General features: G+C 41.7%; 3 protein-coding genes across 12 annotated transcripts in view; all 3 read left to right on the top strand.

The window, feature by feature from the left end:
• LOC124862569 (SE-cephalotoxin-like) overlaps positions 1-1245 on the top strand; it is a 2872-nt gene extending 1627 nt beyond the window's left edge. Inside the window, exon 2 of the mRNA XM_047356552.1 lies at positions 1-1245. This exon is cut by the window's left edge and continues 533 nt beyond it. Within this exon, the coding sequence (XP_047212508.1) occupies positions 1-1089 (1089 nt within the window). The 3' untranslated portion in view covers positions 1090-1245.
• A 9025-nt stretch (positions 1246-10270) lies between these two features.
• Positions 10271-15016, top strand: LOC124862542 (SE-cephalotoxin-like). Of its 2 annotated transcripts, none has more exons than XM_047356519.1 (3): positions 10271-11101; positions 11202-11245; positions 13027-15016. In XM_047356519.1, the coding sequence occupies exons 1-3, from the start codon at positions 10959-10961 to the stop codon at positions 14652-14654; spliced, it is 1815 nt and encodes a 604-aa protein (XP_047212475.1). In that variant the 5' UTR covers positions 10271-10958; the 3' UTR covers positions 14655-15016. The 2 variants fall into 2 exon arrangements, with proteins under 2 accessions (XP_047212475.1, XP_047212476.1); XM_047356520.1 differs by having other exon boundaries at positions 10978-11101; positions 11198-11245.
• A 16707-nt stretch (positions 15017-31723) lies between these two features.
• On the top strand, positions 31724-70703 carry LOC124863275 (rho GTPase-activating protein 27-like). 9 transcript variants are annotated; one of them, XM_047357596.1, is made up of 22 exons: positions 31724-31843; positions 43496-43615; positions 43852-44780; positions 54275-54469; positions 57505-57585; positions 57659-57814; positions 57934-57999; positions 58072-58152; positions 58230-58310; positions 58956-59033; positions 59364-59429; positions 62090-62157; positions 62287-62374; positions 63094-63195; positions 63397-63510; positions 64747-64813; positions 65028-65144; positions 65469-65567; positions 66507-66584; positions 67322-67456; positions 68068-68173; positions 68267-70703. In XM_047357596.1, the coding sequence occupies exons 2-22, from the start codon at positions 43585-43587 to the stop codon at positions 68472-68474; spliced, it is 2946 nt and encodes a 981-aa protein (XP_047213552.1). In that variant the 5' UTR covers positions 31724-31843; positions 43496-43584; the 3' UTR covers positions 68475-70703. The 9 variants fall into 9 exon arrangements, with proteins under 9 accessions (XP_047213552.1, XP_047213551.1, XP_047213549.1 ...); XM_047357595.1 differs by having other exon boundaries at positions 57448-57585; positions 58233-58277; XM_047357593.1 differs by having other exon boundaries at positions 57448-57585; positions 58233-58310.
• Positions 70704-71884: the final 1181 nt, after the last annotated feature.

Here is a 71884-nt window from a genome sequence, read left to right as displayed (position 1 = left end):
GAAGACAGACTCAGACTGGCTGAAATATTCACCAGCTACTATGAATTCTCAGGAGCTGAGTCCAGTGTGTCCAATCTTTACCGCTACCTGACAGTCGACAGCACGTCTCTGAGTGCAAACCTCAACAATCTGCTGAAGAAGAAGTTTAAATGTGACATTACTAAGATTGGTAAATATAATTTGTATTTTAGCAGCTTGTTGTGGAAGGGGATGGTGCTCAACGAGTTCTACTGGAGACTGATTGGTTTCAACACCACGACCAAAGAAGATAAACATGTGCAGATGTTCAAGAAGGTTTCTGAAGCTCAGTTAGCAGCCATAGACTACTGCTTGCTGAACTATGAAGATTACATGAAGAAAGATGTGGTGGAGACTGTCAAAGGACTCAGCACTGATGACAAACAGGCCATCGCTCTTAAGGTGAAAGAAGTTCTGGACCAGAAGTACAACTGGTACAGCTGGGTGGTGGTGGTGTACAACAAGGCAAACAAAGACAATCACATCGTGCTTGAAGCCACTGAGATTGATGCAGGAGACACCATTGTGCTTGTCAGGTTCGTTCGGGATGGTGACATGAAGTTCCAAGACCATGGAAAGAGAATGGTACAAAATTGCTTTAGAGGAAAATCTTGTTCTAATCTTGAACCAGACAAGTGCAAGTACACTCATAATCCTCCGTATGATGTCTCTGGCCATGAATCTGGTTCTTTGACAATCATTTTCAATCAATACGCCACAGTAACACATGCCTTCTATGTTGAAGATGCTGTAGAGGTCCCAGCACCTTTTCATCAAGAGGACTGTAGTTGGAGTACATTTTCTTCGGGTAAAGTTTCTTTTCATTACTCTAGAGAACAGTCTGTCTGCAATGAAGACAAATGCCAGAACAATGGCTTGTGTGAGAGAGTTCTGGAGTCCAACCAGTGGTTCTGCAGGTGTAAGAATGGATTCTATGGAGAACATTGCGAGCTGCAGACCAGTAAGACTCCGGAGATGAAAGACCAATTTACACCTTTTAGAACCATTAAGGGCATGCTGAAACTGCTTGAGTCCAAAGTGGACGCCATGAACAAATGTCAGACTTCTTAGGAGATTTCAGCAGAATACGAATGATTCAATGCCAACTAATACCTGAAACACATCTGAAAACAGAAACCTGCAGATGTTTCACATGACATTATGGTCCAGTTCAATGGCAGGACGAATTTCTGTCAAATTATTGTCAATAAAAAACACTGAAAGACATGAAGAGTGTTCTCATTATTTCAAATATTTGATAGATACATTTTCTTGTTTAGAGTTTAATTTTCAGTAATGTATCTCTTTTCAAACTGAAGGCTTCATTCTTTAAAAGATGAATTTTGTCAGACTTTCTGTCAAATCTGCAGTGCTGTGACGTTTCTGCTAAACTTTTCATGTTAATTGAATTTTGTCACATCACAGCCACAACTATCAGTGTATTTTATTGGGATCTTATGTGACAAACACAAAGTAATTAGAAAAAGTTAAGCGGAAGGGAAATGATTTTAGATTTAGACATTTTTTATACAACCCCAATTCAAATGAAGTTGGGACGTCGCGTAAAAGGTAATTAAAACGAGAATATAATGATTTTCAAATCTTGTTCAACTTATGTGTAAATTTAATGTTGAAACTGATAAACTTTGTTTTTTTTTGCAGATTTCACTCTTTCTGAATTTAATTTTAGCAACACATTCCAAAAAAGCTGCATCACAGAGAGTTGAAGGAAATCAGATGAACCATCAAGCTTTTTAAAGCACAAATACACACAGACCTGGTTGAACCCACAGAAAAGTACCCCTGGTGCCCCACAGGGCGGCCCTCGGTACCACTGTTGTTGCCCTGGTGTCTTCAAACAGAGCAGAATGAAAGCCAGACGTTCCCACTCTTGCCAGACTTATAGATTATTTATACAACCTCTGTGGGCAAAATGTTCCTCAGATGTTTGGGCCCAACTACTGCAAACTGATGGAGATTTTACCAAATGGGAATCAGGGGTAATTATCTGGCCAGATATTTTGCAGCTTAATGTAATGTTCTTATTCATCTATGAATAAAACATCAAGAAGGGCTCTTTGTTTTAGCTTCTGTTAGCAGTTTAGTTCTACACTTGCTGTCTCTTTATGGTCGCTGGTGTCTCTAGTGCCACGTTTCTGACTGTGGAGCTGCCAATTACCAGAGTTGTCACTGAGCGGGAAAAATCTGTTAGAAACGCAGACCAAGACTACATTAAATATAATTTAACAAAATTAAGAATCTATTTCTTTCTTGCTAATAGATTGTTCCCCAAAAGGTTTATTTTGTGCATTAATATAAAGGTCTATTTTCCCTATTAGACTGTTTATTTTATAATTGCGTTAGCTTCAGTTTGTGTGGGCAATGTGGCATTTTCCCTTACATGTCATTTGAAGTCATGCATATAATTTTCACCTAGTTAGAACCACATAGGATTGATGTATTTAAAATATTTATAGCCTTCGTTAGCTCTATGTTTTAACCATTTACATCATTATAATTATTAATTAAGAATTAATTCATTTATCTTCATGTATTTCAAATGAATTAGTATTAATTAAATTGGTCTCAGAGTTCACCACTGAATTTACCTAAAGTAATTTTGTTTCTATTTGCAGTCACCTCAGTTTTGTTAACAATAAAACATAAATGTTATTAAGTTCATTTTAATGTTTCAATTATAAATGAGTCACATCATCTTGATTGGTCTTGGTTTAAGACGAGTAAATTTAAATCATGCAGGTTTAATGCATAAATCCTACCAATTGAACCTAATCATTAATTATAGTTTAGGATCATGACTCAGGTTTGTTTTTAAAATATATTCCTTATTTGTGGCATATCTTGAACTTTCAGCTAGTTTAATTTATTGGCACCAGGATAACATTTTCAGTCCATTAAATTCCCAATGATTCTGCAAGCAAAACTAATTATTTGAAGAAGTTTAAACTATTTCATTAACATTTTAATTATAAAAACACATAAATCAAAATTTCATGCTTTATCCTAACTCAGTCATTTTATAAACATGCATTTTAACGCAGTTATCATAACAAGCCCCCTTTATTATTCTCACTTTTCTTTCAAACAGTGTTGAACTCAGGAAGGGAGGGGTGAGCGTTTCCATGGAAGTTAAGGTGTGTTCAAACCTGGTAGGTGGGCGGAGCCAGGCGGAACCAACCTCTGATAGGCTATCTATAGGTGGGCTGTGGGCGGTCCCCACGGTTCTGTCCTTCCAACCCATCTCAGTGGACCTTAGACTGCAGAACTGTTAACATCAACTTACATCAAAAACACGCTGCTTCTTAGGAGTTAAGAATCTTTCCTGAAAACTGAAGGTTTTAATCAGTCTGGGTTAGAAAACATTATTCTAAACATGAATTATTATAGGAACATATGAACAAACACTCACTCATTCCAATGAAATAAAGACAAACATCACAGACAGAGACACAGTTGGACAAAATTTTGTTTTTTTCCCGATCAAATTGTAAATATGAAATTTAATGAATGTTTTAATGACGTCAAATTTACTCAGTGACTTAATGAAGCTTCAGGAATTTAAAGCAAAAATTTCTAACACTCACTTTTCAAAAATGTTTTTTCTTAGCATATCTCCAGATGCTTTAATTGATCGTCAGGATCCTGTTTAAAGATAAGTGAACACAATTCAAAGAGATCTCAAATAATTTAGAAGCACAGCAGCAGTTTTCTCTTCTGCTGAAACTCTTTGCTAACTCTTCATACTTTAAACATTGTAATGACAGCAATTATAAGTCTGAAAGTTGCTGTTATGATTCTCTTTACATTAAGTTTTAATTTGATCACAACTGTATATATGAATTTCTCTGCTCAGGTTAAATGCTGACAATTATTTTTAGCCCAGTATTGACATTTTATGGTTCTACACAGTCACTAAACAAACACAAACACTGCAGTGTTAAAACTTAACCAGAAAATGAACAATTAAGTTTAATCCCCAACTAGATTTTATTACATTATAGCACTTCAAAAGGGACTGGACATTATTTTCTTTAAATCAGGGTTATTAAAGTTTTGAAAGTTGGGTTAGAAAATTATTGTCAGCACCCCTCTGTTTTGAGTCAAATGCTAATGTTCCATTATTTTAAATATTGGTTCTTTGAAATGATCTTTTGTGCTACTTTAAAACTATCGTTTGTACTAATTTGATATTAGTTTGGAACCCCTAGGGCTAGGGAGTGTAGGATTTAAATGAAGTTTTGATGAAAATTCAATCCGGAAGACTCCCTCCTACCTCAGCCGGTCCAATGGCTCCTCTATGCGTCTCCGCCCATCCAATCAGCGTTAAGTCCGCAGCTCCTCTTCAGTCAATCATCTCCAAGGCTTCGCTTTAAAGATCCTCATCGGCAAGATTCTCTCGCTCTTCCGCTAAGCTTTGACCCACCTCCTCCCCATCTCCTCCTTCATGCCTACATTCCACCCCCAGTCGGATCTCTAACTTAATCCTAAAAATACTCATTCAAGCCCTCATCATTCGCAGCGTTCAGGTCTTCCCAGGGGTCTGAGCGCCAAAGCAATGTATATAAAAAATTAACTTCTAATAGCCTTTCTTTGTGTTTTCCATTTGTGAGCCTTACAGGATTGAATCATTCATTTACCCAATAAGTCCCCAAAAATAAACTTTTATTTGAATATTTTCAAACTCATCCAAGTTGTCATGAAATCAAACATTTCTCCCTGAGGAGGAGACTGGAGTTTGAGCCACTTTTCCTCTTTAATGTTAAAAGAGGAGCCTTTATTTATCCCTAAAATAAAGGACTTTATCTGCCTTTATGCCCCATAAAGGTCTTTCCTAGGATTTTAATTCTTGAACCCTAATTACTTCTGCCTTTATTCTGTTATAAAGGACTTTAGTCACTATGAATTTTAATTTCCTGAATCCCAGCCCTGGCTCCAAAACAACCTTCAGCCTCAATCTGTGTTCTCCAGAGTAGAAACCTAATCTGAGTATTAATAGATTTTAAAGCCAGAACCCATCATTGCCTTAGATCTTTTATTTAATAAGTGTAGTATTTGAATGTACTCTGTTCAGTTAAATGGCATACCTTTAACCTTTACTGATTTATTTAAATTTTCTTCACTGACCCACAATCTATGGCTCACGGGCCTCAGGCGTCCAGGAACCACAGGTTGAGGACCACTGCTTTAAACAGTGATGTCAGCTTTCTGCAGAGATTAAAGAAAATGGATTAAATACCTTAAATATTTTCAGAATAAAGGGTTTATTATTTCTGGCATGAACAATAACAGATTTACAGATTTAAGAGTTTCAATCATCAGTTCACAGCTCTAAATTAACCCCATGTCATATTTTCTTTTAACCCAGAGTTCATAAGGAGCTTCAGACACTATAATAAAACAACACATATCTGTTTTGGACTAAAAGAAAATCAGTCAGTCAGTCATTTTCTACCGCTTATTCCATAGTGGGTCACGGGGAAGCTGGTGCCCATCTCCAGCAGTCTATGGGCGAAAGACGGGGTTCATCCTGGACAGGTCGCCAGTCCATCGCAGGAGCTTGGCCTTCCGGGAGGGGCTCGGAGTAGAGCCGCTGCTCCTCCACATCGAGAGGAGCCAGTTGAGGTGGCTCGGGCATCTATATCGGATGCCTCCTGGACGGCTTCCTCGGGAGGTGTTCCAGGCACGTCCCACCGGGAGGAGGCCCAGGGGACGGCCCAGGACACGCTGGAGGGACTATGTCTCTCGGCTGGCCTGGGAACGCCTTGGGCTCCCCCTGGAGGAGCTGGAGGAGGTGTCTGGAGAGAGGGACGTCTGGGCGTCTCTGCTGAGTCTGCTGCCCCCGCGACCCGGTCCTGGATAAAGTGGAAGACGACGAGTACGAGAATTAGAACCATTTAAACTTTTGAAATTTAGAATCTTTTATATTTTGAATTTCAGGCCTTTGGTTACTTTTATCGGACTATTAAGTAAATTACAATTGATGATAATTAAATTATGCTGATTCATTGTTTCTCACCGTCTCTGGAAGAAAAAAAGAATTTGGTTCTTCTGGATTCCAGCGCTGAGTCTCCAAGAACACCAAGTCAGAAGTCCTCCACCCCTTAACACTAAAAGGGTTTGAGGCAGGGAAGCTCTTCCCAGGTTGATCAGATCCTTCTGCCGATGTCCTCAGAAGAACCCAGTCAAGGAATCCCATCCTCGTCACCATTTGTTGTAGAAAAATTAGGTTTTACCTGCTGCCAAATCATTCTGACTAGACAAGCAAAGGTTCTCCTTATAAGCTACAACAGTTTTCAAGGTAACTCGCATGAGACCCAGAAAGACAAGGTGAAACCTGTTGTCCTAGACATGTTGACAATGGAAATGGAACCTTACACAGTGTGGCATACATGTTATCTCATACAAGTATATAAGAGAAGTTTGAAGAACCATGTCTGTAAGACTAAACAGAACCATCTGTCCTAACCCTTGAGGCAGAAGACAACAACACGGAAGGGGTTTGAATACTTTTATCAGATCCTGCAGAGTATCTAGGGGAAAAGAAAGCAAGGCACAAACATTTTCCATAACACCACTTATAGTGGAAAAATTTAAATAGGACATCTTGTTTGGTATCACTGAGAGTCGGGTCAGCACTTTCAGAACTGGGCTACCTCTGGATATCATCAAGATATCATCTGTTCTTCCTATATGTGTCTTAAATCAGCTTGTTGTCCATAAAATGTCCAGTTCAGACCTGATCTACTCTGCCAGATCAGCATGCTACACTTAGAGGCGCCTGAACTGCAAGGCCTTCCTGACATTTTTGGACTCTGTTTGTGGCTTTGTGTTTGTTTACCTTTTGCTTAGATTTTTCTATTTTGGTTTTTGTATCATGTTTTCTTTTCTCCCTCTTCCGCCTCCTAGTGTTTACGACTTATGGTCTTTTATGGTTGTTTTCTTATTACTTTGTATGGTTTATTATTATTATTATTATTGTAATTATTATAGTTCTTGGTCTTCCCTGGATTCTCTAGTTTTATTTCTCTTTAGTATCTTTATGTTTAATTGTGTTTTATTATTTGTTCCTTTGCACTCTTCTTGTTTACTAGTTTATTTTCTGTTTCCTTTCCAGTTAATTCAGTCAGTGTGGTTAGGTTTGTATTCAGGTTTTCTTTATGGGTTCTTTGTTTGTTCTCAGGTTGTTATTGTTGTTCCCTCTAGTTTCTCTGTTCATGATTATTCTAGTTTTCTTATTTCCCATTTGATTATTTATCTTCGTCTATAGTTTTGCTTGGTCTGTGTTTCTGTTTATTGTTTATTAGTTACTTTGCCTATCCTCAGTCTTTGTATTTGTTTCACCTGTTCCCTGTTCCGTTGATTATCTGCCTTTGTTATCTCACAATATATTAGTTGGTTTTGTGTCTTTGTTCAGTGCTGGTTCCTTGTGTTTGTCATACCCCGTTCTCTACCCACGTATTTGTGCTGAGTTTTTCCATGTTCCTGCAGAACCTATCTTGTAAGATTTTGGATCTAGACTTTTGTTTGTATCTGCAGTGCCTTATTTGGTTTCTTTGAAAACCTCTGGAAATAAAGCTGAAAACCTTTTACAACATGTTGCTGCCCAGCTCTTGTCTGCACTTTGGTCCGCCCTCAAACCACTTCATGACACTTCCCCTGATATGCAGGTTTTGTTTACCCAAGAGAAGATACCTCTCTTCCCTCTAGGGCCTCACATTGTGCTGACCACCATTAGATATCTGATGCCCAAAGACTGTTTTACTTTCTTGTCTCTTGTGTTGTGAATTACATTTTCAGCTGTGTGAGAACTATAAAAGGATTGTAACTCCCTGTCTGGGGCAGACCAAGACACTTGTTTGTATTATCTGTCCGTTCTCAATTCTTGCAAGAATTTATAAAATTTTCCACTGGCTCGATTTGGCCTGCCCGGAACAGCTCCGCACGGCTCTGCACGTTGTGTGTTGTATTTCCATAAACCCGCTTTTGCTCCGCTGAAGGGAACATCTCCTGGAGGCGCAGCTTTAAAGCATCGTGTGTCGTGCGGCATTACCGCGAATGACACAACCAACCGCCAATGTAAAGAAGAAAAGACCGAAACGCGTTACAAAAACAAGAAGCTACACGTCTATTGCCTGGGGATTAAATCTCTGACTGCATTGGCAATCAGATTTCATGAGCAGGATTTTGACATCAGTTTTATTATTATTATTATTAAAGATTTCACTTTCCCTTTAAGAGACTTGGAAAGATTTGAATCAGGTCCCATTTTATTTCTAATAGTTGTTGCCTATATATTTATTCAGCTGCCGCTGAATATTGCAGTCTCCTATGATCACCAGAAAAGCTTTCACCTAATCGTTGCTCCAAGGGGTGACTTTTCCGTATAACTGCATTATAGTTTCTCTCACTCGCTTGAATGTGGAAGGAAAAAGGGCAAAAGTGCCACTTGATTGATTTTCACCGATCTCCGTTATCAGCTAAGTTTATTGACGTGCCTTTGTTTTATTTTCTATTTGCACAACGTAATGTTCCAGTTTTACAGCAGAATTATAAACAGATTTACCAGTTTGATGATGATCCAGGTCAGGATTACCTCCTGAACTAGAGCGTCTGAGGTTTGAAAATCTGTTCAGCCTTAAGGACAGTAAACCTGTTGGAAGGTCAGGTTTAAAACACGGCATTGTTGGGTGCAATTTTGTTTTGCAGTGTGTTCAGCCTAAAAATTGTAACTATGTAAATTGTTTGGTATTTCGTTTTAAAACTACAAGATTTTTATTACAAGGAACATGGTCTGACCTTTTCTTATCATGCACAGTATCAAAATGAGAATATTTTTAGTTTATGCATCAGTTCCTAAACATTAGTAGCGCTGAATGGGAATATGATTAAATAACATTATTCCTCAGAGTCTCACCTCTCAGTGCAGCCATCACTGATGACTGTATGTTGAAGCCTTCAGGAATTAGAGCCTTTTGAAGGTCATGTGTCAAAGGTTTTTCACTTGGAGTCTCCAAAGGGCCACTTTAAAGGTCTAGACATACTCTCAGAAAAACCTCTCCAGAATACTCAGTTTTTGTGATATTGTAATCAAATTTGAACTTGTAGCTGAGACTTGTATCTATTTTTTGACTAGTAAGTCCATATCTTTAACCATCCATGTGCAGTTACAGGAAAAAACAAACAAACCGGGAGAGGGAAAAAATGTAAAAATTTCTTTGTGATCCATCTTCAGTAACTACAGACTAGTTGCAGTTTCAACATGTTTGACTGCCGAGGTTAAATCTGCAGTAAATCAGAGAGCAGCGGCTCAATCAGCAGAACCTGTTAACATTCCCCCCAAAATGTCTAAGAACACCTGTAAAATGCATGTCCAAATGAAGTTAGATGCTGCACTTGAACCATTTGCAGCACACACAAAAGCCTGATCTCTCTGTAAAGGAAACACTGAATTTCCAACCCTTGAGATCTGCTCCCATCATGCAACAGGCAACACGATCCAGGACTTCACTCTTAAGACATATTTCAGTCAAGTGAGGAGCAGCAGGGCAGGTTTGAGCTGAAAAGGAGACGATGAGGGGCCACCCCAGGTCACCTGTAGAGTGTCTGGTCATCCTGGATCAGAGACCAGGCCATTTACAGAAACCTGCAGATCAATAAGTTCAGGTAATCAATAAGTTCAGGTAAGCACTGCTGCCTCCGCTCAACAAATGTTTACCTTGTTTGGGGAGGGGGGGCTGGGCCCCTTCCCGGAGAGCCGAAGCATGACCCGTTTAGAGGTGAGAGAGGAGGAGTTTTTCCAGTAAAGAGGGAATAAAACTGCCAGGAAGTAGATGCACTCAAGCTTTTCATTAACTGCAACAGGGTTACCAACTGTTTAGTGGGTGGAGGTTCAAGGTGGTGGTCTGGGGGCAGACTACCATAGTTAAAGCAGTGGACCTGATATTTGACTTTGTTGAAGTGAATATTTCCTCACTAATGACATAAAGCCTTAAAGGTGTTGTCCTCAGTCCTGTCTTCACAGGCCTTTTTACACAACACCATCATCTTGAAAAATGGAGACATAACTGAAGTTCCAGGTCTGATGTCTGATGGTGATGATGCAGCAACATGGAAATGTTGTCTCTGACGTTGCAGTGATGAAACAATCACTTTCACAACGTGCACCAAAAGCAGGAACCTTAACCAGCAGAGAGGATGCAGTGGAGAAGACAGAGTCTCCAGTTTGTCTTAATATATGTGAAGAACTCACCTGGTTCTACCTCATCACTGAGCTGCTGAACAAAGCTAAGCAGCAGCTGATCTTTCTACAGAGGATGAGGATGTTTGAAAACTGCATCATCCACAGGATCCTGACCAGCTGCATCTCTGCAGAGACCACACCATCTGCAGAGAGGGGCCCGGACCCAAGAGTAGGTTGTCAAAGCACCTGATTCAGATTGAGGAACATTCATCTTTTAGAATGGCCTAGTCAAAGTCTAGATCCTAATCAAACTAAGAATTTGTGGCAAGACTTGAAAACTGATGTTCACAGATGTTCTCCATCCATCTGTAGATGTTCAAAGCTGGTGGAGACAAAAACCAACAGACAAGATGTTGTTCAACAGAGCTCCGAGTCGGGGGGGAATACAAAAGCACACCACACTTTTCAGATTGAACTGTTTTTCTTCAGTAAGGTCTGATCTATAAAGCACCTGTAAAATATGCAGGCTGTGGCAGGAACTAAAGTGTGGAATAATTTACAGGGTGTGAAGACTTTTACATGGCTTTAGACTTACAAACTTTTTTTGGCATGTTAAGCAAAGGTTGAGCCTTATGGATCTGTTTTAAAGTTGACCTCTGAGAGGACTTTGACTTGTCAACAATGACGACATTATCACAGCAAAGAAATGGACTGAACTGGACAGAACTGGACAGAACTCATGGACCTGAGAAGGAGGTGGGACTTTCAGTCCTTTAAAGTTAGCTGCACTATTCCTGCAGAGGGCAGAAGTTTCCTCTTTCCTTCTAACGAGCTGCTGATCACCCCACTGGACCTCCATCTGCTCCACAAACATCTGATCAGGTCTGCAGAGTTTATTTTCATTCTGATATTTAAATATTCCACCAGAACTATTTGGATCAGGTCTCCCTCCATGATTTATTTCATTCTCATCCTCAGACAGGAAGAAGTTACGGCTGACAGAGAATAAAACCATCAGAACAGCAGGTAACTCAGCAGGTTTCTTCATCCAGAATGTGCTGATGTTTGCTGCTTAAGAGCTTACAGGTACAAGACAACACTGCCTGTGAAGGACATCCACATGAAGACGTCTTCTGATGTCCAAATGTGGTGGAAAAGTTGCAAGAGTTGCTTAAATGGACTAAACTAACCTGACTTTCTCATTTGGACCAGACCTGTGGCCTTAAGATGTTTCCTTTTCAATGTCTAATTCTAGACTGAATAAACCCAGACAAAAATTAGTCATTATGACATTTTAACAGATATCCGTGTTTGGAGGGTAGTTTGTATCCAACCTAAAGACAATAAAAATGAAATCAACTAGAAGCAGCAGCTTTAACTTTTTGTTTGATTCAGATGTTATTCTGAGGCTGAGAAAGAGAAATTAGAGACCGGTTACACTGAACTGAAATGATTGAGATTAGTTTCAAATTTGAAACATTTGTGGGTTAAAATGACCATAAACAGCAAACCAGTCTAACCTGATTGTAAAGCAAAAGTAAAGGTTAGTAATTAAAGCTAAAGCGTGTTTGTCTGAGAAGAACTTTCTGAAGGGCTGCTGTTGATCCTACAATAACAGCCGTCGAGGCTCTGATCCTCTAGCATTCTCCTGGACTCAGTGTTAGCGGAGGTTTTTGCAGGTCATTTGTGTCATTGTGTCTTGATATCAGATGCTCAAAGCAAAAAGCACTAAAGGCAGGTTAGCTCAAACACAGCCATCACAATGAACAGGTGGGAGCATGATGCCTTCTGTTTGCATCTGTGGGCTAAAATATGAACTAGATTTTCTGACATGAACACAACGTCCACAAAGGTGACCCAAGATGTAGGTCTCTAAGGATGAACATCCTCAAGTATGAGGTTAAAAACATCTTGGATCAGACAGTCGTCACATGCAGACTAAAAAAATCTGTAATCTTTCAGTTTTTATTCAAAATGAAAATATATCCCACTCTTATATATATAGTATATAAATTTAAATACTCTTCTTTCAAATACATCAAAGTTGTTTGATCATCACTCAAACAATGTTTTTATCAAACATCCAATTAATATACAGAAATGTGTCAGACAGATTCAAAGTCAGTTACATTCCAACTTGATCCTCGATATCAAACAGTGTTTAAAGTTCAGTTCATTATTCCAACTAGTAACATATTTTCTATCTAAGGAAACCCAGCTGACTGGATCGAGTGACTTTGCAGCAATCCCTCCTCCTGAATGAGCACGTAGTGACAGTGGGCTATCAATTGCATTGTGTCATTAACTTTGCAACAATCCCTCATCTTGAGCATGCATGTAGTGACAACAGAAATGTGAAATCCCCTGAAATATTGGTGAAGATGAGAATTAACTCTTCCTCAGGCTCACCCATTGAAACCTCTACAGATCATTCAGAAGATGTCCAAACTCCTGCAGTTCCTCTTCATGTTCCTCCTCTGGTTGCATTAATCCAACCCTATAATGTAGTGCTGCCCACAGAGGGACTTCAGTCCTAAAGTCTGATGCTCATTATGGACCTCTATGTTCCTCTTAGGACCATCGTCTGGTTCTGTTATCACTACAAGTTCCATTGTGGAGCAAGCTTTCAGAGTGAGGGGTTTTCCATAGAAAACTTTCACTCCTAACACTGACTTTGGACTGCTGGACTGGTTGTACCGGGACTCTGTCCTTTTAACATATTTTAAAGGTTTAGCAGAGTTTCTCAAGATAATGAAGGTTGAATGTGTCTTTGTATTTTAGCATCATTGCTATTGTCTGTTTTATAGAGATGGCGTCCCAATGCCAGGCTGGCTTGGTCCTGTTAGCCTCACTGATCCTTCTCCTCTTCTGGACAACCATCTCTGCTCTTTCTTATGATGACACACCAGATGTCCCCTTACAACATAACAGAGTTCAAAGAGACCTGCCAGCCAGGCCCAGAAACCAGGTGCAATCATCTACAGAGGTTGTCAAAGAATCTTTGACTGCCATCAAAGTAGTGATTGATGACATTCCTGTTAAGAAAGTCACAGATGTGATGAAAAGCTTCTCTAAGATGGCCAGCCTATCACCTGGCATCGGAACTCTGGTCGCATGCGTTCTCGATATAGTTTTGGCCTTTGTCCCTCAGGATGACCCAGTTCTGATTGAGGTAAAGAAAGGGTTTGCTGAGGTGAACCGAAAGCTGGACTCTCTCTCCTTCCAGATCTCCAACCTGGCAACAGATGTAGAATGGTTCAACTACGCCAGCGTCTACTCTAGAGACGAAGTCACCATCCTCAATGCCTGGGACAAGTTCAATGACCTTCGTCAGAACAGTAACTTGGTGCAAAGTGCAGAAGACAGACTCAGACTGGCTGAAATATTTACCAGCTCCTATGAAAACTCAGGAGCTGAGTCCAGTGTGTCCAATCTTTACCGCTACCTGACAGTCAACAGCACGTCTCTGAGTGCAAACCTCAACAATCTGCTGAAGAAGAAGTTTAAATGTGACATTACTAAGATCGGTAAATATAATTTGTATTTTAGCAGCTTGTTGTGGAAGGGGATGGTGCTAAACCAGTTCTACTGGAGACTGATTGGTTTCAACACCACGACCAAAGAAGATGAACATGTGCAGATGTTCAAGAAGGTTTCTGAAGCTCAGTTAGCAGCCATAGACTACTGCTTGCAGAACTATGAAGATTACATGAAGAAAGATGTGGTGGAGACTGTCAAAGGACTCAGCACTGATGACAAACAGGCCATCGCTCTTAAGGTGAAAGAAGTTCTGGACCAGAAGTACAACTGGTACAACTGGGTGGTGGTGGTATACAACAAGGCAAACAAAAACAATCACATCGTGTTTGATGCCACTGAGATTGATGCAGGAGACACCATTGTGCTTGTGAGTTACTATTTCGATATAGGCATAAAATATGCCACACCATATAAGGAAACTGCAGAAAAATGTTTCAACAATGAATACTGCCAGAACATCAGTATAGATCAATGCCACAAAGAGGGTTGGGGATCAGTTGATTTAATTGGGGCAGACATGTTAAAGTATAATGGCATGATAACACATGTCACCTATGATGAAGACTTTGCAGAGGTCCCAGCACCTGTTTATCGAGTTGGCTGCTATTGGTTTCCTGCTGGTGGTTTGGTTTCCATACGGTTCAAAGACCGGATACATTTCTGCAGATTGTATTTATGCCAGAACAATGCAAAGTGTAAAAGAATCCTAGACTCAAACGAATGGTTTTGTCAATGTCCCACTGGATTCAAAGGAGAATATTGTGAGCATCGCATTGACACAAGAACAGCCCCAAAAAAGGATGCCATATTTCCCCATATCAAACTCATGCAAGACAGGATACAAAACCTTGAGAACAACGTGGAAAAAATCATGAACAGATGCCACATTTCTTAGATTTCTGCAGAATACTGAAAGATGACATCAAGGATTGAATTCCAACCGACTGCTAAAAAATATCCGAAAAGATGTCTTTGACAGAAAGAAACAAGAACAGATAAAATCCCCAGGATTCCCTTGTAACTCAATAAACCTCCACCAGATGGCGCCACATCTGTGTCCTGACTGTTAGAAGCTGGTCATCATGACAAGATGTTACTGTCCACCAACTCCTGCAATCTTCTGGTTTTTGTTGACAGGAACCATCCATGTTTCAGTAAAATGATTCTGAATAAATGACACAATAGATGGGATGCTGTTTATTCCTAATGTAAATCAACATTATTTGCATTCATTGGAATTAAATGTCTCTTTCCATTCTTGGGCTCACCTGTTTTAAGTTATCTTTAGTTTAGAAGTTGAACATTGCTCAGAATTTAAGGACAGAGAAATCTGTCAATATATTTGTGCTTTAATATAATCCCCCAGTTGAGAATAAAAGGTCAAATACAGAACAATTTTGAAATTAAAGGAAAACAGAAAAAACTAGAAATAAATAAGGAAAAAAGTAAATTCCCCTGACAGCTTTGCATAACGAGCATGTACTCTAAACGTTATTGGGGTAGTTCAACTTAAAAGATTAAGTTCAATCGCTGCCTTAAAAAGATAAGCTAACTCAAATATAAGGAAATACTTTATTGCATATGAAAATTAAATTGCTTAAGTTACTGGATTCATGATCATTCATTTGACATGTTTAGTTTAAACGTATGCTCTTGAGCTGAGGTAAATAAAACTTAGCGTCTCTTGTTAAGGTGACATAATTATGTGTTATTTCAACTAAAAAAAAACAGTTATAAAATTTTTTATACATTTTTTATTAATTGAACTTGATACTCTGAGTTGAAACAACTCACTGTTACAGTACGCCTTGGAGAAAAGTTGCTTTCCTTTTGTCAAAAGAACTCAACATTTGTATCTTTATATTTATACCACTTATATTGATGTTTATAAGGCAGCAACTGAACTTAAAATTGCTAATTCAGTTAACCAACTATGGGGTAAGAACGCTGTAAAAAACAATGTGAATGTAAAGACGGAAATGTGCGCATATTAGTCAATAGTTGTGCATAAGTAAAATCCAAAAGAGGAATTGTATATTTTCTCTATAAGAATCATAGACTGCTGGAGACCACCAGCTTCCCTGCTACCCACTATGGAAGAAGCGGTATAGAAAATGACTGACTGACAATGCAAAGAAAAATCATGTGCCGAAATGGAACAATTGAGATCATTGTATCTTACTGTTGAGAATTAAAATCATTTAGTTTCACACTACGTGTTTGCATGTGTATGCATAAAACTGAAATATATCATGTATTGTGAACCTGAGGCCGCAGAGAGAGAGGTCACAGCAGGCTTCAGGCTGGAAGAAGGGTCACCCTCAGGTCAGGATGTTTGCCAGCAGCTCTAAGCAGTAAATGCGGGCTGTTCGGCTTGATATGGGCAATAAAGTACTCCCATAGGGTGTAACTAATTTACAGTGGTGACACCAGAATGTAGAAAACTCCATTAGGGACCTGTGGCTTCGTAACTAATTCCTTAAAAGGAAGTTTCAGCAGTCAGCTTTGAAGTTCATTAAAGGTATAAAAAGCTTTAACACTGATGGTGAGACAGACACTCGGTGAATCCAGCCTAGCTTAGCTGACCCGAGTCTCTCCCTAAGGCCTTAGGTAACCTTTCTTCTTTGTATTATTCTTTTGTATTCAAGTATGCATTGGAAATTATGGACTTATATATCAAATTAAACTTGTGTTAATCTGAATTTCCTGCTCTTCATCTGTTCTTTCTCACAACATCCGGGCTGGGTGAGGTTGAGGCTGTTTATTATTAGTTTATTATTAGTGGTGAAATTTTTATACCTCAACAGTACCCATCAAAATCGGTTCTAACTTTGTTAAATAACGCTTTAAATACAAAATATTTAATATTTAATATATATTTAATGGGACACAATCGTGAAGTGGAATGAAATTTATTGGATGTGTCAAACTTTTTTAACAAATAAAAAACTGAAAAGTGGGACGTGCAATATTATTCAGCCCCTTTACTTTCAGTGCAGCAAACTCACTCCAGAAGTTCAGTGAGGATCTCTGAATGATCCAATGTTGTCCCAAATGACTGATGATAATAAATAGAATCCACCTGTGTGTCATCAAGTCTCCGTATAAATGCACCTGCTCTGTGATAGTCTCATGGTTCTGTTCAAAGCGCAGAGAGCATCATGAAGGCCAAGGAACACACCAGGCAGGTCCAAGATACTGTTGTGGAGAAGTTTAAAGCTGGATTTGGATACAAAAAGATTTCCCAAGCTTTAAACATCCCAAGGAGCACTGTGCAAGCAATCATATTGAAATGGAAGGAGTATCAGACCACTGCAAATCTACCAAGACCCGGCCGTCCCTCTAAACTTTCATCTCAAACAAGGAGAAGACTGATCAGAGATGCAGCCAAGAGGCCCATGATCACTCTGGATGAACTGCAGAGATCTACAGCTGAGGTGGGAGAGTCTGTCCATAGGACAACAATCAGTCGTATACTGCACAAATCTGGCCTTTATGGAAGAGTGGCAAGAAGAAAGCCATTTCTCAAAGATATCCATAAAAAGTCTCATTTAACGTTTGCCACAAGCCACCTGGGAGACACACCAAACATGTGGAAGAAGGTGCTCTGGTCAGAAGAAACCAAAATCAAACTGTTTGACCACAATGCAAAACGATATGTTTGGCGTAAAAGCAACACATCTCATCACCCTGAACACACCATCCCCACTGTCAAACATGGTGGTGGCAGCATCATGGTTTGGGCCTGCTTTTCATCTGCAGGGACAGAGAAGATGGTCAAAATTGATGGGAAGATGGATGGGACCGAATACAGGACCATTCTGGAAGAGAACTTGTTGGAGTCTGAAAGAGACCTGAGACTGGGACGGAGATTTATCTTCCAACAAGACAATGATCCAAAACATGAAGCCAAATCTACAATGGAGTGGTTCACAAATAAACGTATCCAGGTGTTGGAATGGCCTAGTCAAAGTCCAGACCTGAATCCAATGGAGAATCTGTGGAAAGAGCTGAAGACTGCTGTTCACTAACGTTCTCCATCCAACCTCACTGAGCTCCAGCTGTTTTGCAAGGAAGAATGGGCAAGAATTTCAGTCTCTCGATGTGAAAACTGATAGAAACAAACCCCAAGAGACTTGCAGCTGTAATTGTAGCAAAGGGTGGTGCTACAAAGTATTAACGCAAGGGTGCTGAATAATATTACACGCCCCACTTTTCAGTTTTTTATCTGTTAAAAAAGTTTGACACATCCAATAAATTTCATCCCACTTCACGATTGTGTCCCACTTGTTGTTGATTCTTCACAAAAAATTAGAATTTTATATCTTTATGTTTGAAGCCTGAAATGTGGCAAGAGGTTGAAAAGTTCAAGGGGGCTGAATACTTTCACAAGGCTCTGTAGTGTGGCAGACCAAGCACAACAGCAGCCATTCTCCTCTCATTTGTGTCCTACAACAAAAAAGAAGCCTGCTGTAAAACCAAGAGATACCAGAGCTCTGTTTGCTTTAATATTATTATTATTGATGATTTTTTTATGAGGCTGTAATAAACTCCTCTCTACAGGCAAGTGTGATATGTACAAATGTATGCATGTATGTTCCAAAAGGCAACTTGATGCAGGTATAAAGTAAGAAAAGGAAGTCAGAAAAACAGGAAATTATGTTAACAAGATGACCTTTGCTGCATGTCTTCCCCCTCTCTCCACACCTTTCCTGTCAGCTTACTGTTGACAAAAATGACAAAAATAAAAGCCACTAGTGGTTTCAAGTCAGGTTCAATCATTCCAGTTAATCCTGACTATCAAACAGTCAGATTCAGTTATTTATTCAAATTGGATAAAAAGTTTTTCTATCTAAGGAAACCCAGCAGATTGCATCCAGTTAGTGACTTGCAGCATTCACTCCTCCTGGATGAGCATGTAGAGACAGTGGACAGTCACTGGTGTTGACTTTGCAGCAATCCCTCATACTGAGCATGCATGTAGCGACAGTGGAGAGGAAAAACTCCCTTTTAACAGGAAGAAACCTCCAGCAGAACCAGGTAAAAAAAAGCAGTTGTACCAATAGGCAGAAGCTTCATCACGACCTACGACACAATAAACTTAATCAAACATTTGAAGAGGCACCGCATTAAAGAGCACGAGGATTTTTAGCCAGAGGGCAGAAAGACAGAAGTAGCAGGCGGTAGGAATCACCTCTGGAGTCATTCCAAAAACAAGGTAAACTTCTACCAGACAACATGAAAGTTTAAGAGATCACAGTGAGTAGTGTTAGAGAAGTTTGCCCTTTATGGGTATGTGTCTTGGACTTAATAAATAGAGTCAATTTGAAACGCTTACAATTGCATATTTGTTTTCCGCATGGGATCTTTCCTGTTAACAGGATTTCCTGTTTTCCTGAATCCCTTTTCTGACCGTGTACTTGCGTCAAGTTGCCTTTTGGAACATACATGCATACATTTGTACATATCACACTTCAGAGGAGTTAATTACAACCTCATAAACTCCGCCCACCAATAATAATATTATCTAAAATCGGTGCATCCCTACTTTAAATCCTATAATGAAGAGGTTGTCTGACCAGCCTGCACCTTATGCAGTCTCAGATGGATTAGAGGCTTTTTTCTTGCACTTAAAAAAATGTAAGTAATGCAACTAAACTGTTTTTTTACACCTGCTCCTTAGTCTAAACCACAGCTATCTCCTCTGCTCACTACTTGGATCGGTATGCGCTCCGCGAGTGAATATACACTTCACCTCTGAAAGCAACAGGAGGTTACTGTGTGCTAGGAACTGCAGCATGCCATCACATTAAAAAGCTATTTAATTTCAGTCGTGAAATATTTTTTTAGAACCAACCCTAAAGGCTCTTTTAGAAGCTAGTTTCCTCTTTTTAAAGAAAAACAGCAACTAAAACATTCGCGCACACTTATGTACATATTGTGAACGTGCATATTGATTGGACCAGACTAATCACTGACACTATAGGCCCTGTTCACACTGCAGGCGAATGTGGCCCAATTCTGATTTTTGGCGGGTCAAGTGATCAGATCAGACTGTTTAAAGCAAGTGGGAACGCTCAGATCTGGCCTGTATCTGACTTTTTCAAGTCACATTTGAGTCACATTCATATGTGGTCCTCCTGAATTGGCAGTCAGATCTCCCTAAAACAGAACAATAAAGAGTTTCTGTCATAGTTTTTGTTAATGATCTGACCCACATGCAGAATAACACTCAGGAGATAAATAGAACGTTTAAAAGTTTTATTTTCACAGGAGTGATATGGGTTAGAGATACTGGGGGGAGGAAGATGGACCGCCAGAGGGATGAGAGATACGAGGTCTGAGAGCAGGAGCAGAAGCAGTTCTGTGGGGCAGATCCTTCTAGGGTTAGCCGCACGAAGGTAGATCCTTAGGAGCTCTGATCCAGGACTGTGTGATGAGAGTGGATTGATGGTGTGGAGCACAGGTTGGAGGCACTTGCGTGAGAGTTGGTTGGAGGGTGGACAGGGTTCGCTTAGGACTTGATCCGGATAGTCGAAAAGCCAGGAAGCTGCCAGCTTGAACTTGATCCAGAGGAAATAAATGGAGACTTGAATTCTTATCCAGAAGTCAGAAAAAACTCTTTAAGAAGAGTCTGGAAAACAGCTTGAACTCAACCAGGTCTGGAAACAATCTGAGGAGGAGGACACACTTGAATTAATCAGAGTTCTAGGAGAAACAAGAAAGCAAAACTAGAGCTAGAGCTTGACAAGAGTTTGTTACCACTGGTGGCCAATCCTCAGGCATTGAAGTGCTGGCAGCTTCCAGTGTAAATACACCTCCGGGTAATTAGTCAATGCGAAGCACCCGTTCTCTCAGCACCTGTGAACTTCAACACCATCTAGTGACCAAGCAGAGTAAATGGCAGGCAAACACAAATACACAGTAAACTCACAGACCCCAACAGTTTCACTCTCCTTTTATTCATGTGTTGTCCACACAGCACCCGCTGACACAATAAATGTCTTCTGTTCTGCCTTTTTAATGCCAATCAGTTCTCTGTATCCTGCCCATTTATATTCTACAATTCTGCTTAGCCTTTGGGGATGCAAACCTGCGATACAACTATCTGAGGAGCAGAGTCCTCTGGTAATGCATGGAAAGGAATGTGAACATAAGCAGGCCCCAGAGGTTACCACAGAAGTTGTTGAACCGCTGTCATTTGGCTCAGAAGAAGAGCAGCAGTCAACCATCATCCTTGCTAATGCACTTGTTATGCAGACCAACAAAGATAAGCTGCCACTACAAACACTTTGAAGCAATCATTGAGAGGCTGTCTGAGATTTTGAGAACATCCAAAAGAGTCTGAATAAACTCAGCACTGACATGTTGAGAGCGGTCTCTAAAAGGATTGGCTGCACTTGCAGATGATCTTGTATTGTTGGCTTTGAATGATGCAAAAGAAGACCAAGCAGGCACCTAGAAATTAATCAATACACAACTACACCCACTGACAAAAACGTTACCCAATGGTGACGGTCTGAATTGGACATAATTTAATCCACAGGTAGATAAAGTAGATGAATGATGGGTGTTGAAAATGTTGACTTGCAGGAGGCTGCTACATCAGAAACAGGCACCAGAGAGCATGAGTGGTGGCATCACAGGTGAAGCAGTGGTGTCACAGGCAGCTACCGGAGCATCCGACTGTCAATCACAGTAGCAGGTGAAGGTCAGTAAACACAGAGTGTGACTCATAGGCTCATTAGACAGCATCACCAGCACTTGATTGAGTTGGATAGGGTTTGTGTTGTGGGTTTGTATAAAGGCTGGTTGTACAGAACTATTAACCTGGCTTGTGGGGTCTACAGATGTCATACCAGCTGAAGCTGGAACCAGCTGTCTGTACGCTGCACATGGTACTTATTTAGGCTGGTTGGGAGTTTTGTGCCGTTGCTGGGCATGTGAGATGTACAAATGTTACAGTGGATCCGTATTGGAACCAGACATCTGAATGCCACAAATGCCAGACAATGAGACTGGGTGGGCATTTCATGCTGTTGCCTGGTATGTGGGACATACAGATGTCTGGTTCCAACATTGGTTACCAAGACATCTAAATTCCCCACATACCACTTTGTGAGCATTGGTGGGCGTTTCATGTCATTACCTGGCTTGGAGCATATAGATTTCTGGTCCCATCATTGGTCTCTGTGACATCCGTATGGCCCATAAGCCAGGTTAATGGATCTGTACAACCTGCTCCCTGCAATACACCTCCATCAAACTCCATCATCTGCTGGTGGTGCTGTCTGATGTGTCCACTAGTCATTTTCCATGTCTGCTGACCTTCACTCACTGTTCCAACTGACTCTCGGACACATCGGTGACTACCTGTGACACTCATGTTGTCATCACTTATGCCCTCTGGTGGTTGATGTAGACGTAGCGGTTTCTTGCATATGATTCATTTCGACACCCATCAATGGTCAGCCTGTGGAGCAAAGTAAAACCAAATTGGACCATTTCTACTGGGTGCTGGCTTGGTGATTCGGTATTTTGGTCAATGGGTGTAGTTGTGATTGATATATATAGTCATTGCTGGTAACCTCCATGTGCCCATGTGTTTCAGGGGCTCCTTGAAGATTTGTAGTGGTTATTGTTAGTTTTCAGGTATGCATACCTATATGGTACCTGTAGCTGCTGAGGACAGAAGTATTAGAAATTAAATGGACCATGAATCATAATATTCCAGAAAAGTCCTCAAAGACTTGCTACAGCTCCTAAGAAACACGTGATCTTTGCAGTCATCATCTAGTTTTAAAACCTTTATAGGATCACCAGTAGGTAAAATCCTACTTTCTTTTCAGCTGTGCAAGTTTCCACTAACTAAACCAAAGATGCCAACATTCCACACAGCTATGTCTGGCCTCCTCCTTCCTACAACCCCCAGCATGCGCCACACACCAAGCCATGCTTAGGACCCATTTGTTCTTATTTTCGTTTGCTTTGTGATTATTATTTACCTGAACTCTCAACTCAACCATTGCAGCTGGTCAGAACTTTATATGTCCTGTATCCAGTGACCCACTTTGATATATGGACCAAAACAGATAATAAAAAAAACTAAACCTAAACTTTACAATTACCAGTCTGTCTGAGGTACTTATAAAACATGATATCATCTGTGATAGACTGGTGACCTCTCCAGGGTGTACCTCTCCAACCCAATGAGTGCTGGATGTGTCTTTCTCCCAGCCTACACGGGTTGGACAATGAAAGTGAAACACCTGTAATTTTAGTGTAGGAGGTTTCATGGCTAAATTGGACCAGCCTGGTAGCCAGTCTTCATTGATTGCACATTGCACCAGTAAGAGCAGAGTGTGAAGGTTCAATTAGCAGGGTAAGAGCACAGTTTTGCTCAAAATATTGAAATGCACACAACATTATGGGTGACATACCAGAGTTCAAAAGAGGACAAATTGTTGGTGCACGTCTTGCTGGCGCATCTGTGACCAAGACAGCAAGTCTTTGTGATGTATCAAGAGCCACGGTATCCAGGGTAATGTCAGCATACCACCAAGAAGGACGAACCACATCCAACAGGATTAACGGTGGACGCAAGAGGAAGCTGTCTGAAAGGGATGTTCGGGTGCTAACCCGGATTGTATCCAAAAAACATAAAACCACGGCTGCCCAAATCACGACAGAATTAAATGTGCACCTCAACTCTCCTGTTTCCACCAGAACTGTCCGTCGGGAGCTCCACAGGGTCAATATACACGGCCGGGCTGCTATAGCCAAACCTTTGGTCACTCATGCCAATGCCAAACGTCGGTTTCAGTGGTGCAAGGAGTGCAAATCTTGGGCTGTGGACAATGTGAAACATGTATTGTTCTCTGATGAGTCCACCTTTACTGTTTTCTCCACATCCGGGAGAGTTACGGTGTGGAGAAGCCCCAAAGAAGCGTACCACCCAGACTGTTGCATGCCCAGAATGAAGCATGGGGGTGGATCAGTGATGGTTTGGGCTGCCATATCATGGCATTCCCTTGGCCCAATACTTGTGCTAGATGGGCGCGTCACTGCCAAGGACTACCGAACCATTCTTGAGGACCATGTGCATCCAATGGTTCAAACATTGTATCCTGAAGGCGGTGCCGTGTATCAGGATGACAATGCCCCAATACACACAGCAAGACTGGTGAAAGATTGGTTTGATGAACATGAAAGTGAAGTTGAACATCTCCCATGGCCTGCACAGTCACCAGATCTAAATATTATTGAGCCACTTTGGGGTGTTTTGGAGGAGCGAGTCAGGAAACGTTTTCCTCCACCAGTATCACGTAGTGACCTGGCCACTAACCTGCAAGAAGAATGGCTTAAAATCCCTCTGACCACTGTGCAGGACTTGTATATGTCATTCCCAAGATGAATTGATGCTGTATTGGCTGTAAAAGGAGGCCCTACACCATACTAATAAATTACTGTGGTCTAAAACCAGGTGTTTCAGTTTTATTGACCAACCCCTGTATGATTCTATACAGAATTTCTTCAGTGCAGTTTAATTTGGAAAAGAATACTTAAAGATTTTAACAAAATATGATTCTCTTATGTCTTTTGTGCCGGAGCAGGAACCATTGACCTCAGTGCATGACATCTCATTTGGAGAGCCCAGGGGCCTCATGTACTAAAGAGTGTGCAGCTTTCATAAACATAACCATAAATGCATAAATATATTTTAAATATATTTTAAAACACAGAGAGCAAAGTGTACTGGAGTCAAATTCCTTGTTTGTATGTACGAACTTGGCAATAAAGCTGATTCTGATTCTGATACTAGAAGTTTGCGGTAGGGAGAAATTCTGAAACCTGCGGTGCACAAAAAAAATTCAGATGTACAAAACCGGAGTAGACATGTCATTGCACACATAGCCTTCATACTGTATCCCAACTTGCGTTGAATTTGGCATAGCTGCACATGGCGCTTGGACCGCCCGGTTCCCGCCCCCAAATACCTTTGCAAAGTAGTGTAAATAGCTGGAAGACAACCAACACATGTCCAAAAAACCATTGCAACGGTGCTGTGACAGTCTGTACGGAGCCCGCGAGGCAACACTGGGGGATTTTTTTCTTTTGTGTTCCCATGCAAAAATTGTTAATCACCTTCAGAAAGATGTGCATTTTGGAACCGCAGCACTCATGACAAACTGCTCACAAAACAAACAGCACTGGTATGGCATTGGTATTTTATTGGTTTATTTGTCATGTGCAGGTTAACACACAGTCAACAATGCAATAAAATGCTTGGGATAAGAAGAACCATTCAACTCACTATAAAAATAAAAGCACTAATAGCGTGCAATAAAAAAAGTACACATGGTGTAGAAGCAATGAGCTAATAAAGTATCACAAATGTGGATTAATGCAGTAATATTGTCCAGAGTTCAGTAGTCTGACAGCATGTGGGTAATAACTGTCTTTAAGTCTGACTGAAGATCATTTTATTTAAGGTTGATTTCAAAATAAAACTCAAATCTCAAAAACAGGTGTAGTGTTTGTTCCATTGTTGCTGTTGTCTGGTTTGGAAACTATCCCACAAAGTTTTGCGAGATAACGCAAAGACGTGCGTGGGAACGCAAAAGTATTGCGTGGGGGCGCAAAAGAAAAAAAAAATCCCCCCATGTCCCCTTGCTGGCTCCGAGCCGGGCCGGTTCCTGTCGATGGAAAAATGTTAAGAGAGACTGTGTCTACACTCTATTAAGGGATGTTTGTAGTGAATTACAGCAAAGTAACAACTTTGTGAATTAATCAATGTAAGGATTGTGATTATTGATTAAGTAATATTTAACAAACATTTAAATTAAAAATCATAATTCAGTAAGATAATTTCTTAACGAACAATCATTGCTTATGAATAGAAATCAGAGATGTCCTCTGGTGTTGTGATTATAGACTTAAAGCACTTAATAATTTCCATCCATCCATTGTCTTCCGCTTATCCGGGGTCAGATCATGACCCAAAGCTCATGACCATAGATGAGGGTAGATCAACCGGTAAATCAAGCCTCGGTAAAGCGTCCACATCACTGCTGATGCAACACCAATCCTTCTATCAATCTCCCGCTCCATTTTTCCCTCATTCGTGAGCAAGGCCCCAAGATACTTGAACTTCTCCACCTGAGGCAGGACCTCCCTCCCGACCCAGAGAAGGCACTCTACCCTTTACCGGCTCAAGACCATGGCCTCGGATTTGGAGGCTGTGATTCTCATCCCGGCCGCTTCACACTCAGCTGCGAACTGCTCTAGTAGATCACGAGCTAATGAAGCCAATAGGACCACATCATCCGCAAAAAGCAGAGACGCAATCCTAAGGCCACCAAAATGGATCCCCTCAACACTTTGGCAACGCCTAGAAATTCTGTCCATAAAAGCTATGAACAGAATCGGTGACAATAGGGCAACCTTGGCGGAGTCCAACCTTTACCGAAACGAGTCCGACTTACTGCCGGCAATGTGGACGAAGCTCTGACACCAGTCATACAGGGACCTAACAGCCCATATCAAAGGGCCTGGTACCCCATACTCCCGGAGTACTCCCCACAGGATTCACCAAGGGACACAGTCCCACGCCTTCTCCAAGTTCACAAAGCACGTATAGTGTAGAACTCCCATGCACCCTCCAGAAAGGGCACAAGAAAGGCAAAATCACTATTCACCAATCTCCTGCCAACCTCAACCTCTGTGGATATACTCACCCCCTCTACACCAGTCAGAAACCATCTCCACTCCTTTTACAAAACATTCTCAACCTATTTCAGTTTTAAATGGTAATCACTTACTTCTCCCCCTGGATTATTGCTGTAAACCAAGGAGAATCATCTCACTGTGCAGATTTACCAAGAAAGCTTTAAAACTTTCCTTTGGTGTCTGTGATTGTTGCCTGCACGAGAGTCTTATTCTTAAACGACCATAACATACTGTAAGCAAGCGTAGATGATGGATGGATGGATGATTACCAGTCTAGCTGAAATAATTAAACAAAATGGAGAAGCAGTACCACATACACACACAGAAACCAGTTCAAATGATATATAATTTTTAAATTATTGAATAAAAAACAATGAAAATAAAGAAACACTTGTGTAAAGGATGTTAATGTTGGTTCAATAATAATGCCCTCTAGTGGACTGAGATTCTCAGACTATGTGAGCTGAGGAAGATGTAGTCCATTAATCAACCTGACTGCCTGTGGAGAACAAACTGGTCAGCAACCTGCTAGATCTGGAGCAAAGACATCTTCTTCAGATGGCACGAGCAGGAACAGACCTTGGGAGCATGGGGAGGATCATTGGTGATGTTGGTGGTTCTGCAGATAAACCGTTAATCGTAGATCTCAAGCAGGATGGAGAGAGACTTTGCTGTACGTTTTGACAATCCTTCTCAACCGATTTCTCAGTTTGCAGCTGGAGAACAGGAATTGAGACCATATGGAGATTATAGAAACTGGGGGGATGAGGAGTCGTTAGGCATTCCTTCTTCAGACACTGAAGGGTAAATTTTAACAATGAATGTGGTATTTGTTTAAAAGGTCAGATTGTTCTCTTGGTGGACTCTCAGGAACTTCATGTTGCTGACTGGCTCCACAGGGGTATCAACCCTTGTCAGCAGCATGTGATAGCTATGGAAGCAAATCGTTACCATATTTCAAATGAAAAAGCATTTCCAGAAATGCTTTTTCATTTTAAGAATGTGGCTGCATTATTTGACCCATAAATAAAATTAGTAATCAATCATCCTATTTGCATTTGCATTTTCTTCTTCATGACTGCACATTTTATGCCATAATCAAAAAGAAAACAAAGCAGACATTGCTTTTTCGTTTTCGTGGTCTGCCCGCAAAGTCCTGCCCAGAACTCGAAAACAAAAAAACATTCCGAGCTGCGGGCGCAAAAGAGCGACGTCAGCAGCCGCTCTTCCTCAGCTCCCTGCTGACCGAGCTACCCATCTTGTTCGGTAGGGGGCGCTGTGCACGTCTGCATTGCATTACATTGCAAACGTGCCAAGAAATTGATTGAATTGCAGCAGGGCCGAGCTCAATTTGTGGCAGTGGCAGGAAGAACTGGCAGTTCTGGAGGCAGGCTGTGGCAGTTCCGCCACAGCCTGCCACCGAAGCTGCCACCGGCGCTGCCAAAGCCTGCCGCAGGGTGGCAGGGGATACCGCGAGGATGCCAGAAGGTGCCAGACCGGCCGTAAAAACTTGCCAATGCAGTTGCTGCTGTTTTTGTGGAAGCTGATGCTGATTATCGGCAAATGGGATGTCATTATTGTTATAGCCTGTTACCTTTAAATAATAATTTCATTATTGATTATTATTTAATAAACAGCTTTAGACCCATAACATAAGGTGATTGTATTTACTTGACATGGAAAATAAATAGCACTATGTGTATGTGTGACATGATGAAAGGATGACGAAGATTTATCGCACAAACAGCCGGTTTATTATAGAGCACGAGCGGCTATTCTAAATTGTCACTCACAGAAAATTATAAATAAAAGCTTAAAAACACGCTGGATGTCCCAGGCCATAATGCTGCCACGAGGATGCCACAGTCTGCCTCCAGAACTGCCAGTTCTTCCTGCCACTGCCACAAACTGAGCTCAGCCCTGCTGCAATTCAATCAATTTCTCGGCACGTTTGCAATGTAATGCAATGCAGACGTGCACAGCGCCCCCTACCGAACAAGATGGGTAGCTCGGTCAGCAGGGAGCTGAGGAAGGGCGGCTGCTGACGTCACTCTTCTGCGCCCGCAGCTCGGAATGCTTTTTCGTTTTCGAGTTCTGGGCAGTACTTTACGGGCAGACCACGAAAACGAAAAAGCAATGTCTGCTTTGTTTTCTTTTTGATTATGGCATAAAATGTGCAGTCATGAAGAAGAAAATGCAAATGCAAATAGGATGATTGATTACTAATTTTATTTATGGGTCAAATAATGCAGCCACATTCTTAAAATGAAAAAGCATTTCTGAAAATGCTTTTTCATTTTCAGATTTTACATTTCAAATTGAATTTTGGTATCTATTTGCTGGGGTACATTTTAAAAAATAAATCTCAAATGTCTTTTTCATTTTAATTAAGTGAAAGAATGAGCAGTCTTGAAGAAGAAAATTAAAATGCAAATAGGATGATTGATAACTAATTTCATTTATGAGTCAAATAATGCAGCCACGTTCTTTAAATGAAAAAGCTTTCCTGAAAATGCTTTTTCATTTGAAATATGGTAACGATTTGCTTCCATAGATGGTGCTCACCAGCCCTCCTAAATGCAGTTACCACCTCTGTGGTTTTACCAACATTAAGGTAGATGTTGGTGCAAACTGCTCCATGATGTGAAACCCAACACCTGTATTTGTCTCATGATTATTGCTCAACAAACACACTGTTGTCACATCAACAGCAAACGAGATGCTTTATTTGGTGCTGAAGTTGTGATGCAGTCATAGATGAGGAGGGTAAACAACAGAGGGATCAGAACACATCCCTGAGATCCTGTGTTTACTGAGATGGTTCTTGATGCTGTTTTACCCAACATGACCCTCTGATGTCTCTGTGACAGGACGATTCGTATCCAGCTGCTCATGCTGGAGTCCAGCAGCATCTACCGTATCAGAATTGTCCACGAGCTGCTGTGGGATGACTGTATTAATAAAATAAAAGCTCATCTGTCTCTGTCTGAGGTAATTAAAAACCAAAAGTGAGACGCAGTAGCGAGTGGCTTTGTCTGTATTAAAATGTTTCAAACAACCTCCTGACATGGATCACTTGTTTGCCTGATTTGATTAGCAAAACAAAGGAGATTTTGGACCATGAAAGCCAACACAAGCAGATCCAAGAACAGTTTTTATGCACAAGCAGTGAAATGTGTGCAGCAACCTGCCAGACATATCTTATTAAATACATTAGTTTTTTTATAAAGCTTATAGTTAGAGTGGCTTAGGTTATCCTGAGCTATCTCTGTAGTTATGCTGCTATAGGATTAAGCTGCTGGAGGACATAACGACCACTTTCACCCTCTTCGCTACATTCTCATACTACTTGCTAATTTTGCATTATTTGCTGTTATTTCAGCTTTTAAATTTGTTCTCTCTTTTCTCTTCCTAGAAGCTACACCTGGCCTGACTCTGTGTCTACCTGTGACACCTTTCTGGAGAGGGGCATCGTCCGAGATTCTGCTGGCAACAACTTAATGCTCACCTTCTACAGATGATCCACATGGCCCTGTCTTTCAGTGTTTAACCCTTTCTCTCTCCTAGACATGGCTACTGACTGAGCTTCTACTGTAACTAACTCTATGTGCTCTCTTTCAGACTCTAACCTTGAAAACTGGCTCAGAGTTTATCTGTTCTTTCTTTCTAGATGAAACAACTAAAGGAGCTACATCCATTAACATTTACTTTTCCTTCCTATAGAAAGTACTCCTGGATCAGTGCTTCTTTGTTCTCTTTGTGTCTCTGCTCTGTTCTCTCAAACCCCCAGTCGGTCGTGGCAGATGGCCGCTCACACTGAGCCTGGTTCTGGTTCTGCTGGAGGTTTCTTCCTGTTAAAAGGGAGTTTTTCCTCTCCACTGTCGCTACATGCATGCTCAGTATGAGGGATTGCTGCAAAGTCAACACCAGTGACTGTCCACTGTCTCTACATGCTCATCCAGGAGGAGTGAATGCTGCAAGTCACTGACTGGATGCAATCTGCTGGGTTTCCTTAGATAGAAAAACTTTTTATCCAATTTGAATAAATAACTGAATCTAAGTGTTTGAGAGTTGAATGAATTGAATTTATTTTATGGGTTTGCGTTTCTAACTAAGAAAACTGGTTTGATTATCTTTATTACGTTAAATACTATTTGATAACAGACATAGACCTAGTTGTATTTTTTTATATACTATTTATTTATGATATCCATTGTTTCCTGTCCTAATAGCTGATGTGTTTCTTCTCTAATTGATGGGATGCTGATGGCACCTTAATGATTGGGTTTTCCTTCCTTTCCTATCTTGCATCCTCTGCCTATCTCATGAAAAACAAACAAAAGTCAATCATCCAGTCTTTCTGTCTGAAAAAAATCAAAGAAATTAAAAATGTATAAAGTAAGCTACTTTTGAAACTTGAAGTTAATTTTTCCTCCAAACAGCTAAAAAAAAACAAAAGTTTGTCAGTTAACTCAGCAGAAAGAGGTAAAAAGCTGAAACTGAAATCATTTATGGGGCTCTTTCTTTTCTAAAAGGCTGCACCAACATACCCCTACCATCAGGTGGCAGTAAAGGACCTTGATTACATTACCTGCTAATGATGTCACCATACATGATCCACTGAACATTTTTAAAAGCTGGGCTTGGACTGAGGAAGTTTATAGGCTGAGCTGGATGAGTCCAGTTTCTATCGGCGATGTAAGAAAAATAAAACTATGAAGATTAAATATCAGACAAACATAAGTTATGTTTCAGACTTTGTTTTTCACTGAAGATGTTTCTCCTGCTGCAGAACAGTTCTCCTGTAAAGCTTCGGTCAGTACCAGGTTAGATGGTCTGGAAATAATTAATAAAATGCCAGACTACAATTAAGACCATAAATCAAATAAAGGTTTCACAAATCACAAACTGGGTTTAAATTATTCTGCAATCAGAGTAGTATAATCTAGTCCAGGTTTGAAGAGTCTAATTATTGTAGTTTTTAAACTAGAGCATATTTAAGATGCTTCAGGTACTGAAAAATGAGGAGGAAATGCCCTTTAGCCGTTTGCTGAATTGGAAGCAAACTTCAGCTTGGTTCCAGAATGGGTCTGGGTTTAAAGAAGGTGGTGGAAGATGAAGGTGCACCACTTACTAGCGGCCAGAAGATGGGGCTGTTGATCTTCTCCAGCTGATCTGCAGAGACGTGTGTGGATTTTTTTTGAAGAACAGGATGTCAAGTCAAGGAGGAGGAGGAGGACATGCTGGGACTGGCAGGTCGGACAGAGGTGGAGCCTCAGAGGCAGGAACCTGTTTGAAGGATTCAGAATCAGAGAATAACTGGATCAGGATGTTTGGATCCAACTTCTGCTGCAGGTAAAACCATCTCTCTCCCTCTGGATTTAGTAGGAATGTATTATAGGTTGATTTTGTGGCCAGAGTGGCACCAGATATATTATTAAGAAGTTGATTGATTTTCCATATCAAACAGCTAAAAGTAAAATAAGGTTCTGCTGAAGTAAATCTGACTGTGAAGATCTGCTCTCTGGCCCGGTGTATAGGGACTCCGAGCTTCAGGCCGGTTTCTGTGGCCGGGTGTGTTTAGCTCAAAGAAAAAGAAACACCCTGTTCTGATTTCAGACCAACGCTGAGCCTGGACACGTTTCAGTTTCCAGGAGAAATCCCTGGGATCTCCAGAAACATGTTGGTCTCAGAGATCAGGAAGGTTTCATGTGTTTCATGCTGTCAGGTGTTGTTTACCTCTGAGTTCATATGAGACACGGCGACTGTATGAAAGTTCAGGGGAGAAACCGGTCCGAACACATTCTTCTGTTTCTATCCAATGCTTTGAAATCCTGCAAACACTGAAGGCAGCAGAACATGAAACCAGGAGGTTCTGCTGCAGTTAGGTCAATGTTGGAAGACATGAGAATCTCTGATGACTGGTATTACTGGGTGAGTCCCTGAGAGCCCCTGGCAGAACTTCAGACCTTAAGGTCCTCCTTTCCTCTCTAACGGGTCAGTCTTTATCACTTCAGCAGAATATACCAGACCTGGAGCTTGTTCCAGAGAAGTTCAGGTTAACGTTTCTGATATCAGAGAAAGGTTCTCTCTGTAGGCCCTCTGATGCACATCTGATCCGGTGACAGTGCACCTCCACCACAGTTGGTTCTTCTGGGTCCATTAGAGTCCCTGTAGAGCTGCTTGCTGTAACTGTGACTGTCATTAGTTCTTCCAAGAGGAGACAGCTCTCTCTGATACCAGGTCAGAACAGGATCTGCCGGTTCAGCTTTAGGGCTTTAAAGAACCGTTGTCATTGTCTGCCACTGCAGGCCCACATTGTTATGTTCTGGTTCCTGTCTGATTCTCATTGTGATGTGTTCAAATACACATAAGGAACCACAGTGGAGGAACACAATCTGATCAGCGTCCTGCCAACTGTTGTCCCAGGAACTTCGAACCAACGTCCAGATTTCTATGTTGGTTTTCCAGTAAACGTTGGAAGTTTTTGGTGGTTTGTGGGTAAGTTCTGAAGAGTCTGGGTTTTCCCAACACTCTAAGTGATTGTTTTCCCATAACGTTGATGATCACAGTGAAAGAGAGACTGTAGTGGTCGCTGCAGCTTCCTGTCTGCCTGAGACGGGGCTAATCTCTACTTCATCCCGAAAGCCAAGTGGACCTGAGCTCAGCGCCGCTCGCTGATTCAAAACCGCTTATTAATAATTAAAACGCAAAGCAATCAATTACTGTAATTTATGAGACAGGAGAACAACCTGACAGGAGGACGACCTGTTGGATCAGAACAGAGATGGCTGGAGCTGACGTCAGCCAATCACCTCGACAACCCTGTGCAAAGATCCTCAATAGCGCAAGATGCACATTTACTAAATGTTTACCTTTTGTTGCAAAGTTTGGAATAAAAGCTGCTGGTTGAGGTAGAAAGGTAATACTGGCGATATGTAGCCTGAGTGAAAGTTCATGTGTGAAAAGGTTTTATTTTGCAAAAAGGATTAAAGTCATTAAAATACTGCCATTAAATTTAGAATATTTTGCTCTTGAACTCTTTACATTTTCTTTCTAAATTCATATTAACCATTATTAAAACATTTAAGAAGAATCATTATGTTTACTTTGTAAAGTGGAGAGTTTAGAAAAATGAAAACAGCAAAAACTGTGATTTAGGAAGAAATATGGGGAGAGTTTGTTTTCTAAGAGCCGTTATTAAAACAGTTTTTTCAGGTTGTTTCAGTGGGCTTCATGTGGATTCATTTCATTTATAATATGCTAAATATTAAATACTGAACACTCAAAACACTTTTACCTAATGAGTCTTTAATGCCGGATGCTCAACGATGCACAGGTGGGTGGGAAACCTGGGTGAGGTGCCTTGCCCAATGGCACACTGTTCTGTAGCAGGAGCCAGAATTGAATGAACAACTTTCAGATTATAAGATGATTCCTGACGTTGTTCTGACCCGGCAGTGAGGTGTTGCTTCTGCAGGAGCAGGTCTATGATCTGGAAACAGTCCCTTGGAGATAAAAACAGAAACTGGTTTATGGTCATATTAAGGAGGACCTCGAGGCGGGACTCTACCACTGCATGGAAAACAGCTTCAGTCCTGAAGACCTTCCAGACCTCCAGACTGTCAGGAGACGTTTTCTTCTGGTTTTACACCACAGTAGGAACTCAAGAACCATCCGTGATCTAGATCGGTCACAATCCCATCATTTTCTCTACGTCTCAGGTTGATTTCATAATTCTTGAGTTTGACTGAAGGTAGTGGGGGTTATTGTTTATTCTTGCAGCGGTGATTGAGAACTTGTTGTGGTCCAACCCTGGAGATGTTCTTCAGTCATTGTCCATATTTAACCCAGAAACATCAGTATAAATATTCATTCCTCTGCTCATTGGTTCGGTTTTAATTCAGCCCTAAAGGAAAGCGTTGATCGTCCATCCGATTAATCCGAGCCACTTTTTGATCACATTCAGGCACAAGAAGTCCTGATGTTGGCGTTTCTCATGTTTGCACATAGAAAGGCATTGTCGTCTTTTCTGCATCGTTTCAACAAAACATCAGATTCCATCATCCTCAGTCTCTGTAGTCAGACACAAAGCAGAGGAATGTTTTGGATCTGAGCTCATTTTATTCATATTCTGACTCCAGGATGTTTATGTTTATTGATTTGTGCAAACTGCAATTTTAGAAACTATTGAAACTAAACATGAGTGAGTTTTATCTAATAAACAGTCATATGTCAGGTTTATCTGACACTTTGTGTCTGAGCGTCAGAGTGGATCTTAAATCTGCTCTAGATTGGTTCCTTTGTACAGTTTATGCTGAGTTACAGCAGGAGATCTGGTTATATTTGATCCTGTTAGATCCAAACAATCATCATCGTCTCTCCTTCTTTCCTTCAAGTGCTTGAAATCCACCTGAAATCCTCAGAAAGGTCAGACCTACTCTGATTTAAGCAGCTTATTTAAAGTTAAGCTCTGGTTTAATAAGAGCGGAGTAACCTGGGGTTAGTTAACTTCAGTTGTCATGGTAACTGCTTGCTTTATTAGCCATGAACTCTGACCAGCCGGCAGCTAACAAGCAATTGGCACTGTTCTGGCAGTGGTGTGTAAACATGAACGTCTTCATGAAGAAATATAAATCTGACTACAGGAGTCCTCAAGCTTTAAATGCTCTTCAGGTCCTGGTCTAGGGCTTCTTCAGAAGATGGCTCTGGTTGTTTAGGAGAATCAATCAGCCATCCTTCATATTCTACCTAATAAGTCATTGAAGAAGCTCAAGGTAATTCATTCAATTCAATTCAGTTTATTTATATAGCGCCAATTCACAACACATGTCGTCTCAAGGCTCTTCACAAAGAGTTAGGAATGGTGTAGGGTTGTTGGGGAGGTTAGATTAAACTACTGAGTGTTAGAGTTTGGCCATTTTAGAATGGGTTATGTGTAGGGGTACTAAGTAAAATAATAAACTGATAAAGTTTGTCCATGTAGAGCCCACTGATGGTCATTGTTAAACTAAAAACCACAAAGATTGGGATACCTCTCTCTGTCAGACTGATTATAACCATTGGAAAAGAGAAGGGGTCATACAGGTAGCAGAAACGGAGTTTAGGCTAAACCTGACTCCCCCTTACTCCATCCAAGAGGGAGGGAACAAGGCTCCTTCCCTGATAAGCTAAGCCAGTCTAACTATAAGCTTTATCAAAAAGGAAAGTTTAAGCCTTGCCTTAAAAGTAGACAGGGTGTCTGCCTCACGGACTAAAACTGGGAGGTGGTTCCACAGGAGAGCCAATGAAGGGAAGCTAAAATAGGAGAAATATGATCTCTCTTTTTAATTTTCATCAGAACTCTTGCTGCAGCATTTTGAATCAGCTGAAGGCTTTTAACTGCATTTTGTGGACATCCTGATAGTAAAGAATTACAATAGTCCAGCCTTGAAGTAACAAATGCATGGACTAGTTTTTCAGCGTCACTCCTGGACAGGATATTTCTAATTTTGGCAATGTTCTGGAGGTGAAAGAAGGAAATCCTAGAAACCTGTTTAATATGGGATTTAAATGACATGTCCTGGTCAAAGTTAACACCAAGGTTTTTTACTTTATTACTGGAGGTCAATTTAATACCATCCAGGTTAAGTGATTGACGAAGCAGTTTCTTTTTTAAAGACTCCGGTCCAAAGACGACAACTTCTGTCTTGTCTGAATTTAGAAGCAAAACATTTAAAGTCATCCAAGTTTTTATATCTTCAAGACATGCTTGTAGTCTATCTAACTGGTTGGGCTCATCAGGATTTATGGATAATTAAAGCTGAGTATCATCAGCGTAACAGTGAAAATGTATCCTATGCTGCCTGATAATTTGACCTATTGGAAGCATATATAAAGTAAAGAGAATTGGCCCAAGTACTGAACCCTGTGGTACTCCACAATTAACCCTGGAGTTTAAAGATGATTTATCATTTACATGAACAAACTGGTATCTGTCAGACAGATAAGATTTAAACCAGCCTAGCGCTGTTCCCCTGATCCCTACAGCATATTCCAGCCTTTCTAAGAGAATATTATGGTTGACTGGATCAAATGCAGCACTGAGATCTAACAGAACCAGAACAGACACAAGTCCATTATCTGAGGCCATAAGAATATCATTAGTGACTTTCAGCAGAGCTGTTTCAGTGCTATGATGAGTTCTGAAACCTGACTGAAACTCTTCAAACAGGTCATTGCTGTATAAATGTTCACACATTTGATTAGCAACTATTTTCTCAAGAATTTTAGATAAGAATGGAAGATTGGATATAGGTCTGTAATTTATTAAATCATCTCGATCAAGCGAAGGTTTCTTAAGTAAAGGTTTAATTACAGCTAACTTAAAAGCCTGTGGTTCTGATCCATTTACTAAAGATAGATTAATCATATCTAAAATGGGGCTGGTAATCAGAGGGAACACTTCCTTAAATAATTTGGTTGGGATTGGGTCTAACATACAAGTTGAAGGTTTAGATGAAGCTAATATTTCTGATAACTCAGGAAGCTCCACAGGATCAAAACAGTCCAAACACAGATCAGGTTCTGCAGTTATTTCCAATGTTGTCTCACTTGCTGAGGATGAAGTAATCATCTTCAGGAGTATGTCAAAGATTTTATTTTTAATAGAATCAATTTTATTTAAGAAGAATCCCATAAAGTCATGACTGCTGAGAGCTAAGGGAATGGATGGCTCAACAGAGCTATGACTCTGTGTAAGTTTAGCAACTGTACTAAAGAGAAACCTAGGATTATTCTTGTTCTCTTCTATTAATGATGAGAAATAAGCTGTTCTAGCTTGGTGAAGTGTCTTTTTATACAACAGTAGGTTATTTTTCCAGATTAAGTAGGAATCCTCTAGGTGTGTAGAGCACCATTTTCTCTCCAATTTTCTAACATTGTGCTTTAAAGTATGCAGCTCTGAATTAAACCAAGGAGCTAGCCTCCTATGAATAATTACATTCTTTTTCAAGGGAGCTGCATTGTCTAATGCATCACGCAATGATGAAACACTATGAACAAGAGAATCAATTTGTGAAGGGGAAGAAACAAAATAATTGCCCTCCACTGTGCTTTTCAGTGATAATGAGGAAATTAAAAGTGGAACAGATTTCTTTCAAGTGGGGAGTACTCGGTTAAAAAGTTTGTTAACGTTTTGAGCAAAGCCAATTGAGTCTAAGATAGCATTAAACGCTATATTTAGGCTATCACTTTCAGTGTCAACATGAATGTTAAAATCCCCCACTATAATAACTTTATCTGTATTTAACACTAAATCAGATAAAAGGTCTGAAAACTGATCTAAAAATTGAGAGTAAGGACCTGGTGGACGGTACAAAACAACAAACAGAAGTGGTTTTAATGCTTTGCAATTTGGATGAGGAAAACTAAGGATTAAATATTCAAAAGAGTTGTAGCTATTGATTGGTCTGGGACTAATCAATAAATCAGACTGAAAGATGGTTGCTACTCCTCCTCCTCGCCCAGTATTTCGAGGAATGTGAAAATTTTAATAATTAGTAGGAGTTGACTCATTTATAGTAACATAATCCTCTTACTGCAGCCAGGTTTCTGTGAGGCAAAATAAATCAATCTGATTGTCACAAATCAGGTCACTAACTAGCAAAGTCTTTTTGAAGAGAGAGATCTTATGTTCAGTAAGCCACATTTAATTGTTTTATTTTTCTTTTTAGTCTGAGTTGTGTTTATTTTTATTAGATTTTCCTGATTTCCTCCTTTTAGATTATTTTTTAATATATTTAATTTTGGCCGTGGGCGAGACAGTCTTAATAGGGTAATGGGTGGGTAGTAGTACAGAAGCTGCAGAGAGGAGTGTTAAACTACGACCCTGCTTCCTGGTCTGAATCCTGGGTTGTCAGAGTTCTGGAGAACTCATAAATTCGGTCAGATTCCTAGAAAGAAGAGCAGCTCCATCCAAAATGGGATGAATGCCGTCTCTCCGGATCAAACCAGGTTTTCCCCAAAATGTTTGCCAGTTATCAATGTAACCCACATTGTTTTCTGGACACCACCTAGACAGCCAGCGGTTGAATGACAGCATGCGGCTAAACATGTCATCACTGGTCAGATCAGGAAGGGGACCAGAGAAAATGACGGAGTCCGACATTGTTTTAGCAAACTTACACACCGAAGCAACACTAACTTTGGTGACCTCCGATTGACGTAACCGGGTGTCATTACCACCAGCGTGAATAACAATCTTACTGTATTTACGTTGATCCTTAGCCAGCAGTTAGTAGAAAGTCTTAAAGTTCCCTGACATTCAAACATCGGTTTAGTGGCACTTTATCAAGTTCAAAAGAGCTTTTAGAAGATGTTAATTCAGAATTAGTGGGATGCATAGTGATAGAATTGGTAACACTGTGGGTTTTCAGCTAAAGGTCCCTGGTTCAAATCCTGGTCTTGGTTTTATAGATGAAGCATTGGAGACATTGTTCACAAGATCTTGATGGAGCATCTGGCCCAGGGTGAAACAGCTCAAGAGCAGGTTGTAGATGTGACTGAGCTTTTCTAAAGTTTTGAATGTTCTTAGAGATAGTTACTACTTCACTGTGCAGGTCTTGGGAACATCTGGGAGCATCTTTTGAATCCCTTCACCTACTTTGATTTCTTTAGAGGTGCTTCAGCAGGTCTGTGGACATACCACAAAGGTCTCAGTTGTTTGGTTTTTAGCTTTTGGTGAGATTTAGAAGGTCTGATATGTTTTTATCCATTTGAAAAGTTTCCTAAAAGAAACAGGACTGAAGGATATGAAGATAACTGAACAGGGTTTTTATGTTGGAAACATCTGAGATGAAGGCGTGTAGATCTTTTAGAGTAAGTTATGAGGGTCGTTACAGAAGATTAAGTCTTTTATTCATGTTAATCAGAACCCTGAACCGGTTTTGAAGATAATTATGCTCAAGAGGCCTGAAGGCATCAAAGAATTCAGGAAATTAAAAAAGGGAGATACTGGAGGCCCTGAATACTACAGCAGTCATCTTTAAGAAGGTTTTTTAAAGATCTGCTGGAAGGTTCCAAGTTCTAGAGCGGTAGAAGAACTTTCTCTTCATAAAACAAATTTCAGAGGTTAATTTGTGAATCACCAACTGAAAGACACCTGAACTGCTGTGTTCAATGAAGGGAATGAGGTGGACTCACAGAGATTAACATCTGTCAGCCTTTGAGCTGATCATGTGTCTGATAGTAAACGTGTAGCTCTGTGTCATGTTAACTCCGTGTGGTCGAACTTTCTCAACATTCCTGTTTGTTTTCCAGTGTTGTGTAGGAAGACTCAGCTGATGGATTTATGAGCTCAGCTCTATTATTTCTGTCCTGAACGTGACCACACCCGCACTCACCCACAGGGTAAAGGTTGGGTTTTCCTCAGATGTTCTCTGCTCCGATTGGCTGCTGGCCTCATGATGTCACATGGCACGCCGCCTTTGTGGATCCCACCAAGTAGTAAGAGACAATCCTCTGCAGGAATGTTTGCTCTGCTCTGATTGGTTGATGTTCCGGCCACAAACCTCGACTCGGTTTGATGATTGACAGCTCATGTTGTTTTCTGCTCACACAGAGTGGTATGTGTGTGTGTGTGTGTGTGTGTGTGTGTGTGTGTGTCAGTTACATGCCAGTCTGCTGAAGGGAGGGGCCGAGTCACACAGACAGATAGTGAAACAGAGAGGAGGGAGGACAGATAGCTGCATTCCAACACAGAGTCTCAAACACACCTGAAACAGATCAGAATAAGATTTGGAGTGGATGGATGGACGGATGGATGGATGGGCCCCACCCGAGAACCAGGGCCTCACTTAAGTCTTACAACTCACTTGAACATTGAAGCCCCATCATATCTCCAAGGCCTTTCATGGGTGTTTTGACCCCACCTGAGTCTTGGGGCCCCTTCTGAGCACCATGGGCCCTCTTGGGCATTGGTCCCAACTCAGAAACTGTCATTAAAATCGACCGGATTTCAAATGGACCTGATCAGGTTGTGATCTGATATTAATGTTCAGTCTGTCTACAGTCTGAATCCTTCTGGTCGTACTATTGTTCCTCCACAAAGACAGGAAACACACACATGATGTGATGTCATGAAGGGGTGGAGTCCACAGAGCAATGTGGGTGGGGCTCACAGCTGACAGGAAGAGCAGGACTTCCCTTTGTCAACAGAGCTGGTCTGGAATCAGCCCCTGTCATTGTTCTGTGAGACAGAGTGCCTGGCTTGGAGGCTGCTGGGCAGGAAAACTCAGAGTGTAGCATTCTGACACTGGAGACAGGGCTTCTCACTTTCTAAGAGGATTCAGGCCAAACGTCATCATGATCAGATGCTGCAGCTGTTCAGGGTCCTTCAGAGGTCCAAACTTTGTCCAGACAATAAAGCAATGTGGGCAAATCAGAAAAATGGGTCGGACAGAAAACAGCAGCTAGATTTTTTTCTAAACATTCAACAGAAGTTAAAATAAATAAATCTGTTTGCATCAGAGCTGCTCCTGCAGAGACTGATTCTACAGGATTCATGTTAAACTGTTTTAACACAACTATCAGCTGCAGGATATCAGGACTTTAGATTTCTGGAAACATGTAAACATCCACCTAGCCTGTTGGACAGATTTTGGACAGCTTGAACTTTCACAATAAAAGTTGCAAAGTGCTTTACAAAATAATAAAAGGAGTAGTAGGTAAAAACAAAGATGAAACAGGTAAATCGTGTAAAATACATTTGAAAAGATCAGTTTTGAGATCTAAATCCTAAGGCTATCGTGTGGAGAGCTTAGAGCCTGGGGGAATCTGGGATAAAAGCTCCTTTAGTTTGTGATGATGCATCCAGCAGACAAAAGTCACAGGACCTCAGGGATCCGTTTGAGTCCTGATGGTCTCAGGTGTTCACCAACAAGATTCAGTTCAACAACCTCGCCTGTCTGCATGTTATTTAAAGTATGCAGGTTAAATTCCTGAGAACGTCACCACATACTGGACCTCCATCTGTCCAACACCAGCCGAATTCGTGTTAGGCACAGCTGGAGTCCGGTTCCCTCTCCGAGCTGAGCTGTTTGTCTGTAGCTCCTGTTGGACCGAGGGCAAACATGGACAAAAGTAGCAGGAGATACAGAAAACATGTTTTATTGCTCTACTAAATAAGAAATCACTTCTAGAGTGCTTCGTCATATTCTGCAACCATAACCACGGTTCTATAACTTGTTCTTTAATTTGCAATATCTTGAAGGGAGCCTGAGAACCAGAACTCCCAGTTTGAGCTGGAAGATGTTCTCCCAGCGAATCTTGGCTGGGTTGCGTGTTTCTGGAGTTATGTGGAGGTTAGCGTATTCAGACGGGTTCTGACACGAAGAACAGCTCTTTACTGTCATTCCTGATGGGTTCTGCATGCATCTGCTGTTACTCCAGGATTTCTGTGAAAAACAATCAGTGGCTGTTAATGTTCGGATTCTAGGATCTGCCGCTTGTCCCAAATGTTCTGGATCTGTTCCTGGGAGATCTGCTCTTAGAGGAAGATGTCGGAACTTCTTCTGCGTGGATCAGGATCCAACCTCTGCTGTTGCCTGATACAATAAAATTCTTCCCTCAGGAGCAGAAACTCTTCACTGAGTGAGTCCTCACAGGCCCAGACAATGGTTGGGGCCAGGTCCAGAAATGTCTCAGAACCAACAGACCTCACAAAAAAACTGAAAACAAACCAACAGAAACATGTTGAAATTGATACAAAGCTGTGGGAGAATGTCCCACATGTTCTGGCTGAGGAACGAAGAGGTTCAAACTGAGCATCAGACAGGTTCTATAAGATGTCCCAAACTAACAATCAGAACTTTAACAGGTGAGATGGGCAGAATAAAATCTCCCTCTAAGTCCAGTTCTATTTCATCAATCATCCTGAGCATGCACAGGACAGCAAGCGATTTCAACGCTGTCCGAGCTCAGAACCTTTATAGTGCAGAACAAATTCTGTGAAGAGTGAATTAAAGCTCAGGACCACAACACTTTACACATGATAATTTACATTTGAACTATTCTTTTCTCTTTCTAGAAGCTACACCTGGCCTGGCTCCGTGTTTATCTGTGGTACCTTCCTGGAGGGGGACATCATCCAAGCTGCTACTGCTGGCAACAACTTAATGCTCACCTTCTACAGATGATCCACATGACCCTGTCTTTCAGTGTTTAACCCTTTCTCTCTCCTAGACATGGCTACTGACTGAGCTTCTACTGTAACTAACTCTATGTGCTCTCTTTCAGACTCTAACCTTGAAAACGGAGTCATAGTTCATCTGCTCAGTCTTTCTCTCCAAGACGAAGCCTCTAAAGGAGCTACAACCATTAATGTTTCACTTTTCTTTCCCATAGAAAGTACTCCTGGATCAGTGCTTCTTTGTTCTCTTTGTGTCTCTGCTCTGTTCTCTCAAACCTCCAGTCGGTCGTGTCAGATGGCCGCTCACACTGAGCCTGGTTCTGGTTCTGCTGGAGGTTTCTTCCTGTTAAAAGGGAGTTTTTCCTCTCCACTGTCGCTACATGCATGCTCAGTATGAGGGATTGCTGCAAAGTCAACACCAGTGACTGTCCACTGTCTCTACATGCTCATCCAGGAGGAGTGAATGCTGCAAGTCACTGACTGGATGCAATCTGCTGGGTTTCCTTAGATAGAAAAACTTTTTATCCAATTTGAATAAATAACTGAATCTGACTGGTTGATAGTCAGGATTAATTGGAATGAATGAACCTGACTGGGAATCTGTATGATTTGATTGAACTGACTTTGTGAAGAGCCTTGGCATGACGTGTTGTTATCCGGCACTACAGAAATAAACTGAATTGAAGTTAATTGAATCATGAGATTTTAACAGTTTGACCTACTGGGATAAACTGAAGAACTGTAATTCAAACATGAAGTGAGGAGATATTAAGTGGGAGAACCATTCTGGATCCAACTGGGAATCTGTTGTTGCTGATCTCATGTTTTCTTTATTTAAGGTCACTGAGAATCAGCACTGACCTTTGACCCTTCATCAGAAGAGTCATCTATCTGAGGGGGCGGGGCCAAGGAGCAGAGGGAAGTAAAAATGGCAGCTACTTCCACAGTACTGTCTAGGGGTAAGTTCTGTGTTTATACAGAAACAAATTGGACCTTAAAGGTTCTGTCTAAGCAGGTTAAGTTTCAATCAATAAACCAACCTGCTGTGGATCTGAATCTTGTCCCAACTAAGCAGGTTGAGATTTGATCAACGAGCGAACCTGCTACAAGAGCAGAACCTCTAATGGACCTAGTACAAGTGTGACCCTTTCTGTGTGCGCCTTGACCTGCTCAGTAATGCCATATGATTTTTCAGGTCTTGGACTGGTCCTGGTGGTGTTCAAGTATGAGTACGAGGACAGGGACGGAGTCCTAGTCTCCATCAAACCCAATGAGCGCTATGTCCTGTTGTCCAAGACCAACGACCACTGGTGGCAGGTCCGGAACGACAGCAACTCCAAACCCTTCTACATCCCAGCCAAGTACGTCAAGGAGCTGCCCACAGAGTTCCCGTCTCCATTGGACTTTGCTGATCCACCTGGTCCAGAGCCAGTCCCTCATCCTGTGGCAGTTCCTGTTCCTGTTCCAGTCCCAGTTCCAAAAAATCTGGAGGAGTCCGGAGGGACCAGAACCAAACAAAATGATGAAGTGATGATCCGCCTCAGACCCGATACTGCAAATCGGCACCACCGGAATGAGAACCGCATGTCCACGTTCGGCATACCTCTGGACTTACCAGACCTGACACATGTTGGGCCATCATCAAGGGTCCACAGCAACCACGCTGCTGCTTCTGCTGAGACCAGAACCATAGCTTCCACTGGGACTACAAACATGGCTGACAGTAAAAAGCAGCCCCACAAGCAGGGGCTCCTGGAGGACCAGCAGGATTCTGGGAAACCACGAGTTCCCAGCTTCAGTCCAGCAGACCCTAGGACTCCCAGTCGGCCCCAGAATGAGCCCATCCCTGTGGAGATGCCAGTGGTTCCCCCTGTCAGCAAAACACCTGAAGGTCACAATGATAAGCATAAGAAAGAGGAACCAGAAGAGGAGGAAGAAGAGAAGCTGGCTGAGGAGGCGACAAGCTCAGAGAGCAGTGATGAAGAGGAGGAGTACCGAGGTCACCACATCTACGAGTCCATCCAGGACCTGAACCTGAACCTGGAGGCTCTGAGCAGAGAGCAGAAGGGTTCAACACCAGCACCTGGATCAGCAACTCCTGTTGTAGACCCGCCCTCCTCACAGGTAAGATCAAACTCCTGGCCAATTTAGGTCAGTCAGTCAGTCATTTTCTATTCCATAGTGGCTCGCGGGGGAGCTGGTCCCTATCTCCAGCAGTCTGTGGGCGGGTCCACCCTGGACAGGTCGCCAGTCCATCGCAGGGCAACACACAAACGACTGAGTTACACACCTAAGGGCAATTTAGAGAGACCAGTTAACCTAACAGGCATGTCTTTGGACTGTGGGAGGAAGCCGGAGTACCCGGTGAGAACCGACACATGCATGGCGAGAACATGCAAACTCCATGCAGAAAGACTCTCAGCTGGGAGTCGAACCCATAAAACTTCTTGCTGCAAGGTGCTACCAACTGCGCCACCATGCAGCCCGCAGATTTAGGTTTTAAGTAATATTTCAATTTTACAAGCATGTAACTTTTGATTGGAAGTAAAATTAATATTTTAGAACAGTCAAAGAGTGCTGATATGAATATGATAGAAAATCTAAAGATTACGGTGGTGGTAAAGAGGCCTTCCAACCTCAATAAATTGTAGCTTAAGAAAAATCATTAAAATATCGAAGCAAAAACATGCAGAAAGCTGCTCAGTTTGGTTGCTGTGATCCCAGCAAAGATGTTTCCATTTATTTTTTTTAAGAATGACATAATTAATTTTTCCGATGCCATTTTCAAATAAAACTTGAATAATTTCCCATCTGAAACAAACGTCTTGTTTGAAGGAAAACCATTTTTAAAGTAAATTTAAATAGATTACATTTAATCTGTGTGTATCACAGACTCTCCTTCACGTCCAATCAATGATGCTTTTTCTTCTTCTTTCTTTTTCTCCTCAATTCACATCAATGTTTATTTCAGTTTCAGCTTTTAGGCCCTGGCAGCAACAAATTCGTGTTTTCACATCTCTTTTCCTATTTATGGAGTTTAACATCAAACGAAGCCATGCAGTGGAGCAAATTAGCTGCAGCATCATGGCGGACTGGTTGCGTACTCTTTAATCGCAGTCGATGAAGTCACTCTTCTAACCACAAGGTGTCGCTGTAGAGAAAATAACAGCTACACAGTAGAAGACGAGTTAAACTGATGTTTTTATGCATGCAACCTGTAGTTTCTGCAGTGTGGTGGTGATGGTGTAGGGATTTGAGCCCGCGATCCATGTACAAGAGGCTTTGGTTCTCGAGGCAGCAGTCCCGGGCTTGAGTCACGACCCCGGCGACATTTGCCGCATGTCTTCCCCTCTCTTTCTGCCCCCGTTTCTTGCCTAACTACTGTTATAAAAACTCGGGGACAAATAAAGGCCACAAGAAGCCTGCTGCAGTTTTTAATGACACATTCAAAGTCATGTTGTATTACTGCCCAACCTATTAATCACTGCAGGATTCACTTTGTTGTTTATTGTCATGTGAACCAGTGTCACATGACTGTCAGCGAATAACTTTCTATCTGTAGCATTGATTGGCTGTGTAGGAACACTGGTACATCTGTTTTCTGTGCTGACCTACACTTGGTGTCGTCCTTGAACATATCCTGGCTCAGACTGAGGTCCTTGAAAGCACCACACGTGCTCGGATTGAAGGTTTAGTTCCTGTGTGTGTTTCCTGCCTGATCCGAATTTCCTGTTGGAGTCTGGAAGCTCCTGAGGTTAACCTGGCTTCATAGGACTTTTTATCTCCTGCTCAGCAGCAGAGATCAGCTTTAATATTCTGTGGGTTTTTATCTGCTGCAACATGATGTTCAGACTGGGGTTAGAGGCTACTGGTTTTCCTACAAAATAAAAGCCTTTGCAGCTGTGGCTTGTTTCCTGCAGCGTCGACACAGGAAGCTGGAAGCAAAAAAACTGTTTCCTCTTTTTATTCTCCTCAGAGCAGAAACAAACAGCTGAACTTGGGTTGTTTTATCTTAAACTGACTTCATGTTGTTTAAGTCCTGCTGTGGATTTATTTAGATGTTGATGATCTTGAGGTTAAAGATCATCTGTGTTGTGTAGGTGTTGGTGAATTTCTGTAAGCTCTTCTGATCCAACCAGAGCAGGATGTTAGTGAAGTTAAGATGAGGAGTTCTGGATGATTCTGGCTCTGGACAAGTTCAGGGTCTTGGTGTAGGACATCTGATGTCAGAGCAGGATGTGATGAGGTCAGGTGGAAGCAGTGATGTCACAGTGGACAGGAAGAGGTCAGGGTTGGACAGGAAACTGCGAGGCGGTGGTGACGCTGCAGCGCCACCTGCATCTCAGAAGGGGAACAAAACCTGACTCCTGGCTGTGTGTGAGGAGTTACTGGTCTGTCTGGTTTGAAACTGAGTCAGAACTCAGAATTTAGCTCAGAAGTTGCTAAACTGTGAATGAAAATCTGCAGTTTCACCAAGTAAAACTCTGGAAGCAGCAGATCTGCTTCAGAACTTCACCTCACAGCTTCCTTCAGCTGTTCTCTCATTTTGTCCCAAGGCTGACTAGTCATGTTTTGCATTGTGGGAAACTGAGTCAAAGCTGTCTCCATGCTGCACACTTTATGAAATCATCCAGTCTCCTGACACATCTCCATCCAGTTAATGCTTTACTGGGGTTAATGACTGTAAATCAGGATGTGAGTTAGGCCTCATCACTGAATACCCACAGAGTTATTCAGCAGCCAGAAATCTGAAGGATGTTCAGTTATTTTGCCAAAATCCCAAATATGGCACCAAGTTCTTGTATTTATTAGCTAAACATTCTGACTTTACAAAATATATACCTGAAACACATTAAATGACGTTGTAATAAGTGGCGCATCTTAATTTTCTATTAAGTTGAGGGAAATATGAAAGAACTGGTCTGTATTTTTCTTGAGGAGCCAAACCTTAACGAGCTCTTTTTAACGAGCTGCTGGTAATGTTTGACAGGAACACTGCCCGACCAAAGAGCTGTCAGCTGGAACTATAGTTAAATACTCTGGCAGTTCACAGATAGCTGGGTCCAAACATTTGGGAAAACAACTAAACTTCAGAACCAAAACCCCAAAGACTAAACGAAAGGAAGAAAACAGACATGGATGAAAACAGAGTCTGTGTTTGGGAGCAAACTGTGAGAAATCAGCTGCAGGAAAAGAAGCTAAACTGGACCATCAGCAACAGCTACCAACCAGGCAGCAGAAGCAGCCACTGACTATGGATGATCGAATCAATTCGGGATTCAGGGATGAATTCTGTTGATGATGCTGAAACAGCTGTGTGTGAAGAACAGCAGCAGATTTGATTTAGTCAGATAATGTGGAGAGGCAGGCCAGATAAAGGGGCAGCACAGGTGGAGGTTAGAACATCTGCAGGAAATGCACAGCTGGACTTTCCATTAATCTAAAGCAGCTTTGGTGATGATGGAGTTAGTTTTCAGGAAGATGATAATGCATCTATCCACAGAGCAAAGAGACACAATTCAGCTTAAAGACTTGAGCTGCAAAGCGTCTGGAACTTAGTTCAACTGGGATTTCCTGGAGGGAACTGGAAAAACTGGAGCATGATCAGACTCCATCCTGATTACTGAACAATATTGTTTTTCATCAGTGAAGTCACCATCCATCCATCCATCTTCCGCACCTGTTCAATTCTCTCAGGGTCACGGGGGGCTGGCGTGTATCTCCATCAGAGGCTGAAAGGCCAGTTCATCACAGGGCATCATAGAGACAGACAACCATGCACACACCCACACACACACCTCAGCTAATTGTTAAATGGCCAGTTAAACTAGCATGCATGCTGTTAAACTGTGGGTGGGATTCTTCTTGCATCTAGGTGCTAACTCCTGCACCACCGTGCGGTTCTGTTCTTCGCTGATCCTTAACAGTGTGTAACTGAACATCCTCCCAGAGCTCTAATTCCAGACTTCTTACCAGAGTCCCCGGAAAGAAAACCATGTGGGAACATCACCTTTTACACCTTAAACAAAATAGTATAATCACAGCAGTCCCTGAATATGAGATGAAGAAAATATCTTCTGTAACTGAAACCAACAGATTTAGCTTCTTCATCAAATCACCGGCTCCAGACTCAGCAAAGAACAAATCGCTGAAGAAGAAAGTTGAAGCCAGCTTAACTAAAGCTGGTGAACAGTAGCCTTGGCGTCCGACATCATTGGGCTTGGTTCTGGAGGAGCACAGAGCAAACTGTGTGACTTATTGACTTTCTTACTGTAAAGATCGGATCATTCATACGTTAAAACCCATTGGACCTTCTGTTTACCAGGACAGTACAAGCGCTCCCTTCACTCTGAGATCATTAGGACGAGGAGTTTTCCACCTCCACCTCCTCTGGTGTTTCAGCTACTGCTCAGTCAAACTTCCAGATGATCATCAAACAGTTAAACATTTGGATGGTGCTAAGAAAGGATGATGTAGGTTTAACACGAAGCAGCAACATTTTAAATTCTGTCTGGTGATGTTCTGGGTCAGATAAAGTCCCAAAATATGATCCAGCTCAAGATCAGCATCATAAAAAGTTTGGTTCTCCATGAGTTCTTCAGCTGGTTTCTGATTAACCTGTACCTTGTAGGTGTTTCTACCTCCTGTTGGTCTGGTTGCAGCTGATCTCTGATTATCTCTTTTCCTGTATTGATTCAGGTGAGGACCATTGGACTCGGACAGTAGGTCACCTGGTTTCCTGCCAGTAGCTTTGTATTAGTTGTGTTGATGAGATTCCCGGACGGTCCACCAGGGCTGTTGCAGGGAACAGATAAATCCAGGTAAATCTTGATAAACTCTTCCACCGGCACCTTTGTAGGTATGTCATCACCCACTCAGAGCTTTCCTTTCAGCCGCAGAAACCAAAACTTCCTGGTCAAAGGTCATGTCATTCCTGATTGGCGGATGCCCTGCAGCTCTTCCTTGTCAGCTTCTACATGAATCTGGTCAGAAAGAGGTCCAGATTGATGAGTGACTTGATCAGTCATTGGCTGAACCAGTTATTGACTGGACCCACTACTGATTAGACCAGGTTTTGACTGGACCAGGTATAGACTGGAACCAGTTATTGTTGAGACTCCATTCTGATCAGATCAGTTGCTGATTGGACCGGTATTTGATCGGGGCAGTTATTGGACGCTGCGGATGTTATGTAGTAAATGTGCTGTGGCTTCAGTTGATGGTGGTTCTACTGGGAGGCTGGCTTGAAGGTGACTGACTTCAGAAAATGTTCCTGAACTTCATCTGTCTTCTGACATCACGATGAAAAGCTTTCAGGTGGAAACACTGGATCAGGTTTAGATGTTTATTTTGTTTTGTATATTTTATTCTGTCTGCTGTGATGTAGACTGGTTATGGAGAAAGATCTGCAGATCTTTAAACTACTTGCTTTGGGTTTCACAGATTAATCCAGGGTTTTATGTAGAAACATTCTACTTAGATCGTGGTTGGAAGTGATTAGATAAGTACTTTCTTCAGGTTTATTTATTTATTTTTTATCTGTTGAAGTGTCAGTATCCTTACCTGTAGTTTGTTTGTTTGTTTGTAGAGAAGTTGGACCTGTAGTTTTGTTATGATTTGGGGTTTTTTGGTTTCAGGTTTTTTCCTTATTTGTTTTTCTCTGCTCAAGTTTTGTATCATGCTTTTGTTTATTATTTTCCTGGTCATGCTTTTGTTTTGTCGTCTTGTTCATGTTTTGTCAAGTTTGGTTTTCGGATCTAGTTATGCTTTTGCTTCAAGTTTTTCTAGTTTGTGTTCAAGAGTCTCTGTTTTGTTCCAGTCACGTTTTGTTCTGTTAAGTAAGTTTATTCGGTTCACCTGCTTCAAGTTAATCTGTCTCCCTGCTCCGCCTGGTTTTCACGTCATATATTCACACCTGTTCTGTTAGTCGTGGCGGAAACATTTCTCATGCTCATGTCTTGTTTTTTTCTCATGCCTGCCCGTTTGTTGTTTTGTTCCTGCCTCCTGCTGTGAGTGAGTTTTTTGTTGTTAAATCTTTTGCACTTACCGTCAATATGCCTGCTCGTCTGCATTCTGGGGTCCTATATCTCACAAACCATAACAAGTTTATGTGTTGACTGTAGAGAAGTTGGACCTGTAGTTTATGTGTTGACTATGGTGGAGTTTTCTTTTGGAATCCTGAGGTTGGTTTTAACCCAGCAGCTGGAGAACAAACACAGACCTGTAAAACTGAAGCAAATCGAATCCATTTAGAGAACCGGCAAAATGAATTTCTGGACTATATCTCCTCTTTCAAGCCACTCTCAGCTGAACATGGACCAGATGATTAGTTTTGATATCTGATTAGTTGAAGACCATCCTGATGAGATCTCTCTCCCTTACCATGAGTGATTCTGGTTTTTGAACTGGTTAGTGGGACCTCTCTGTGATCAAATAAATCTGCCATTCATTTCTCATCAGTAGAGGTTTATGAAGACAACATGTCCTTCTCAGATGTAGCTGTTTGAGTACGTTTTTGATGAACACCAGGAGGCAGCATTCAGAAACGGAACCTCCATCAGAACATGAACCAATGATGTTCCAGCTGTTATCGTGTGTAAAATCTGTAATGGTCAGTCAGCAGCATATCCGAGAGAACAGACTTAAAGAGAACTTTTTAGACCATTTGTAGCTCATTAATGACACATGTAACGTTATAAAGATTAATGGAGTCTTCAGAGTGAAATTTCCTTTGTTCACATCTCCAGCAGCTGCTTCTCGATGTGTTTGTGGGCAGCTGGAAGCTTCCTGAAGGCAGTGAACACACAGACTGCAACTCCCTGAGGACCTGATCACACTGATACCACATTTGTGTTTACAAGATGATCAGATAGGTTCTAACACAGGTCAGGGAGAAACAAATCTCCTTAAACCAGGACTGAAGAAGTCTGTGACAGACCCTGTAAAAGTTCTCTTATTATGTAGATGAAGGGATTTATTATTATGACGCTTGTGGTTTGTTAGTTTTTGTTTCTCATCATTTCCAGCCATGATATTCTCTCCGTTTTCAGATCCTCATTAGGATCCTGTTAGAAAAACACTGAACCAGAATGGCTGTTTGGAAAGGTTGGAACAATATGGCGGCAGGACCTAAGTTAGCAAAGCTGCATCTAGATAAAAAATAAGACTTCTGGAACAATGTCGTTTGGACAGATGAAAACAAAACAGAGATATTTACCCTATGATGCACAGCTCCATTTGTGGAGAAAACCAAACCCAGCATATCAGCACCAACGCCTTTCAACAGTCAAGCACAGCTGTAGGGTGCTGATGATTTGGGCTTGTTTTGCAACTACAGGACCTGGAAACCTTGCCAATTTAATGGCCATGTACTCTTCTCTAAATCAATATAATGTAGAGTACTAATCTGCTTTTTTGTTTTGATTAATCCAGACTGAACGTTTGGTATTTATTTTGTGTTTCTATTCATATAAGGTTTGATCCAAATAACTTTAAAATCTGGCAAACACCAAATCATTTTTAATTTGCTGATATATAAAACCCCTGGAACTAAAAGAGGGTGTACTTTCTTTTTACCGTCACTGTACTGGAAACATGGGGACATCTACAATTTCTTAAAGGGAAGAAGGAACCACAGAGGCAATTCTAGATGGTCATTAGGATCTTCAAGTTCCCTCCACACAGAGATGGATTCATTTTGTCCCCTGTGACTGCTAAATGATGATTTGAGATGTTGAGGTTCTAAAAGTACCAAGAACTGGCTGGCAATGGTTTGGATTGAGGATGGGATTTACTTAGGAATAGACGGATCTTCGAAAGCTTAATTTTATGAGATGTTGATAAAGCTTCACTCTCCTTCCAGGATTCCCTGATGGTTTAAATGAAAAAGTCACCAAATATTTTACCTTTTAAGTTCTACTGCTCCAGGAGAAAGAAAGTGACAGAGATGTTTGAAGAGATTCTGGTTATGTAGTAGTTTTTTTCTAGAACTTGTAGGAGCAGGTTTCTGTTTCAGTGTTATAAAGGAGTCATGAGGGTCCAGGGTGAGTCCTTGAAAACATTCCAGCACTCTACTTCCAGGAAGAGTTTTTAGATAATGCACGAGAGTCAAGTTCAGACAAATCCACAAGATCTGAAGCAGAAGAATCGAGACATCCTACCAGTGAGGGGTGGAGCCACATTTTCATAAGGGTGGAGTCTAAGCTTGCGAGCAAACAGAATGGGGGCGGAGTTACAATTTGCGGAGCCATAGGTCTGACAGCATGATCAAAGGCAGGATGAGATGTTTGTTGATGGAGGTTAATGCAACACAGACCTTAGGAACACTGAGACAAACACAGAGAAATGATGACAGGTGAGTCCAATGTCCTGTTAGACTCTGCTCCTGCTGATGTTCTTCATGGTTCAACTTTAATTCATGCTGGTTGTTTTCTGAGAGCCTTAACCTGCAGCTGCAAACAAAACTGGCAGGACGTTTGGACTTTGAACCAGGCTCAGAGGGATTTACAGAGAGAAAACTGAGACAAACTGTAATGACTTATTGAGCTGCTAGGTTTGCTCCATCACATGACCCACAATAATAGGTCATCAGCAGATATCTGTAATATTATCTATGGAGTCACTGAAGGAGAAACTAAACCTCTCAGAAGCTATTCAGGTGTCAGAGTTGAAGTTCGAAGTTGTGATTAAGTTTGAGTTAAAATGTGAAGTTCCTGTTCGGATTCCTCGTATTAAACCCTCTTGGAGCTGTTCAGACCACTTGATGTAAAACAGGAATCATTTTCCCCTGTGTTTGTGTGTTTATACAACATGGGAGGAGTTCTTCCTGTTGGTCCACTCAGAGATCCCAGTCCGAACAATGTCTTTCTGCAGCTCCTTCAGCAGAAATTCTCTTTACACTATGATGTTCTCCTTAAACATCAATAATATCTTCAACCGGACTGAAACTGCTTGAACAGAAGATGGTCCAACCAGACACTCATGTTCTGCACAGAAACAACAGAACTCAACAGAAGTCTTTATGTTTGCTCAGTTTTCTGTTTATGCTGATCTAGGAGATTAAATCTCAGCCTTTTAGATCCGAGGCATGTCACATTACCTCTTTAACCCATCAGGATCTGGTTCCAGTTCAGAGCAAGAAACTTAAAGGGTCTCAGTGGAATCAGTCAGGGTACATTAGTGCAGTTAGGGGGACCAGAGGAACCACTATGGTGGAAACATCATTGAGAACAGTCAGGACTACCTTGCAGGAATAGCAGAATCACACAAGGGTACCACTTGCATTCCAGAAGGAGCACCAGCCTGTTGGACAGAGTTCAAACAGCTGCTGCAGGCCCAAAAATTTCTCTAGCCAGCAGAAGGGACTGCGACGGGACTAGAACTGGACCGGTGTGACAGGATGACAAGTGGCGGCTGAGGACTTGGTGGTCTAATTCCTGAATGGTGAAACTGAGACTAAAATTAGGTGGTAGGGGTCTTTAGACAAAACACATTTATGATGTATTCAGTAGGTCTCCTAAAACAGATGTTTAAGTGGACATCAGAGAATTCAACATGGTGGATGAACTTTGCCTTTAAATTGAACATTCCAACATTTCCCTCTCTGCCTGTCTCTGTAGGACCAAAGCTCACTCAACCCTAGCTCACCCATATATGCCAACGTCTCTTCCCTGAAGAAAACTTCTCAGCCTCAGATCTCCATCTCCTCCCCGCCACCTGCAGACCCAGAACTAGGACACACCCTCCTATCAACAAGCTCCTCCTCCGGCATGATAAGCCCCGCCTCCCCTGTCAGCCCACAGGATGAATGGCAGGTAAGGTGTTGGCTTGGAATCCAGGTGTTGTTTTAGTTTGATGAAGAAAGATGTTTGAAGCTGAAAGAAAGTAAAACATCGGTGCTGCAACTGAAGTGAAACTGAGAATAATGAATTACGGTGAGACATTAGAGAAGCTGCAGGAAATGCAGAAAATGACTGAAGGTTGTAACTTTTCTGGTTATAAAATAGAATTAAATGAAAACTCTATTTAACCTGATTATTGTTTCAAGTTTTTAGGTCCGAACACACATCTTGTGTTTAAGCTGTCCTCTGCTCTGTGCTCAGGTTACACTGAAATAATTAAAGTTTGATCAGATGTTACCTGAGATCATTAGGTTCCCTGCTCAGGGATCAGGTGTTCCTAAGGAACAGCTGATGCCAAAGGGAATTCAGCAATTAGACTTCAACCAAATCAACCTGGCTTTTCATCAAACTAATAATCAGACTGACTGAGCTAAAAGAGACAGAAGTTATGAAATCATTGTCTAACCTCCAAAGAAAAGCTTAGCTTCAAAATGACCTCACACACAGGAAACTGCTGCTGAGAACATTTCATCTAAGAGGGTTTCCATCACCTTCTCGTGTTGCCACCAATGCAGATCTAGCACAGCATGGTGGATTTGAGTGCCTTTGCAGCAAACAGAGAAGACGATATTTTTACAAAGACAACAAAGAAACCACATCTGTTAAAGAAAACCACTGAGGATTGAATGAAACTTTGGAGAATGGACACCAGGAGACTGATGTCTTTTCCTCTGATCAATCTGGAGAAGAAAGGCTGAGAGCCACCATGACCCCCATGACACACCAACCGTGAAGCATCCTGGTCCAATCTATGTGTGGGATTGCTTCTCCTCCAAGAGCACTGAAACATCCACAAAACCAAATTCCAAGTTGGAATGTTGTGTAAAACAAAATAAAAACAGAATCCAATGATCTGCCAATCCTGTTAACCTCTATACAACTGAATCCACCACAAAGACAAGATATTTAATGTCCAAACTGATCAACTTTATTGTTTCTTACAAACATTCACTCATTTGAATTTTTAAGGGGCGGCTGTGGCCCAGGTGGCAGGAGTTTGTCCTGTAACTGGTGGGTTGCCGGTTCAAACCCTGCTGTCTGTCTCAGTTGTGTCTTAGGTGTGTCCTCACCTTCACCCGCCCTGCCTGCTGATGGTAGTCAGAGGGCTCGGTGGTGCCTGTGTATGGCAGCCTCACCTCTGTCAGTCTGGCCCCTGGGCAGCTGTGGCTACCTTGTAGCTCACCAATGTCAGTGTGTGAATGGGTGGATGACTGTTTGTAGTGTAAAGCGCTTTGGGGTCTCTGGAGACTTGATAAAGTGCTATTCATGTTCAGGCCATTTACCATTCGATGCTTGCAACACGTTCCTACAAAGCTGGACCGGGCCTTTTTCACCACTGTGTTACATCACCTTTTCTTTTAACACTCAATAAGGAAATGAGAAGTAATCGTTGAAGCTTTGTAGCTGAAATTCTTTCCCATTCCTGCTTGATGAACAACTTCAGTTGCTCAACAGTCCTGGGTCTCTGTCGTATTCTGATCTTCATAATGCTCCACACCTTTCCAATGGGAGACAGGTCTGGACTACAAGCAGGCCAGTCTAGAACCTGAACTCTTTACTACAAAGCTGTTGGAACATGAGCAGAATGTGGATTGCTGAGATAGGCATGTTTGGATGGCAGCAGATGTTGCTCCAGAACCATCATTAATGGTGCCTTCACAGATGTGCCAGTTACCCATGCCATGGGCACCAACACACACCCATACCATCACAGCTGCTGGCTTTAGAACTTTGCTCTGATAATGATACATTCATTCATTTGTCTTCTATACCGCTTATTCCATAGTGGGTTACGGGGGAGCTGGTGCCTATCTCCAATTAACCTGACAGTCATGTTTTTGGATTGTGGGAGGAAGTCGGAGTACCCGGTGAGATGTCATGAACATGCAGAAAGACCCCCGGCCGGGAGTCGAACCCAGGACCTTCTTGCTGCAAGGCAACAGTGCTCATAACAAGCCAGATAGTCATTTTCCTCGTTGGCCTCGAGGACACGACGTCCATGATTTCCAGAACCAATCTGAAATGTGGAGTCCTCAGACCACGGCTCACTTTTCCACTTTGCTTCCGTCCATCTCAGATGAGCTCCAGTCCAGAGAAGCTGGCGCTGTTTCAGGATGTTGTTGATATATAGCTTTGGTTTTGAATGGTAGAGTTTTAACTTGTAGACGTAGCGACAAACTGTTAACTGGCAATGGTCAGTATTTAATGCTGTGCTTCCTGAGGGGTTGAAGGTCATGGGCATTCCATGTTGGTCCTTTCTGCTTACATGCAGAGATTTCTCTAGATTCTCTGAATCTTTTGATGATATGATGGACTGTAGATGATAAAATTCCTTAATTCCTTGCAGTTTTATGTTGAAAAACGTTGTTCTTAAACTGTTGGACGATTTACTCACTCAGTTGTTCACAAAGTGGTGAACCTTGCCCCATCCTCGCTTGTGAACCACTGAGCCTTTCAGGAATGCTCCTTTTATACCCAATAATGACACTCACCTGTTTTCAATTAACCTGTTCACCTGTGGGATGATCCAAACAGGTGTTTTTAGACAACTTTCCCAGTCTTCTGTTGCTCCTATCCCACCTGGAACGTGTCGCAAGCATCAAATTCAGAATGAGTGAATATTTGCAAAATAACAATAAGGTTTATCAGTTTGAACATTTAATGTCTTGTTTTGTAGTGGATTTAGTTGCATATACAGGAGGTTGAACAGGATTTGCAAATAACTGTATTCTGGTTTTATTTTGTTCTACACAACATCCCAGCTTATTGGAAGCTCTGGTTTATAAATTGTTTATCTTCAGTAGAAAATGATCTGAAATGTTGAAACCACAAACCAAAGATGTTTCTGCAGACACTCTAAGCCATCATGAGTTCTACCCCCATTTGCTCAGGTACACACTGATCAGGATAGTGGAAGGAAGTTTTTTTACCATCCTCTTACCAAACAGACCACCTGGTCGGACCACCGAGGCCCCACTCCGGCTGGAGACAAGGATCCATGCAGTCCGCTCTCCCCGGCCTCCTCTCAGGTACCGCAGTGCTCCTCCCTGATCAGTAACAGCTGACGTTCCTGCTCTCTTACCTCCTCCTCCTCTCTCTCAGGGTTCTTGTGAGTGGGAGCAGCTGCTGGATGAGGCCTCAGGGAGAGTCTACTACTACAACCCCAACACAGGAGCCACATCCTGGGCTCTTTCTGACCAAACAATCCCTTCATCTCCTCCTGGATCCACAGCCAGCAAAAAGCAGGATGACGACCTGGTATGAACCTGAGATTCTCCTGGATTATTATGTTTTAGGATCAGTGAAGTAGGCTTTTGTGATTTATCTTTGAAGTATATAGTCCAGATTTTGATGTAATGATTGTTGTTTGTTTAAAGCCTCCTCTACCGAAGGCAGATTATCCTGTGGACAGACACAACGATAATGGAGACAGTGTCTTTACGGTATGAAGGAATCTCAAAGTTTTCCAGTATTTCCTACCATTCACTGGCTTAACCTCCAGTTTGTGTTCCCAGCATCCTCAGCAGCAACTGCCTCAGATTTCCAGAGCTCAACTGGAACTGAAGGATCCAGGCAACCCGGAGAGGCAGCAGGAGGTGAGCAGTCATCACAGGAATATTAATCCTATCTTCACTGGTACTTGCTGATATGAGATGGCTTTGTTGTGTTGCAGCAGAGGCTAATGGGAAATGGCGTTTCTGTGGGGGGAGAAGCTCTGCAGGTCAGGAATATTAGACACAGCATCGCTGAAGATGTGAGTGAAACAGGACCATTCAATTAAATTCAGTTTATTTATTTAGCGCCAATTCACAACACATGTTGTCTCAAGGTTCTTCACAACAGTCAAGTTCATACATCCCAATTAATCGTAACCATTGAACAGTTCAGTCAGATTCAAATTGGATAAAAAGTGTTTCTGTCTAAGGAAACCCAGCAGATTGCATCCAGTCAGTGACTTGTAGCATTCACTCCTCCTGGATGAGCATGTAGAGACAGTGGACAGTCACTGGTGTTGACTTTGCAGCAATCCCTCATACTGAGCATGCATGTAGCGACAGTGGAGAGGAAAAACTCCCTTTTAACAGGAAGAAACCTCCAGCAGAACCAGGCTCAGTGTGAGCGGCCATCTGCCACGACCGACTGGAGGTTTGAGAGAACAGAGCAGAGACACAAAGAGAACAAAGAAGCACTGATCCAGGAGTACTTTCTATGGGAAGGAAAAGAAAATGTTAATGGATGTAGCTCCTTTAGTCGTTTCATCTAGAAAGAAAGAACAGATAAACTCTGAGCCAGTTTTCAAGGTTAGAGTCTGAAAGAGAGCACATAGAGTTTGTTACATGAGCTTCATGATCCGGACGTTTCATGAGAGATGATTCCTAACATCTTTGCTGTGTTCCAGATGTTCTCCCCGGGACACAGAAGGATCGCCTCGGACCTCACTGACGCTTCCAGGAAACATTCTCCAGACAGTCCACAGGTACAGACTCACCAGTGCTGCATCACTTTCAGACCCCTTCACCTGTTCCCCAGACCCTCATTAGGTCCTGTTCAGGAGTCTGTGACCCGTTCATTGATTTTTCTGACCCCTTTCATAGTTTTTTGACTCTTTTATTCAGGTAAGGATTTGTTCATTGGTTCACTGACTCATTTATTAGCTCTTTGACTCATTGATTCATTCACTGACATATACATTAATTTCCACTCGTTTATGTGTTCACTGACTTGTTCAGCTATTTCCTGACTCGCTCATTAATTTGTTGAGCTGTTCATTTATTCATCGACTCATCCCATCATTTCCTCATTCTAGCTTCCTAATAGGCTCAAGCTGAGGAGGAATCTGTCCAACCACAGCACAGGCATCCCCAAGCACCATGTATGTTCTGATTGGCTGTTGGAAGTTAGAGGCTATGTGGCAAAATCTACTAACGTTTTGTTCTAACATCTTATTTTTTACCTGTAGGGAACTTTTTGGGCAGCTGAGACCTCGTAGAGCCTCCTGCTGTGTTACCTCAGCATCATGGCTTTATTTTCAAGACAGATTTTTACCATAAAACCGCATTTTGACATCCCAATGCAAATTTATCCTGAAAAGTTCCATGTCTGGCTATAAGACTTCTACCCAAAAAGTTTCTGCTCATTAATCCCACTAACCGCTCATCAGTAACCATTCATCCTGTCAGCTAACAACTCTAAAGTGCTGGGTTTGTTCTGATGCTGGTTCTGTTCTTGGTTATTATGGTTTGAGAGTGTTGTTTCGGTGTTTCCAGTCAGGATCTGTTTCATTCAACAGTTTGGCCCAAACAGAAGAACACAAACAGCGTGTTCTGAAGAGTTTTTATTAGAACTCTGTGATCGAAAATGTCCATCAACATCCAACATGTCCATCAACATCCAACATGTCCATCAACATCTAACATGTCCATCAACATCCAACATGTCCCTAAACACCCAATTTGTCTCAACATCCAACATGTCCATCAACATCCAACATGTCCATCAACATCCAACATGTCCATCAACATCTAACATGTCCATCAACATCCAACATGTCCCTAAACACCCAATGTGTCTCAACATCCAACATGTCCATCAACATCCAACATGTCCATCAACATCTAACATGTCCATCAACATCCAACATGTCCCTAAACACCCAATGTGTCTCAACATCCAACATGTCCATCAACATCCAACATGTCCATCAACATCCAACATGTCCATCAACATCCAATATGTCCATCAACATCTAACATGTCCATCAACATCCAATATGTGTCTCAACATCCAATATGTGTCTCAACATCCAACATGTCCATCAACATCCAACATGTCCATCAACATCCAACATGTCCCTAAACACCCAATATGTCTCAACATCCAACATGTCCATCAACATCCAACATGTCCATCAACATCCAATATGTCCATCAACATCTAACATGTCCCTAAACATCCAATATGTCTCAACATCCAACATGTCCATCAACATCCAATATGTGTCTCAACATCCAATATGTGTCTCAACATCCAACATGTCCATCAACATCCAACATGTCCATCAACATCTAACATGTCCATCAACATCCAATATGTCCATCAACATCTAACATGTCCATCAACATCCAACATGTCCATCAACATCCAACATGTCCATCAACATCTAACATGTCCATCAACATCCAACATGTCCATCAACATCTAACATGTCCATCAACATCCAACATGTCCATCAACATCCAACATGTCCATCAACATCCAACATGTCCATCAACATCTAACATGTCCATCAACATCCAACATGTCCATCAACATCCAACATGTCCATCAACATCCAACATGTCCATCAACATCCAACATGTCCATCAACATCCAACATGTCCATCAACATCCAACATGTCCATCAACATCCAACATGTCCATCAACATCTAACATGTCCATCAACATCCAACATGTCCATCAACATCCAACATGTCCATCAACATCCAACATGTCCATCAACATCCAACATGTCCATCAACATCCAACATGTCCATCAACATCCAACATGTCCCTAAACACCCAATATGTCTCAACATCCAACATGTCCATCAACATCCAACATGTCCATCAACATCCAACATGTCCATCAACATCTAACATGTCCATCAACATTTTATATTTGATATTTTATTGACTAACTTTGACTGCTGTGTTATTATTAAAATATTAATGGGAAAGGAGGTCTCTCCACTTGCATACCACTTTTATTCCAACTATGCCTTTGTGTAAATTAAACAAGATTAGAGTTATTGTCCTATTCAATGCTGCTTCTCCTCCAGCAGCTATGGACTTGTTGGATGTTGAGACACATATTGGGTGTTTAGGGACATGTTGGATGTTGATGGACATGTTGGATGTTGATGGATATGTTGGATGTTGATGGACATGTTGGATGTTGATGGACATGTTGGATGTTGATGGACATGTTGGATGTTGATGGACATGTTGGATGTTGATGGACATGTTGGATGTTGATGGACATGTTGGATGTTGATGGATATGTATCTGAAGTTTGATGTTTCATTAAGGCTGAGCTTCTTGTTCACAGAAATTGTCTCTGTCATTTGTTATCCCTTAATTACTTTATTTTTGTCTGAAAAACCTAAATTTACATCATGATTTAAAATCATGAAGGCTTTTGCAACCAACTCTGCTCAGGCAGCAATAAATCCTGCACCATGCACCTCTAACCCCAAACCCAGCTTTTCTAAAGGAGAGACTCTTATAAACCTTCAGGAGTTTAGAAGTAGAAGTAGATCCAGCTCAAATCCATAGGTCTGAAATTGTTCTGAGTTTCCTGATTCTGTGGGAAAATGATTCCAGGAGGGAGCAAACTGCTGAATGAAGCAACTGAGGTGGATAGAAGCCCTTAGGGAAAATCAGGTAGACTCAGGTAGACTCCCACTCTCCACTCCCATGTTTACCAAGGACTCACGTTTCAAAGCCGACCTGCAGAAACCTGAGAACTCACTTGTACTTCTGTGTCTCTGCAGTGCCATCAGCTGGAAAAGGCAGGAATTGTTAACAAGACCAAAGTAGTTGATCATGGCAAAAAGATAAGGTGAGACCCAGAAGCTTCAGTTCTGATTCAGCCTCAGTTTGACTGACCTGCAGATGGAAATCTGTGATTACCCAGTGTTTTATAGACATTAAAACTCTGAGAAGATTATTTGATGTTTCTGTTAAACAGGAAGAACTGGAGTCAGTCCTGGACCGTCCTCCATGGTGGGATTCTTACTTTCCACAAAGACCCCAAATCTGCTCCGGCTGGGAACGCTGTGAGAACCTGGAACAGTCCTGTAGACATTCTAATGTTGCGTTTACTGTAGGAACTGACAGCCATTTCTTTGCACCTCTCTGTAGAGAACAATGTTTTAAAGTGGTCTGGACCATTGGTTTTGAGGCTTTCTGAAGGCCTTTTAGAGTTTTTCTTTGAACTTTGGCCATTCTCAGTCCAGTAACTGAACATCTAGCCTAGAAACATCACTGCAGATGAACAGAATCTGAAAGTCCTGTCTTTAAGAAACATGACCCGGTAAAGATCGGACCCAGGACTTGAGATGTGCATCATCCTGCGGTTTTATGGAGGTTTTCAGCTGGCGGCTCTTTGAGAATCACCATTTTGGAGCTTAAGTCTCACAACAAAGATCCTAAAAGTCCAACTTACTTTTGATAAGTTGTTGGTTATAACTCGACAGACTACGAGTTTGAAGTCGTCATACATATATACATACATACATACGTCATACCTAAAAAAATATATACCTCTGAAAATGGTCATTCCACAGCTAAAGCCAAAGAAGAACTCTAGATAGACCTTCAGAAACCTAGAGAACTGATCTAGACCAGTTGAAATGATTGAAAGATGAGTTTCTCTTGTCGCAGTTTTAGTGCCAACCAAATGTAGAAATTCCCACAGGCAGCTGAAGCCTACAGAAGGCTGAAGACACACAGATGATGGTTTCAATGATGAGATGGATTTCTGCTCTTCCTTCAGAACAAAGCTTCACAGATTGTTCCCGAGTACACTGTGGAGCTGAGAGGAGGGTCAGTTCAATGGGCAGCCAAAGACAAGTCCTCCAAGAAGTTCGTTCTGGAGGTGAGGCTACAGCAGCGTCTCTGTTGCCATGGTTATGGCCCGTTGGGCTACATGTGAGACAGCAGTGTGTAACTGTGCTGTGTGTGTGTGTGTGTGTGTGTGTGTGTGTGTGTGTGTGTGTGTGTGTGTGTGTGTGTGTGTGTGTGTGTGTGTGTGTGTGTGTGTGTGTGTGTGTGTGTGTGTGTGTGTGCGTGCGTGCAGCTGAAGACCCGTCAGGGCTGCGAGTATCTGATGCAGTACGACACTGAGAGCATCATCTCAGACTGGTGCAAAGTCATCCAGGACACCATCCACCACCTGACGCCTCATCAGCCGGTACAGCAACACACCTTAGAGCCAAACTCATGTCAGCAAGTAGACCAAGAACCTCCTACCTCACCTCCAAACTCAAACTCTGGATCAGAATCACCGCCACTAGTTCACCTCTTCCTCTTCCAACATAACTCAGTGATTGGAGGAGCACAGTTGAAATTTTACATTCTTTTTCACTAATAAATACATATTTACTTGTTCTGTTTGATCATTTTTCTTAATGAGCTCCTGCAAACTATGAGCCTCTAAAAGAATCCAACACAGTCATTAGGCCCAGTATGCTGGTTCTGGTGTTGTATCTGGACCTTTGGAATTAGTTTCAATCAAAACCTTTCTCAAGAAACCTCATCTAAGCCCTCAGCTGCTAATAAGCTGCATTTTTCTTAAGATCTTAGCAGAAACTGTTTGAGCAGAAGAAACGTACATATTCTACTTATTTCATTCAGGGTTTTATCCAAGGCACAGATGCAGGGCCCCTATGGTTCTGATAATATTCTCCCTAACTTCGATCATGATGAAATTTCTGTTCTAGTTTAGTTGGACCTGTTGGCCCACTCCATACAGAAATGTAGCCGTGTGTGGTATCAACGTTAAGCTGACGATAAACAGATTTAACGTCCCAGAAGCCTGACAAGCTTGCAAAGTTCAGAACTCGGTATCATGAATAGAATTTTGCCCAAAAGACAAGATGTGTTCATTTCTTTCCAAAGAACATTCCTGATGATGTTCCAATCCCTTGCAACCTTAGTTAGAAATCTAAAACGTTCTACTAAAAGCGTAGGCATCATTTCAAATGCTCATCTGCTGCTGTCTTTATCACCGGGACTCCTGCATATCTGTTCCTGCATAAGTCATGATTCAGTTTCCTACTTGCAGGTATTCCAAACCTCAGCCACAAGATTGCTCAACATATAATCTGCGGTCACATCCTGCACCTTCTCTGGCTGCCAGTCAGATTCAAGATTCAGTACAAAATCCTCCTTCTGACATACAGCAATTAAAAAGCCTCCAGATACATCACATGCCTGTTAGCTCCATACACTCCTGCTAGATCATCAGATCAAGGTCTTCTGAGACTGGGCATTGTCAGTGGCAGTTCTTGCATGACTTTTACTTTTTGCGTGGACGTCTGTCATCCCTCAGGCACCTTCTCAGACTGTAAAATTCCTTCCAGCTGAACCTGAAGCTACACTTAAACAAGATCTGCAATCTGAGCTGCTGCTTTGTTCCTTTTTTCAGGAACCGGAGCATCTGAGTGATGAAGAGGATGACACAGGCTCAGACAGAGAGGACAGGAAGAGAACATGTGAGTCTCCCGGAAAATGTTCTCAGAGCTTCAGCTGGTCTCTACCAGCAGCGGCAGAGGACCATCATTTGATCATGTTAAAATAAAATCAGCTTCAGAAGATCATTCAGTTATTATGGTTTTTTTCCTAGGAACTACACAATAAGAGCTTCTCTGTGTACCTGGTTATATCTCTCCAGCTTCAGTCTCATGCTTTCTTCTGCTGCTTTTTCAGCCAACAGGAACACCTCAGCAGCAGACTCGGAGCAGAACCGGATCCGAGGCAAACTGAAACGTTTCCTGCAGAGGAGACCAACGCTACAGAGCGTCAAAGAGAAGGGATACATCAGAGGTATGAAACAGACCAGAACACCGAACCAGTTCTGCTAGGTTAAAACCAGAACTTCAGGGAATTTCTTGTCCTGCCAGATAGATCAGAACGTTTTACTTCACCTCGGACGTCTAAAGGAAACATCAGGACGTTTCAGGGTTTTTCCTGTTTTTTTAGGTCAGATGTAACATTTAGGAGATGCTTCTGATCATGTGCCTGTACAGTACAGTACAGGGACATGTAAAGATTTGTGTTTATGGGTGTGATCCATGAGATGTTCCTGCAGATGTTTCTTTCACCCTCTGACTCAGTTTTGTTTAAAGGCAAATTGTTTTTCTTCTGCAGACAACGTGTTCGGCTGCCACCTGGATGTCCTCTGTCACAGGGAAAACTCCACCATTCCCAAATTTGTGGAGAAATGCATCAGGACTGTGGAGAGGAGAGGTGATCCCATCGATCATAAATCTTCCCAAACATAAAAATATTCCCTCTCTGCTTGGGTCGTTTTGGTTAAAGATGGCCAGAAAGCGCCACATGTCAGAGTTTAAAAAATGTTTTTAATGGAAACTCAGAAATAAAATTTTATGAATATATTATTTTTCTCACCTGATTAGATGAGTGGATATTATTCTGTCACCACAGTTAAAATAATCAGTCAATCAAAGTGAATTAGATCTTTAAGTTCGTCAGTATTTGCAAAGCTGGGTTTCCAGAACATGAAGTCAAAGATCTTCCTCCAATGTTCTCGCAGAGAGTTCCCCTGTCCTCATCATCAGTACATTTTATTTTATTTATTTTATTACCTGTCTTTCAGGTTTATGTTTTCATTGTTTCTCATGATTAATAGGTGCCAGCTGGTCCAAACAGGGATCAGAACCACAGTCCGTGTGGAAATCTAGAACCTGCAGGGAAAATAATCTACAATTAAATAAAAATATTGGAGACAATTTTTTATTATTTTTCTCCATAATTCATCAGATTATTTCCTTACCAGCAGAAATGCATTGAAATTCAGCAGCTGATTAAGAGGTTGTGACGTCATCTGGATGAAATGTTTACAGCTGAGTAGAAGATTTAAAGTAACCTGAAGTTCTGGTTACAACAAAGAACCAGCAGAGGGAGCCAAAGATCTGACACACATGAAACTTATGGGGAAAAATACTTTTAGGAAATGTTCTGTTTTCAAAGTGAAAAACTGGATCAGAACTAGATCCAGTTCACCACAACTGCTTCATGGGCTCCCCCAGGCTGATCCAGGTGAGACAGGTGTCTCACCATCAGCGGTCCAGTCAGGAGGTTCTTTTAACACCAGAACATGTCTGTGAAGTTTTATTCTCCTCAGAGAGAACTGACCGCAGTTTGTTCTCCTCAACGTTCCTTCAGGTTTGGATGTCGACGGCATCTACAGAGTGAACGGGAACCTGGCTGTGATCCAGAAACTCCGACATAAAGCCGATCACGGTAACTAGAACCCTGCTGCTCCTGTCTAACAGTCAGACAGTAGAGTCGGGTATAGAGAAAAATGACCCGGTCTAAACTGTGTTTTAAATTAGAACCAAGATGGAGACCATTAGAGAAAACAAATCTCTGCACACCAACATGTTTTGCAAGAGAACCTTCCTTGAACTATCGGATTAGGGTCATGGGAGTGTAGACATACAGTGGAACCAGAACCTGAGTCCAGTCAGTAAACTAGAACTGATTTGTCTGAGAGAAAATGTGGTTCTGAGCTGGATCTGTGCTGAGTTTGGTTGTAAATACTGACGCCAGATCATCTTCAGCGTTAGCTAGATGTTTCTGCACCACCGACGTGGACTGAACGCTGCTGCAGAATAAGGACTGAATTGTTCTGGTGAACTGCTGCAGAAGCAGAGTTGTTGGTTTCACCTCATTCAGCCTCAGTCTGATCCAGAACATTTGGAAGAACCCCAAATTCTCTCTGAAATCCAAAGTTTATTTGCTTGCTCTAAAACTGGATAAGTTGATCGACTCAGATCAGAACCAATCAGAAAGCAGTTTAGAACCCAAACGAAGATGTGAAAGTTATTCTCTCCGTCTGCAGAAGGTTTTATTAAATTATTTCCTGTTTTCTGTTGATGCATCAACATGATCAGGAGTTCAATTCCAGAAAAAGTTCAGAACACAGTTCATCACACTGAAGGTTGTCCTTCTCACTTTGTGGTTCTGTGTCCTGGCAGAGGAACATTTGGACTTGGAGGACGGACAGTGGGAGGAGATCCACGTGATCACTGGGGCGCTCAAGTTCTTCTTCAGAGAGCTTCCAGAGCCACTGTTTCCCTTCAGCAGCTTCGAGAAGTTCATCGCCACCATCCGTTAGTTCACACACACACACACACACACACACACACACACACACACACACACCAGTCCTCAACCCCGCTCGGCCTCCTAACGTACAGATGTTTGAGACTGAGGCTCCAACTGGAACCCTGCAGAGATCCTGCAGGAACATTTTGTTCTTTAAACATTTACCCTCAAACAGCTGAAACACATTTAATTATCTTTTTTATTAACAAAAAACTATAAGTTTCTTCTTCTCAAACTGTCTCATGATGATGAAGCTCCTCACCTTCAGACAAACTTTACTGCAGAACTGAACTTCTGGAACTTTGTGTTTCATCACAAACTGGTTTTTCTGACAGGTTTTGCAACCTTTGACACTCTGATCCGTTTAGATGGTCACTGATGTTTGTAAAAATTTGTCCAGAAAGTCCAGAAAGATCCGTTTCAGGAACAGAACTCGGCATGTTTCCACAATGAAAACTAAAAACACCTGAAGTAAAGTAGAAAGAATCTCAGCTTCCAGTTTCTCCTCAAAGGCTGTAGGAGTTTCATTAACATCCAGTGTTGGATCATATTGGAGATCCTGAATGATGTTGCAGAGTCCAAATGGACCTCTGAGTCCATCTTTGTGTTTGTGCAGAACTTCCAGATCACAGCCAGAGGATTTCTTACATGAAGGACCTGGTCCGCTCTCTGCCGCTGCCAAACTATGACACCATGAAGCTGCTCTTCAAACACCTGCGCAGGTGAGTCCACCCATCTGACCGACACCAACCACTCTGAAGCAGAACGCACACCAGAACTCCTCCAGTCCTCACCTGTGTCTCCGTGTGTTTCAGGGTCATTGAGCACAAAGAGTCCAACAGAATGTCGGTTCAGAGCGTCGCCATCGTGTTCGGACCCACGCTGCTCCGACCGCAGATCGAGTCCGCCAACATGACGGTCCACATGGTCTTCCAGAGCCAGATTGTGGAGCTCATGCTCAACAAGTTCAAGGATATCTTCTCTATAGAAGGAGCTCCACTGTCGCCTTCCAGAACCTTCTGAGCAACATATGTTGAAATGAACAACAATCTCCCAATACCTGTAGAACCTCTAGCAGATTCATTCCAACCAGAACCAATGGGACTAAACCCATTTAACTTTAAAGAGAACCATCAAAGAACTCTGGCCTGGTTCTGAAACTTCTGGAAAAGGTTCATTTTAAAGAACTAAGTCACATCAAATGGACCTAGTGTCATCTAAACAGTCAGGAATACATCTCTGACTCTTACTGGAACCTTTTGGACTCAGTTTTATTCTTTTGAATGAGGATATTCCAACACAGAAATGGATCTAAATGTAGAACCTGCTAGAATCAGCACACCTGAATCCACTAGTCATTAATTACACACCTGAGAGAAACCTCCAGAAGTGAGAAACTGGTTCTGAAGATTATCTGTTGTACTGACGAGAATCTCCCAACACCCACAGAACCAAAGTCCAACCAGGAGAACCTGGAATCACCAGGACCAAAAGTTTAAATGTTTTCATCTCAAGAACGGGCCTAAAAGTAGAACCTGCTGGGAACGTCCCTCCGTACTAGAACTGGACCCTTCTTTAAGGACACTGAGTTCCAGATCCCTCCAGAACCTCCATGTTGCATTGATCCCCGTTCTCCTCCTAAATAAAATTATTTTTACCAGTAAAGTGTGGTCTTCAACCCCACAAACTGATGTTCTGACCTCCTGACCTCGTCCAGAACTTTGAGCCTCAGATAACACCGATGACCTGTTCTAGTTCAGTTTAAGTTATTACTTGTTTGGATCCTGGAGGTCCGTTTATGTGCTCCCTTTCATTTCTAGGAAAACAGGCCAGTGCTCAAGAACTCCACTGTCCGGGTTGCTTGTATATGTTTTCCAGAATGCTGCAGAACCATTTAAAAGTCCAGATACAGAGAGAATCCCTGCAGCTAGAACATGTTTACTACTGAGCTGGTTCTGAAAAGCTCTTCTGCCTGTTGATTTTGTTTGAAAGCTACAGAACAAACCTGCGCATCAGGACACCAAACAGAACTGTAGCAGAACCTTTCCAACATTCCAGCGTTTCATTTTCGGAAGCTTGTGGAATTCTGAATCCCATCATTCCTTCATGTGACGGAAACATCTCACGCTGGGACTTTCTGACCAGAATTAAGCTAAACAGTGTTAACTGGAACCGACCAGAACCCAATCAATCTTAGCAGGTTGATGGATCCATTTCGGATCCAAATGCTTCTGTATGCTGGAAGTTCTAAACAATGAGGTTGAGTTAAAAAGTTCGGCTTTCACCAGTTTATCCATCAGGTGCAGAAAGGAGCTTTTAGTATTTTTCAGTTCAAGCATAGAAGAACGTTTCTTTCTAGACACTATTCCTTATTTTCTAAAAGATAAAAGTCCAAGTTGCAGGTTTTCAGATTAATCTTTAGAGAGGGTTTCAGTAAAAGTTTAAATGCAGACCATCTGCAGCGCAGTTAGTCCAGTTCGGATGCAGTCGCAGCTTTTCCTGAGGATAGTTTTACAGCATGAAGCTCTGTGTTAATAACATTTGTTCCTACAGGAGAATGTTCTCCACTTAGACCTTACGTGGCCAATAATGGCATGAAGACCAACTGGGAAGTCCTAGAATTTAAGTCTGGAAATGTCAGTAATTTAAAAATTGCTCTTCTATAGGAGACTGGTCTACCAGTTGGTGCTGTCCGGATACAGTTTGGATCGTTCCCTGATGTCAGGGCCAGGTTTATGTTAATCAGAATTCATTTTGTTAAACACTGGTTTAGAATTCCAGCCTTCTGAATTTATTTCTAAAACGTTTATTTCATAAAGCTCTGTCTTTATTGTTTGGGGATTCAGAGAAATGATCCCATCATTCCCAGTGTTTGAACAAAACCCCAGATGTCTGTCTGTAATGCACTCAAAGAGTGAAAACGGGGACATGTAACTCTATAAAAGAGACAGAAGCTTCATGAAAAGTTTCAATCCAAAGATGGTGTTGTAAAGTTCAGTGGGTCCAGGATGATTCCCTGAGGGACTCCCAAACGTCCAGAGAACAAAGTCCTTCAAATGGTTTCTAGGGAGAAGTTTTCCTGCAACATTTCTGCTGTAATGAATTTTGTTACTGATCTTCTGTACATTAATTCTTTGTTTTGTACTGTTTAGATGTATTAGAGACACGGAACAAGGTAAACATGAAATATAAAGAGTTTCTGTAAATAGAAGGGAATTTTATTAGCAATAAAGTCATCTATTAAACCAGGAATCGCTGCTGTGTCCAATTCTAGATTTTAGATTTCTTTAAAGAACCTAATGTTTTTAGGTTAAATGCAAAAAATAGTTTATCAGCCAGAATCGGTTAAAGAAACCAGACTGGATTCTCTTGGATCTGAATGAAGAAGAGGTAGTTGACCTTCATCCCAGCAGAGGCTTCACCAGTCAGTTTTTAAAAAAGTGGAAAGTTTTCTGTGTCAGATTCCGACCCTGGCCTCGTCTGTTAAAGTCCAGATGGAGTTAAGACCTTTGGGAATTAAACCCACAGCAGGTCCGCTTTCCTCACAGAGATCAGGACCAGATTTATTTAGCTAGAAATGTTTGATCCAGACTAACCAAACAATGATCTGCTCTCTGGGCGGTGGTCGGACAGAATAGGAATAGACGTGATTCCTGAAGGAAAATCATCAGCTTCTGTTAAAAGAGACCTTCAGTAAGGTCCAACCTCAGAACTCTTTAGTTTGATAAACATGGAATATCCGAACTGCTCGGTCTGGATCATGAGATGTCTCCACCTGAACATGTTCCTGCTAACTAATGGGGCAATGCTACTAACTGAAGGACGTCATTTTCAGGATTCACTTAGATGAATGAAATAAAAACTTCTGAGGATAATTTCAGTTCTGATGGAAACACTGCAAACATAGAATCTGTTACTGGATCTTCTGCGGAGGTTTGGGGTGTGGCGTCCTTTCCAGGGAAACTGCAGATTCATGAGGAGTCAGTGAATGAACAGCATTTAATTCAAAAATACTTCATTAATCCAAAAGTGAAATTAAATGGAACTCATCCAAGTTTCTTCTAGGAGCTGTTGTAGATGCTGATGGCTGTGGGCAGGAAGGATCTCCTGTAGCTTCTGTCTACAGCACATCTGAAGACACTCTGTTGTTGTAGGACAGTCTCATGAAGAGGATGCTCAGGGTTCTCCATAATGTTCTTCATTTTATGAAGAATCCGTCTTTCCACAATGATCTCAAGAGGTTCCAGAGGAGACCCCAGAACAGAACCAACCTTCTTTATCAGCTTGTTGAGCTTTTTTAAGTCCCTGGTTCTGATGCTGCTTCCTCAGCAGATGATGGTAGAAGAGATCACACTTTCCACAACAGACTTATAGAAGATATGCAGCATCTTGCTGCAAACACCAAAGGACCTAAGCTTCCTCAAGAAGTACAG

This window comes from Girardinichthys multiradiatus, chromosome X (assembly GCF_021462225.1).
Source record: "Girardinichthys multiradiatus isolate DD_20200921_A chromosome X, DD_fGirMul_XY1, whole genome shotgun sequence".
NCBI lineage: Eukaryota > Metazoa > Chordata > Actinopteri > Cyprinodontiformes > Goodeidae > Girardinichthys > Girardinichthys multiradiatus.
Note: the sequence above shows the minus strand (reverse complement) of the source record. Positions and strands in the feature narration are given on the sequence as shown.

Coding starts and splice junctions, on each gene's coding strand:
- LOC124862542 (XM_047356519.1), top strand. CDS start 10,959: ATGGACCTGAGAAGGAGGTGGGACTTTCAGTCCTTTAAAGTTAGCTGC. Junction 11,102..11,201: donor CTCCACAAACATCTGATCAG/GTCTGCAGAGTT, acceptor ATCCTCAGACAG/GAAGAAGTTACGGCTGACAG. Junction 11,246..13,026: donor TAAAACCATCAGAACAGCAG/GTAACTCAGCAG, acceptor TCTGTTTTATAG/AGATGGCGTCCCAATGCCAG.
- LOC124863275 (XM_047357592.1), top strand. CDS start 43,585: ATGGCAGCTACTTCCACAGTACTGTCTAGGG. Junction 62,375..63,093: donor CTGCTCCGGCTGGGAACGCT/GTGAGAACCTGG, acceptor CTCTTCCTTCAG/AACAAAGCTTCACAGATTGT. Junction 65,568..66,506: donor CAGGACTGTGGAGAGGAGAG/GTGATCCCATCG, acceptor ACGTTCCTTCAG/GTTTGGATGTCGACGGCATC.